The 72,089-nt window shown below is 31.2% G+C and overlaps 3 protein-coding genes across 3 annotated transcripts; all 3 read right to left on the reverse strand.

Moving 5' to 3' along the window:
- Positions 1 to 37,179: 37,179 nt before the first annotated feature.
- Positions 37,180 to 39,770, reverse strand: LOC119671072 (probable cytochrome P450 28d1). Its single transcript, XM_038081578.1, has 8 exons — positions 39,536 to 39,770; positions 39,346 to 39,484; positions 38,801 to 38,908; positions 38,638 to 38,730; positions 38,107 to 38,520; positions 37,930 to 38,044; positions 37,545 to 37,814; positions 37,180 to 37,486 (listed from the first exon to the last, which is right to left on the reverse strand). The coding sequence occupies exons 1-8, from the start codon at positions 39,736 to 39,738 to the stop codon at positions 37,323 to 37,325; spliced, it is 1,506 nt and encodes a 501-aa protein (XP_037937506.1). The 5' UTR covers positions 39,739 to 39,770; the 3' UTR covers positions 37,180 to 37,322.
- A 1,609-nt stretch (positions 39,771 to 41,379) lies between these two features.
- On the reverse strand, positions 41,380 to 44,544 carry LOC119671082 (probable cytochrome P450 309a2). Its single transcript, XM_038081590.1, has 9 exons — positions 44,475 to 44,544; positions 44,110 to 44,336; positions 43,920 to 44,058; positions 43,712 to 43,822; positions 42,752 to 42,853; positions 42,275 to 42,694; positions 42,094 to 42,217; positions 41,765 to 42,028; positions 41,380 to 41,608 (listed from the first exon to the last, which is right to left on the reverse strand). The coding sequence occupies exons 2-9, from the start codon at positions 44,304 to 44,306 to the stop codon at positions 41,445 to 41,447; spliced, it is 1,521 nt and encodes a 506-aa protein (XP_037937518.1). The 5' UTR covers positions 44,307 to 44,336; positions 44,475 to 44,544; the 3' UTR covers positions 41,380 to 41,444.
- Positions 44,545 to 49,111: 4,567 nt separating this feature from the next.
- Positions 49,112 to 52,854, reverse strand: LOC119666790 (probable cytochrome P450 309a1). The gene is made up of 9 exons (XM_038076069.1): positions 52,640 to 52,854; positions 52,451 to 52,589; positions 51,294 to 51,404; positions 51,045 to 51,146; positions 50,557 to 50,976; positions 50,378 to 50,501; positions 50,037 to 50,300; positions 49,310 to 49,481; positions 49,112 to 49,163 (listed from the first exon to the last, which is right to left on the reverse strand). The coding sequence occupies exons 1-9, from the start codon at positions 52,834 to 52,836 to the stop codon at positions 49,112 to 49,114; spliced, it is 1,581 nt and encodes a 526-aa protein (XP_037931997.1). The 5' UTR covers positions 52,837 to 52,854.
- Positions 52,855 to 72,089: the final 19,235 nt, after the last annotated feature.

The raw sequence follows: 72,089 nt of genomic DNA on the forward strand, positions 1-72,089 counted from the left end.
AGTCGAATAATGGAAATTGATTTTTATATTATTTAGTATTTAGTTAAGCCAGTTCTATGGAAATGATTACATATAACTATATATAACTTTCTAAGAAATTTAATTTTTTATTAGGATTGTTGTACTGGTATTTTCATTTATTTTATTTCACTTATTCTCCCAATGCATAGTTTATTCTTCCAATCAATGATATATCACTTTACGGAGAAATAGTCCTGAAAGGATTTAATTATCTCTTTTATTATTATTATGTCTTATCATTATTATGGAGATGTAATAATATTTTTAGCATAATTTACGAAGTTTATTTGTTTCTACAGCTCTCTTCTTACTTCCTCTTTTTGAAGCTTCTTTTTACTTCAAAATAAACGATTTTTTAAACTAAATTTTTCATTTATACAAAATATACCATACTCCATATACATGTACCCAGTATAACACAGTAAATAAGATAGAGTGACATATTTACATATTATAGGTCAGTCATTAAACTGATACTTTACATTAATTGCACACACTTCAAGACTAATTGCATTGTAATTAACATAGTTCCATCTCTAACTACATTTTGTTGAAGTCCAGTAAATTTCTGGGGATTACATTTGAGCGTCTTTCTGTTTCTAGTGAGTGTGGACCAAAGTACACAATTTAGTTGTAGCTAACTTTATTCTGTTGGCAAAGTCTAACAAGTTTCTGAAGATTTTATCTCAAAATTTTCCGAATTCCAGTGAGTATAAAGTTTTTGCTTTACTTCTTTGGAACGAAAAATTATCATGCTCATCATCTGAAAATATTGAAAGCTGTTTGAAGCATTTATATTTTTGAAAGAAAATATATTGTATATATATGTATATATATTCAACTAATTTTTGCCTGTTAAAAGAAAACACAGATGACTTTTTCAAAGCATTGGTTCATTGGCAATCGAAAAAATTTCAATTATTTTTTAAAATCAAATTCCGTTCATTGTATCTAACGAATAAATGTAAGATTTATTAAAAAGTGTTGCCAAGTCACACTTAAGTAGTAATTAATAGCCCTATTATTATTATTGAGAAAAACTAGAACCTATATAAGTAGTGCATAGTTGCTAATATGGAGTTGATTTGTATTTTTCATATAAGTTCTTATTATATCTTAGAGATCCGAACCCATAAAATAATAACTATAGGAAAGTTTGGTCTTGCGCCTTCCATGTTGTTGTGAAATGGTTATTAAATAAAATTTTGACTGATATACGGAAACTAACTTAAGATCTTAACTCAATTCAAAACTTTATTTTAATTATTTACAACTATTATAAAATCCGCAATACTCATCGAATGAATATATTAATGGTAATATCTAAAGATGATGTAATGAACTTTAAATTATTTTATGTTCTCTCACTATTTATACTCCTTAACACGATAATGTGTTAGAAATTCCGTATATTTATCCTAACAGCTTTTGCAATACAAATATTTGCAATGAGCTGTAAATGAAAGTCAAATAAGCTGATGTTTAATGCAGATTATTATTGTCAGCATCGTTATTGTTCTGTATATTATCACCAAAAAGGTTTGACATTGCTGCAGAGAAAAGGCTATTATGAAAATCCTTTGTGTCCAATTTGATTGCAATCCAGCACAAACATTCTGCATTTTAATATGACCATGACCAACAAAAAGGACAATTGCTTGACCTAAGAACAAATGGAGCAATATTTGCATAAATTTACCTATCACAAGGACAACTTATCACATATATGGGCACTAAGGCTTCTTCATACATATTGATAAGTGAGGATATATAGTGCTATATGTGTTTGTAAATGAATGTAATTGCAAATGCAAGCAGATTTTGTTTTATACCAAGTTTAGCTAGTGACTAGCACCACATTTCCGTAACCAAATATTAAAATTCAAATCTGTATGCAGAGATGAAATTAGGCTGGAATTTTGCACAGAAACTTGTTAATTGCCAAATATTTTTCTGATAAAGGGTAAAGCAAAAGTTATCACAATCCGATTCGAATAACGAGTACCACATATGAATTCTGGAATTTTGCGTACCTAAATTGCGATCCAACAGATAAAAATTGCAGCCATTAAAGAAAATATTTATGAGTCTGGCAATTTTTAAATTTATGAATATGTGTACAATAATATATATAAAAATATATTTTGGCTTATCTTTTATAGACAAATGTGCATGTATTTGACAATAAAAAAAATATTTGCAATTTCATTGCAAATGATTTGAAAAGTACAGCCCAAGACAATTGAATGAATGCAAGCAAATCGGATTAAATTGAATTTGCATTTAACTTATTAGAAATTTTAAGTCTGACATCAATAAAATAAATTGTAATAACTCATGTAGTTATCAATTTAAATAATTATCGACATAGAATCAATTTAATTAAACTTATTGAAGTAAATTAAGCTGCTATATCAATTATCCAAGTTGTTTGATATAATTCCGATGCAATGCAAAGGATCAAAATATGCCATAAAATGCAATAACTTTTGGCATCAACTGACAAACTTAAATAATTTTCATTTAGCACAAATTCGTCATGGATATTTTGGAACCAATAAAATCATTCAAATAAAAAAGTGGGATAAACGTACCATCGTACGCCTATTATTGTACGCAGTTTGGTGCGATATATGCGAGGATGTATCTTTGCAATATTGGCAGTTAAAGTTAATTTTATTGCCATCAAGGCAAAGCGAAAGCACAGCACCGAAGAAGTTCAGAAAAAATCGTCTCATATAGGGAAGATAGTATAGGGAAGAAGAGAAACTCTTTTAACTTTGCAAAGTCATAAAATTTTGCCATAAAATCTGCATTATACGAAAAGTTCAAAGCAGGAATAAAACCTTCCACTCTGAGAGGGAAAACGTTAAATGAGCTTAAGACAATAATCTACCAAGTATTTAAATGAATGCTTATTGTGATTTTTTGGACCAAGTTGCGCTTGTTGTTGCCTCATTGTTCAAAGAGGCATTCATTATTTTAGTCATTAAAATTTTTATGTGTAAATTAGTTAGGCTCTTTTTCGAAACCGACCTATGTGTACCGACATGTGTACTGCACATAGATATGCAGATCAAAGGTTTCGAAAAAAAAGCCTGAATAGCTCATATTCGTGGTTAATTATTCTCACAACTGCTACTAGTTTTATTCTGACGTAATTCACGCCGCACAAATGCCAGGACTTTGGAAAATGTTGCACACATTTAGTGCTGCATCTTCAAAAGACATCAATCATTATTTTTATGATCCATACTAACAAGTAATGAATCAAATCTAAAGTTATAAAATCGGCTTTTGTAGAGATTTAAGTTTCGATTTCAAAGACTTCTGCCTTTAAATATATAATTTAAGTTTTGCTTAAGAAAAAATATGTTATTTACAACAATAAATTAAACAAAATTAGTGGAAAATATTTAAGAATATGATTCTATAAATATATATTGTGATTTTTTTTAAAAATTATTAACAAAGAGATTTCCATATATTTACATATGAGATATGATTGTATGATTAAATGATTCCCCAGTATACCAAAAGAAAGACGAACAACACTTACAGCAGATGCTTTAATCAGTACGATGAAGCACAATAAGGTAGCAGCAGTCATATACCCAGGAGGGGGGTTTGGGTGGGTATATCTTAAATGGTCGAAGTCCCTTTCTAAGTGAATCAGTGGACTACATTAATATACATTATTTTGTCACACGTTAATTTCCGATTAATTTTAATACCAGATCGGGAAACAGTTCTCACTTGTTACTGGTGAACCGAAGTTTCTTTTTCCGTGAAACTGGTATTCAGAGGACTACAGTAATATACATTATCTTGTCACATGTTAATTTATGAATAATTTCAATACTAGATCGTGAAACTCAAGACTTACAGTAGTTCTTTCTGGTCAGTAGTGAACTGAAATTTCTATTACGTGAAACTGGTATTTTTTATAGTTTTCCAACTAATTGGGTTACAAATCATTACTTTAGTATATTGACAACAACTGATTGGTTTAATTAATAAGATTATAAGAAGGTGACATAGATGATCTCTGGGTCATATACTTTATGTACGCCTTGCTTTAACTTAAAGATCTTATAGCTATTTGTCATACTATCCACTATTTATAGTACAGCTATTTGTATACAGCTACTATTTGTATGCAGCTATATTTGTCATTATTATTTCTCGTTTTGCTACCTTTTGTCTTTCTACTCAATGGTCTGCAGATTGTTTTTTTAGTACATTGCAAGCATTTACTAACTGTAGTTAGTCTTGTCCAATGTCCATTATATTTTAATGTACACAGCCTTCTCATTAACTTCCTTTTGAAGTTTGTTTATAATAAACGAATCACATAATAATTTTTTTATGTCAGTGCCACTTTATTTATTATTTTATGTGACCCATATAATTAACAAATACCATCACCCTTCGTCATTAATAATTTAACTCAATTTCAATTATGAGTTATGAACGTATATATATTATATATAAATAAGGGCTTTGGTTGCAGTGGCTGATTGGAAGATACCCTTCCACCTCACATGGGTAGCAACTATTTGCTATTTTAATACCACATTCATCGCTAGAAATCTTATAATATAAAGAGAAAAATTAAGGCTATCTCATTAAATGTAGGTAATATAACAATCCTTTCATCCTTACCAAAGGACATTCTGTTAAACAAGTAAATTTTCTGTTTTAGGACCTGCGTAAGGTAGAAAATTACAAAGAAAATGTGTAATAGTTTTCTTTCTTACAAATTCCCACAAAGACTGCAAAAACTTTTAAATGGTATGCCGCGAGATCCCATAAACCAGTGACATGGAAGATATGTGATTAGCCTGGTAGTGTGAACTTGGTCCTTGATAATAAGTTTCTTCGGCCTGGTCTTGTTGTACAAATGCCGGGTCGACAGGGATGTTTTACAAGTGTAGAAACACGTCTCTTTCTAGTCATTCCCCAAGATATTAGAAGGATGTTTAAATAATCACATTGTTTTAATTAATCTATTAAATTAAATTAAATTTTAAATACCACGTTAGAAATATTCCTTTTAAGAATATCTTTGAATTGAAAGTGATTTCAGCAATATATATTCTTATTTGCAAAAAGTTTAATACTGTATTTAGAAATTTTGTTTCAAAGTTCGCATATTGCATTGAGTTGTATAATTTTTCCTCATTAGCATAGATGTTTGCCTAATGGATTTCAATTTTTTTTCGACGATTACATATTTTTAGCAGTATACTTCTTGTGAGCAGTGTTACTTAATTCTTAGGTACTTCGACTTCGGGTACTTCTGCACTCTTTGCATTATTGACTTATAACTCTGCAACTTTGTTGTTTAGTTTAGCACTCGAATATAGTGATATAGCTCAGTTTATGCACTGTGTTTAAGATGTAATGTAATAAATCGGGCATTAGTTGAGAACCGGCCACCTATAGCCCAGCTGCCTTCACTAATACTTTCTTTTCATTAATTGCTCATATCTCACTAAGCTAAATAATTTATTGCTTTCCTGCACAGAGCCTAATAATTTTTAGATTACTATTGATGAATTTGCGAATTTTAACTAAGAACTCAAATTTAGACCGAATAGTCAGTTGACTATGTGTCCTGTCCTGTATTCATCCTGAAGTAAAGAAGAAGCCTTAGAGACGTTTTTAATGTAAATTTTTAATGATTTCACAAATGAATAACTAAATAACTCTTTAGTAAAACATATGCATATTTTATTTAATTTTATAATAAACGAAATTTTATATTAAAACAAAAAATAATTTTTTTTCCAATCCCTTATGAATTCAGCTGTTTGCACACATATCTATTGTGTATATAAATATTGTATGTATGCAAAATATTTATAGATAGTATTACTTTAGTGTAGACAATTGCCAAAATAAAAATTTATTTGCTTCAACACCAAGCGACAGTGGGCGTATCTGTCTCTGAAGTAATTTCGCCAAGAAATTCAATTTGTGGGTTTAATATCCTTTGAGAATTGCCTGCAGTCAGAGCAGTCAAAGTCGAAATAGTCAAAGCAGCAAGAGAAATACCAATATCAACGTCATATTCCTGCCAGCCTTTATTCTTGTATCGTCGTATAGCCAAGAAAATAGCAAATGAATATTTCCGACATATCAGTCCATAGGTAGGCTCTTGTTAACCTTAAGGATATTCGTAAAAATATGCTGGAGGTCAGCCAAAATAGACACTGACAACAATGCTTAGTATTTGCATTATAGTATAAGCACTGCCAAATATGCAAGTTAAGCTACAAGGACTTAAGGGCAAGCTCAGTGGTAACAGCAGCACCACCACAAAATTTTCAATCTAACATAGAATATTGAAGACTGTCAATATATGTGGAATAGCAAGGCTTATGGCCCTTCCTAGCACAAAATGTCAAGTTCTAACAATTGCTTAGTGCAATTATATATGTATGTGTGTGTATCTGTGTGATTAGTTATAAGTGAGTGCAAGTTCATAGGAGTGTGCATTTTGTCATGTGTTTGTTAAAGTTCAATTTGTGCGCTTAGTTGATGCAATTCACATCCTGTAGCTACTGTTTTATTTTGCGGTTACGACTGACAATATATCTAGCATGCTACAATGCATTACTACTCCTACTCCGTCCAAACTCTGGTATATGAATTTATCTCGAATTCTGGGCAAATGCAAATTTATGCATGTTTGGGGCATTGCAGTGGAGGCTGTTGATGTTAGTTGAGCTTTTTCTTGGCATTCTGTTGTCATTGGAGGAGAAAAAGTTGTCGTAGAACTACTCAAATTTCTTGTATTCATGTTACATTATCAAAACTATTTGTATTTACGTATTTGTGCAAAATTTTTATTCCTTCAGGAATTTTGTAAAATTTTGCTGCGTATTGAATTTTGCATAAGTAAATGTCATTTTGTAAAATCTAAACAGGCATTTACTTACTTGCAAGCATTTGCCTCCTGAATGTTCTGCCTACCCTGACTATCTTGACTGTCTTAACTGCCTGCTTGCCTCTGGGAAGATTACTTTAATTAAGTTTTATGTCAATGTTTTTGAAATGAAGTGAAATTGAATGAAATCCTTGCTTGCGTAAAAGGATTTTTCTCTAATAAACAAATCAAATCAAATTAAATATTGAAATGTGCAAAAAGTAATTTTAATTTTCTTTTAGAATATCTTAGATCTCAATTAGACACATTTAAGTCTGTGCCTGTGAATGTGCTACTTTTTAATATATAAAATATTCCGATTTTATTTCCAAAATTTAATTGCTTAATGACATTAAGTCCATTTGATTGATCAATATTTGCTAAGGAATAATTTCAGTTGACATTCAATGTAAAATAACAGTATTTTTTAATTTTAATATGAAAATTTATTTAAACTGAACGAACAATTTGGCAATTAAAAAAAATGAATTTATTTTTAGGTAAGATTTTATTAATTTAAATTATATAAATGATTTAAAATAAACATAAAAGTTATATGCTGCAAGTAGAAAGTCAGCCTTTCCTTTAGCGAGACTACTATCCAAAAGATGAGTACATTTCATATGGCAATTTATAACAATTTACTCATTAAATTTTTGCTGTCCATAAAAATGTAAAAATCTGTTTGCTACTTTTAGTTCTAAAACGTTTAATTTTATTTATAATATAGTATTTTATAATAAAATACTATAGTTTTATTAGGTGTTTTATAATGTAAGATAACACATGTCCACACGCAAAGTGAATACCAAGTTAGGTAATGAAGGCAAACAAGCTTTGCTCGTCAGGATTCGAAAAAAGTTCTTATGCAAACTTGCAGCAGAATAACGTTATACGTTAGTGATTCAATTATATAGACATCTACAGATCGCATATGGATTACTTACTTACTTACTTATGTGGCCATAACAACCCGTTACCGAGTTTCGGCCTGACGTAGCATGTCTCCCCTGGCGCCTCTGCTGAGTGCACGCCTTCACCAGTCTCGTATATCAAGTCCAGTTAGTGCTCCCTCAACTTGATCACTCCATCGGAGACACGGTCTACCTCTACGTCTTCTTCCGCCAACTACTGCTTCAAACACCTTTTTCGCCGGAGCGTCTTCATCCATTCTCACGACATGACCAAGCCAGCGAAGCTTGGTGTACGAGCTTTATCAATGTCGTGATAAAGCTCGTACAGCTCGTGGTTCATTCTAATGCGGTAGTCGTCGCCAACTCGTAGAGGACCAAAGATCTTACGAAGAACTTTTCTCTCGAACACTCCCAGTGCTGCTTCATCATTCTGTGATATCGCATATGGATTACTGGACTGAAAAAGAGGAGGAAGATAAATATACAGCCACATTCACGAAACATTGTCAAGTCGTCCTATTTGTATGCAGTTGCATATTGAAAATCTGATTAATTACTTACAGAAATGGAAGATCAAGCTCAATGGTGATAAAACAGAAACTAGTGTTATTATCCATAAGTGTCATTAGAATTGAAGAGATTTAAAAGTGTGTAATGATAGAACTGAGTGAAGTAATACAATAAAAAAGATGAGCCTAACTTAACAAATTGTAAATATCGAAATATAACACCAAAATAAAAAAAGTAATCTATAAATAACCTATGAAGCAAAAGCAAAAAACTAAACAAGATGTATTGAATGCCGATCTATATATAGATAATGAGGACATCTAAGGCACCCAAAACCCGCTCCTGAGAAATTGAAAACATTTCATAACATAACCTTAATGAAGATATTTATTATTCACTGGTATTATAGAAATTCTGATAAATATATATATATACTAGCTGACCCGGCGAACGTTGTTTCCCCTTGCAATTAATTTTCCTGGCGTTCGTTGCGTTGCTCTTAACTTTCATTGTATCCTGGTTTCTTACATCTTCATTGTTCTCTGCCGATCTATTTAACCGACGGTTCTGGAGTAATTGTGAATTCCGAATCCGTCGACCAATACTTCTTCCTCGTCCACGAAGATTGTTTTTTTTTGTACGATATTTTTATCTTTATATATATAATTCTTCTTTTTTGTGTGTTGAATTTTTGAATTCGCTGGATTTACCAAGAATACCACCACATTACTTAAGATTAAAAATTGGCTCACCTATAATTATGCTGCGGAATTTAAATGCACTTAAGCTATGCAACGGCAGTTTTACGATTCATTTTACAAATCAAAGTAAGCATGAATAAATTTAAAATTTTTAATATAAATGTATATGGATACCAAAAAATAAAAAATTGATTAACAAAACATTATCCAGTGGGAAAAATTGTGAATCTAAACCTTCCTTGAATCCACTTGAACACACACAAAAAATTTCATCAAAATCGGTTCAGCCGTTTAGGAGGAGTTCACTGTCAACACACGTACAGAAGAATTATATATATAAGATATATACAGAGATATATACAAGTAGACCAATATTAGAGCATCTAAACTATTCAGCAAAACAGTAAGTCATTTTAAAAATCAACAGAGGTAAAGGAAATGTAAGGTGCATCCAAAAGAAAGACTAGTAGGTGCTAGATGTTAGCATTTTAAGTAAATCACAATTCATAACGTGAATCGTTTTGTAGTGCTGCGTAAGAATAGATGCAGTATAAGGTCTCTAACAATTTTTCGATAGTATATTTAGAAACTTAAAACAATATTTAATCATAATGATTTCAGACAATAACAGGGCTTTAAGCTCTGAAACTTTAAGATACTTTTATTCACCACTATATCCACCATAACTGTAGCTAACATATATAGTATTAGCAGTAGTAGTCTCATTCATCTTAGGAAAAAATTGTTATATCTTACAATATGTTAGCCGTAACATGTAGATGTTTATATGTTTTAGAAATAGCGCTTTTCACCATATATTATACCAATATTTTAATAATTCTAGGCATGTTTTTTTGAGAACCTTACTTATACATTCAGCATATGTTTTTGCTTCCATTTGGGTCACATCATAGACAGTTCTTTTGATACGAATTTTGAGTCGATTATATAAAGAACTGTCTAAAATAGTTCCATAGGCATTCTTTAAGAAACCAACTTATTTATTAATACATATAAGCATTACATATATCACTGAAAATTTCGCTTACAACTGATAATTAATATATAATTTGTAATAACGTTGATAATCAGTGTATTTGTCTCGGTGTATTTGAAATGTGTCCGGTTAAATCGCCACCTGTCATGTACAGTTTAAGATGTCAGCAACAATTTTACACTAAAGCCAACATTAGCAAATTATGTTGCACAATTAAAATATAAATGGAACAATACTCGTATATGATTAACAACAACAATAACTACGACAACAATAATGTCAATAGCAATACGAGTAAACCGTACTGTTACAGCAACAAAAGCAACGGCAATAATTGGAACTGCCATGACCATTTCTTGGTCATACATCATTTTCGAGTTTATCGCATGTCAACACTTGTAACTGTCTTGAGTGCCTAAAAGCGTGCAACAAAATGCTGAGCAAACAATTTTCCGACCTCAAAATGATATCGCAAGAGAGACATTTTGCAAGCTCATCATTATCATAAGCGCATGCAAAGATATGTCATATTTAGCAAGACCAGTTTGGTATTAATTTAAAGGAGGAATATATAATAGGTTTGGATGACTTAATATTCTTATGTTAGTCTGGCAAAAAGAAATAAATTTTAAATATAATATTAAAAATAATATTTTTTGAGAACTTAGGACTCTGTCTGATGTCTAGAGTACTTCGTATAGATTATTTGGGGTACGAGTAAAGTTCCATTTAACTATTGCTTATTTGAAGAGTGAAAATTATTATATAGGTAACGAATTTATAAAAGCTAGTTAAATACTGAAATAAAAGTAATGATTACCAACCTATGGAGGAGTCCTTTCTTTCAATAGAAGAAAACTAGGCACTTAAAGTCAATTAATGACAATTTGAAATTGCATTTTCATCAGGTTAGGTTTTTTTAATTTGAAAGCTTTGAGGGTATCCAAATACCTAAGATAAGTATAGTTAGACAATTTGATAGTGTAATTGCAATTTGATGTTATATTAGGACACTGTCAAACAACTGTGCCTGAATTAATGCTGTTATGCAGCAATAGTTTCTTGCAGCAATAGTTAATTCCTTGACACATTTTTTTCGATTGATAATGAATTTGGATAACTTTTTCATATAAAATTTGTTTTAAATTCTTCAATCAGTTCTTTTCTGAACTATTTTTTGGCATAATTTACTCTGATTAATATTGAAAATAATTTTCTTAGACAATATATCTTTCATTTCGTGGATCAAGGAGTGATTTTCATAACTTTTGTTTGACATAAAAACCTCCGATTAATACTGAAAATTAACTAAGAATTATTTAGTTTTCTGGACCAAGTAGGCACATTTTTTTCTGTACTTTTCTTAGACACACGGTACTGTGATGAATAGCAGTAATTAACAACTTCGTCAGCTTTTGTTTTATTTCCTGGGCATATCATTATTTTATATTATAAGAGTACTGTGATTTTTCTTTAAAATTCTATAGCAAAATTGAATTTAAATAAATGTTAGTACTTAAGAATTTTCCTATGTTTAAATATGTTTATTTTAATATAGAAATTCATTTTTTTTTTTAAATTAAATTTTGATCTACACAGTTTCTATTCATGATGTCCTATTTACGTTTATAGTATTAGACCTGCGACCTATTTTAAAATTTCAAAAATAATTTTTGCATTGGAATACTTAGCATATCATTAAGAGTCCCTTCGTAGCTCTGGTTGTATGCATTCAAAAGTGTTACATGGCACCTACTAAAGTACTCATAGTAGAAGCAAAAATTGTGATGTCATTGCCTGTCATATGTTTTTAATAGACAAAATCATTTGTAATTTTCTTCAAGCTTTTTTCGCTTACTGGTGTGGTGTGCACCCATCACATTTTCTGATACTTTTACATTCATTACTAACGTTGTTGTTGCTATTGACATTGCCGTGTTTCGTTAATGTGTTGCCACATTGACACACTTTCCATTGCTCACATTCTAGTAATGATGTTTGTTAAATATGTGAGCTCATTTGACAGTTTATGACACAAGTGGCACAGCATGATAAAGAGGAAACGGAAGTGATTGCGGCTGATTGAGCGCGATAAAATGAAATATAAGTACGGGAGTCACATATGCGAGGATGCGAATGTAGCAAATCGTATTGTTGAAAGCTATGTTGTGAGCATTGGGGAAATGGAAGTAACATCTTCATCAACAACCGCAGCTATTGACAAAGTTCTTGCTGTGTCATTGCTTTCCAAACAAATGTTGTCAATTATGTCGGCAGCGGAATTACATTCACTTTATACATTTGTTTTCTAATCTGTAAGGCGGCAGTTGTGATCCTAGGGGTGTATCTTGAAAAATTTGTGTAATTTAGGTACCGCCATTTGCTACTTGATAATAAATTTATTATACACCTTGTCTGGCAGGATATATTTTTTCCTCCTAATATTCTTTAGTTCTTGCTCTTTTTATTTAATAACAATATTCAAATACAAGTGAGTTTAAGTTTGACTTTAGATTATTTAAAAATCTGCTCCAATATGCATTCGGCATTAATCTTTAGAATAAAAAATTTCCCGGTAACATATTCGTCTTAGTTATGTCGTGAGAATGGATGATTTACTGTTCCGAAAAAAATGTTGAAGCAGCAATTGGAGAAAAAAGATGTAAATATAGACCGTATAACTGTGGGAAGTGATTAAGCTGAAGGAATACTAATCACTCTCAATGTACGAGACTGAAAGACATATACACCTCTGGAGAGGAGTAGTGCAACAGGTCGTACTCAGAATTTTCGAACTAAGATAAGAATTATAATAAAATATTTTAAGGAATTTGTAAGAGCTCCAAACGTTGTGAAGAAAATTTTTTTCATTAATTTTTTTTGGGTGTTGCTTTACATATGTATCTTCTTTAGTATCACAATGGTCCGTTATTTGTGACAAGAGCGGTTTAGGGAGGTACAAAGCCGCTATTTCAACGTAACCTAGTATATATATAAAGTATAGTATTTTGTACACATAAGTTATATTATATTTCATATTTACTATTCTATGCAATTTCTATTCACAATTTTATTCTTATTATTTCCTATTATTGTTGATTTTCTATGCCCTCTAACCTGCGGTTTCGACTATAGGCTAAGACCGAGTCATTTAGTCTCCACACACACTATATACTAAACTATAGTTTGACTAACTCTACCAATATCAATTGTTTTCTATATATCCTCTGCGCAATCACAATTTTTCTACTCATAAAAGGCTCTACTTAAAAGGCAAAACTGTTTTAAACGCTATACGATTTCAAATAAGTGCAATCCATTTTCAAATGTCAGATCTTTGTAAATGTTTTTGGCCAATGTCATGATTAGTGTTTCGCTACCATCTACCTCGTTTTAAATAGCTTCTTCACAATCTATGGCTGAAGTCTTACAGTTCGAGGTAGGAATAAAAAAATTTTGTTAGATGTGGACTCTTAGAAACTAGTTGGACAGTCACACAATCAATGTGTTATTGCGTTTACCTTACCTAAATCCTAATGAGAGACACCCAATCTAGTTCCATATATGCCTACTAACCCACTAAAACCATCTCTTAGGAATGAATGCAGAAGATTTCCACCATAATGTGGGAACTAGATGCTGAATACCTTGTGGTCTAGGTTTATGCTAGAGAGGCCAGAAAGGCATGGGCGTAGCAAAAGTGGACGGGGAGGCATGGAGGACGGGTAACATACAGATTTATCAAACAAAGGTTTTTAGTAATATTTTAATGATCAAAAAGTCTATACATAATAAACGTATTCAATAGTTTGTATTAAGAGTCTTTAGGTAAATATGTATTTTCTGTTCAACTTTAAATAAATATAATTTACTATTTTAAGTTTTAAAGTCTCAAAGTCTCAAGTGAAATGCATAAGTTTCTTTGAGAATACTTAAACGTCTTAATTAATTGAAAAATTGCTTGAAAGTATAAAATTATGCATTCAAAAGAAATTATAAGGAAACAAAGAACTTTACTACACTAGCGAACACTAACAAAGCAAGAACACCACACCACCGAGAGACGAGGTGGAAGAGTGTGCTTTTTATGCAATTACGACACCGACTCATATGTGTGAATTTACGCACTTCTTTACCCGCACAAGTGCGTCACATTGTATTTAACAAAGTAGCGGAAAAGAGCAAGAAATATAATAGGAAAAAATTATGAAAAAACGGTTACTAACGAAAGCTTTTAAAAGGATTCAAGAAATCCTGCGATATTACATATAAGGAAAATAAGTGCAACTTGGTTAAAAGTAAAAGAGAAAGAAAAAGAGTTGAAAGTGAAAATGAATTCAGCCAGGGGTGCGAAATCGATGCAGAAAGTTGAAGCACACATATGATTCTTTCAAGCTTGTAAGAAGTATGTAATTTCCAAAGCTTTATGAGATATTTTTAGAGTAATGAGGTCAGTATAATGTTTGGTAATTTTGAAATAAGATTAAAGGAATCTCCTTGAGATATTTGTAGTTCCGAGTCAGTTTTTTTGGGATTGTTAGTGTCGGTTGGTATAGGTGTTGTCGGGTGATATAGGTGTTGTCGGATGGTATAGGTGTTGTCGATTTGTCGGGTGGATATATTCACGTTTCTTTTATGAATTTTTTCCATTTGATTAATATTGCTCTTTTTACTCACTATAAGAGTTATGCTTAGCATAGGATTGTTAAAAGGTTTCCCATCTCTGCCTTTTTCCATTTATTTTAAATATAAGGCAAAAAATTATTGCAAACAGATTAGTCAGAAATATGCAAATACGTGAGCATACAAATAATAAATTTTTTACTTTATATAAAAAATATTTTTAACATTAAAAATATACCATGTAATTTTCATAAATTTGTTAAAAGAAATTTCTATTGAATGTATTTGTAAAACCGTCGGACTACAATTTTAAGCTACTTTTCATTAGAGATAAAATTGTATATAATTTTAAAGAAAAACATATTTAATATTAAATATGAAAATAAAAATATGAAGAAAAATATAGAAATATTATTTATTAAATATTAAATTTCACATGAAAAATCTTCATAAGAACTAAATTGTAAAATTGGTGGCAACGCTAACGTACAATGGTAAGAAATATTCTTTAAGAGTTTTTTTCGAATGGGAAATGAAGGAAGTAGAACCACTTATACATAAATCATCCAAGAAATGCATATGACGTCTAAATAAATGAAAGCGTCCTTCATTGCGGCATTTCGTTGGGTGAAAGTAAAATTCCTGCAACCGCATATAAAACGAAGCATTTCACCTCCTTATGTATGCTTTCACTTCACGTGTATTATATGTATTTTTTTTAATGATTAATATTGCATTTTTTGCAATGGATGTTTATACAATATTTGATATGTTGGTTATTGGAACACTAGCTTCTCTTTAGGAGTGGGTTGGGGATGTAGGTTTCAGTTGTGTAATTCCGTTTTTGAACCTACGGAGCTTTAAGGAAAATACGAAGTGATTTGTTGAAGAAAAATAAGGAAATATTTAAGCAGGATTATTAAAATGATGATTTAAAAATATACGTTTAAATAAACATTACAGATGAAAAAATTTAAAGAGTTTAATTAAAGTTGAAAAAAAATTTAAGAAATCATTTCTTCAAAACGTATGATATTTCTAGTAATTCTAGATACGATTACTAAAACCAACAAAAAAAAAAAAGAAAGTTTTTACTTTCATCTTATGTCATCTAATAAGTTTACTGAATAACGCATGGTTGCCGCCACTAATGGAAGAATTTTTGAGGTATATTAGAAATCTTTATGGCACTCTGACGACTGTTTGACAAGTTAGAATAGAACAATCTCAATCCATATGTTATACAGGCAATGTATTTTCTTATAACAGAAAAAATGTCAAAGTTGCTGAGTTCCAAAATGTCGCTACAGACACTGAGAGTGACAAATGTTCTGGGTGTCTGGATTTGACTTATACTGAAGGGACAGTATTTTGTCTTCACAGTTAGTTTCCTTAAATGCCGACACTGCTTCGTCTTCCGACTAAGCAACGTCCTTCGACGTAAATTCACTTTATTTCATAGACTTCATAAAAATATATTTTTATATTTAAGATTTTTATAACAATATTTTATAATCATAACATTTTATTAAGTTGGAAGTTGTGGAACTGTGTTATAGAGATTTGTTGTACTTCCTTCATAAATTTAGATTATTTTCCAAGTGTAAAAAGCGTCTAATTTTGCTTTATTTCTACCATTTTCTGCACTTCTAATTAAAATGACGGCTCTATATCTGATGATATTCAAATAGTTGTTATAGTTTTTGTTTCTGAGGTTAAGATATAACATATCGTCTTGTACATGTTGCCTTTCCATGCATGTTCTCTTTTATAATCTCTCTGGGATATGATAAAAACAATTTTTCATTTTTCATTTCTTTTTCATTTCTTTATTTTTATTCTTGTAGATTGTGTTCACACGAAAATGTTGACAGGTTTCCAATGCTTAATATAGTTATACTCATACCAATAATCCTTGTTTAAACTAGGTAACTTTCTTTTCTTAAATATGATTTCTTTATCTTCTATCTTCAACTATTACTGACCGACTTATGTCGGTGATTTTGAATTTACGATATTATATGATTTGAATAGTCAATAGATTTGAATAGTAAATATTTTTTCTAAACACTATCTATTTTAACTTGTAGTAAGCTTACTTGAAAGTATGTAAATCTTCTGATAGAAACTGGAATGATCAAGAATTATACATTCTGTTTAAATATAAAATTTAAATATCATTTAATTTTAAATTTTAACATAAAATTTAAAACGTTTTTGCTAAAATACTATTTTTCCTAATAAAATCCTCAACCTTATATTTACATTAAATCTGAAAACCACTTCACTTAAAATGTATTCTTCACTCCTTCTTAATTTTTAAGGAATACTCAAGCCATCCGATTGTTATCATAAAGAATTTAATTATCGGTCAGCAGTTTTCAATTTCCTTTGGCGAGAGCGGAATAAAGCAATAATGGCAGAAAATTATAATAAAATCGAATTGTATCGAATTGCGGCCGGAAGGAAGTATTTTTTTCCAAAGTATTTTCCTTTCAGAATTTCTTCAGATTTTGTCCTTTTTTGTTTTTAGAAATAAAGCAATAAAATTAAATGCGAAAAACAAACGAGCAATCAACACGCATCCTGAAAATAAGACTCATAGACGCGCAGACTTCATTCAATTAATCAAAATCGACTGTGGGCCATCGAAGAACAAACGCAGAACTTTCAAGCAGAACTCTACTAATGTTCAGAGTACGCGATATGCGATATGAAGCGAAATCTGGGCGTAGTAGTGCTTAGAGCGGTTGAAATTATTGAAATGTGTGCGATAATTAATTTAATTTTTTTTTCGATTTTCTTAATAGAAAAGCGGTGCCTAATAGAGAAGTACGAGTATAAATGAAATTAGGGAAGAAAATATTAAAAAGGAAATAATTTTATTGATTAAGGCAACTCATTGCGTGCTCTATTGGTGTTAATAAGTTTACGGCAAAGTTTCCTTTGAGATGTAGTCAAGATAAAGAATTTATTGAAGAGCCTTCAAATATGTTAGCTAAATCAAGAAACTGAACATAGCTAGAAAATTAATCAGTTTTGTAAATATTCAAAAGTTTTTAAAATAAATACTCGGTTGAAATATTTGAATAGGACTAGTTAGTTGCAAATAGTCCATTAAAGCAACCACACGTAACTCAAAATCTGGGCTGTTAACATATTTTATACACAGGGTATAAATCAAATAAGATATATAATTATTTCTAAATAGAAACATTGCAGCAACATATAAATTGAAGACATTTTCGAAAGCAAAGGTAAAGGTATCTATCTACTGGGCAAATTCTTTCGCACTATATTATATCTACTATATAATAATTCTTTAATAAACGCACTTAAAACAGATAAAATTGGATATGCTTCATACTATTTTGTATTTAAATCATATATTAAAATAATTCACTTAACATAATATCAATTGAGCTATTTCATAAAGAGGAAAAGTAAAGTACATAAGAATTATAATTTGTTTTAAACAGAAACTTAACAGCAACATAAAAATTGAAGACATTTTCGAAAGCAAAGGTAAAGGTATCTACTGGGCAAATTCTTTCCCACTGTATTATATCTACCATATAATAATTCTTTCATAAACGCACTTAAAACAGATAAAATTGGATATGCTTCATACTAGTTTGTATTTAAATCATATATTAAAATAAGCCACTTATTGCAATATTAGATAAAATCTTTTGAAAAGAGGAAAAAGTAAAGTACATAAGAATTATAATCTGTTTTAAACAGGATTTTAACAGCAACTATATCGACGGTAAAATTAAAGCTATTGACTAGCTATATTTTATCGCAAAATGTTATATAGTAATAGTTCTCAAATAAATGCACTTTTAATACAAAAGGTGTGTGTGTGTGTGTGGATAATATTTTAATTATATACAAGTTATCTTCGAAATAACGCATTAAAACATTTATACCCAATACAAAAGTATTTGGAATATTTTTTGACGAAAGTAAAGTATGTTAATACTTACGAGTGTTTTTGTAAAGATCACACAATAAATGAATACATTTAAATTAATTAATTATATTTTGATATTCACTCATCTTCAGTTATGAAAATTGAAGTATATTCTGTTTCTAATTAGGTCAATCCAGACTTTTGGCTTTTATATTCAATATAGCATTTTAAACCCTAAGTAAAAGAGAAGTTAGGAATATGGTCAGAGTTTTATACAGGTTATACAGGTATATAGGTTTTATATTTAATTAAAATGTCTGGCATGTTTAATGGATTTATTTGGAACCATTTTAACATGTGTTTGTAGAATACTGTACTTTACACTCTTTTGGGACTTCAGATAGTATGTGCAGCTTTAAACAGCGATAGACCCTGCATTTGTTCCAATGTCCCGTCAAAATTTGATAAGATGTGTTTTTCAAGAGGTTTCAAAGTTCTTCATTGAAAACTTTTGCAGGTACGTGGCGGTGGTCTTTTGAGAAATATTGATTTTTTTTGATTGTTTTTGTCAATGCGATTAAACTGACGGGTTTTGGCGGTGGATTTTTCTTATTTTTTTTTTGTTTATCCTTTTTAGATTATCTCTGTGCCTATATATATAAGTTGTCTAAAGAAGTACTTACAAGTATTTATTTTTTCACAGTATGTTAGCTTGTGCAGTGTTTTAACTAGTTTACTGCTATTTTTACCATTTAAGTAGAGTGCAGTTTCTTAGGTCCAAAGTGCTGGATATGTATGATAGATATACAAAATTTTATCATATCTGCAGTTCTTAATTATATTGTCGAACTAAAAGATTATGAATAAGTGTAGGCATGTTTAATACATGCGCTAGAATAATTACATCAATTCATTGATTGTGAATAACGTTTTTCCAAAAGAGATTTGTAAACAGGGATTATAGATATATACTTTTCTCTATTTAACTGAGTTATTAAGAAGCGACTTAGCTTTGAATGTTGAATTCTTTTGTAGTCGAACTCAAAGCATAACTGAGCATTAAGCGATTAAAGTAACACTTTAGAATAGCGTTTACGTGACTCTGTTTCACATAGGCCTAGTTGTAATGCCTCTTAATGGCTTTCCATCAAGTATTCTGGGATTACATTAATATTAAAAGTGCTGTAATAAATTATTTTTTACGAAATTATTCTCTTATTAAAAACACGAATATATATAAATTAGTATTAAAATGTCACATACATAATTTTAAGATACCAGTTTACTAGTTTTAAAGTTCTCGGATAACCCAAGAGAATGTTGAGAAAAGTGATACCTTCAGTGGAAGTGTGTGGATATAATCGTTCCTTATATTGTTATTGCAGCGATTTATTCAATCTTTCTGTTATTGGGTCCACACTCCACAATTTCATTATTCATTTTCTTCATTCGCTTGTATGAGCAAATATTATTGAAGGGTGTCAATAAGCTTCGAATTAGGGGTTGCTGCTGTGGTGTAAGAAGTTATTGCTTCCTTCACAATTTCGTCTCTGTTCATTATATTCCTTCACTTCGGATTTTATTTGCCTTCATTTGTATTGTCGATTCTGGTATTTTATTATTTATTTTTGGAATTTATTTTGTTACTTTTCAGTGCAATTGATTTTGTTGCCATTGTAAGTGGAATTCTTACATGTGAACTGTAAGGAAGACGGGCGTGTGCTTTGGGGAAGTGAAGAAATTACTTGGGGTGCAGTGGTTCGAAGTGTAATTGAGTTGAATTACCGTGTAGGCACGTGGGCGCGATTCGTTTACTTTTATGAGCTTTATTGCCAATAAAGCTGAGAATGTTATTCTTTCTAATTTTCTTTTTTTCTAAAGAAATTTGAAGAAGTCGATTTTGTACTGTTGGTTTAAAATACTCATAAGTCAGAGATTAATTTATTTTTCTTAAAATTTATTTAATTTTAAATCAGGAGAGTACAAATAAGTGATTTTCCAAAGTGCTGTATGTTTATGATTTTATTTGTGTATAATTAATTATATATTTAAAAAAAATTGTTTTGAATAAATTATGTTTACGATAAGGTGAAAATAATTTCTAGCTAAAAGTTAGAAATGCTTTTTATAGAAGCTCATATAGGTAAGAAACCTTCCTACTTCGGAGTGTTAAGCAGAAAGAGAGAGCCACGAGTAACTTTTGCAGGAAAACACCCCCTAGATGCAGTCAGAATCAGATAATAAAGATAATTCAATTTGCTAAGTACGATCAGTAACAGTCGTAGTTCACCGATTGTGTTCTTAAAGGGTAAGATTATGTCGTTTTTGTAACCAAACGACCAGTGTTTACTAGAGTAAAGACTTGTGCAGAATGGATCACCAGAGTGGAGGTATGATATTTTAGGTTTCATTTGAAGTCCGGATTTTCTTAAAGTTTGAAAGCACATATTGAGGTATTGTTTCATGCGGAGCATAATACTAAATACTAATAATACTGTTAATAATATTACGATCTCTCATATCACATTTTCTGTGTGCACCCGAGGCTATTTATATTCTCTTGCTTTTGGAGTGTTATCCATTCTAGCAGAATATAGAAACTTCTTAGAGCACAAATTCTCATAGATCCCAGTTCTTTACATTTATATTTATTCTTTATAAGAATATTATATTGCTTTTGGTGTGCTTTCTGGTAGATGTGTATTATAGCGAGTCTAACGACTCAAGCTAAGTATTTAAAGCCGCTAAATGGCAATTTTTTATAGATCTTACACAAAAAATTTTCTATAAATGTTTGTGTATTTTTTTTGTATTGCTTTTGAACCGCTATTTAGTATTGAAAGCTATCTAGTGTCATATTCTTATAGATTTTAAATAAGAAATTCTCTATCTGTGTTTGAGTTTAATAATAGGAATCTCGGTAGCATATTAAAAGCAGCATGGGGATATGTTTTCATAGATCTTATTCAGTGATTCTTTATATCTACCTGACCTTGATAATATTAAATTGCTTATAAAGTGATGTTGAGTAGACCAGCAAACCTAGCAAGCCAATCGAACCTAGCCACCTTAGCATAATATTAATAGCTGCTAAGAGGCTTATTATCATAGATTTCATAGAAGAGATTTATAGCAATCCCAATCGAATATTAAAACATGATAGGGAAGATGTTCCAACAAGTTCACACTTTCTCTCTCTTTTTATCCTCATCTCCCACTGGAGCATAGGAGCTTTCTAATTTGGTGCTGTGTTTAGAATGCTGTCTAACAGATAGCAACAATAGTGAGATTCTCGACACTAGTAGTGTAAGTAACGTATAACCATAAATGGTTATAGTACGCACTAAGAGTTTTGTTTACTAAAAACACTGGGTCCTTGGTTCAGTGTCTATATGTTTGGATTAATATTATTGATAGACAACGATTACTGTGTATAAATGTGAATATTTCGTTTCATTATATGAGACCTCGCATATGAATTTAAAATTTGCTGTGTATATCGGATGTCCTCCCCTTTCTCTTCAAACTTCAAACACTTGTTTATATATTGTATAGTATTGTCAATAGATTAGAATATTAATCATTTATTATATTTTAATATTAATTAATATCTTCGACATTAATTAATTAATTATTTTTAGCAAAAATGACAGTAAATATTCACATTTAATTTAAGCTCATTAACATCAGTTTCCATTATTTATGTCGCTTCCTTCTGGCATTTTTTGCTTTGTTGAATCAGAAAATCCGGGCAGAATGTCAATGAGTGGCATTAATATTCTTTATCACCGCATAAAGAGAAATAAAATAATCCTCGCTAATGTAATCCTTACGCTTAAAGAGCAAAATGCTTTTAGCAAACTAAAGCCTGCGGAAAAAATTTCGTTTCGAGAAGCAGTAGACTACCATATATACGAGTATGTAGTGAAATCCGTGTTTGATGGAAAATTTGCTAGTACTTTTTGACCATAAAAGGATCAAAAGGAATTCGTAATGATTTTCGTATTCAAGACGCATCGTGTATGCTGTTGTCTCATACCGTTTGTATTGCGTGCCTAAAATATAAAGAAAATTAAAAGGAATGAACTTCCAAACTCCTTTTGAACACTCAGCGCTTTTTGCCGGTGCAGAGGACCATGATGATGATGCTGATGATGATGATGACGACGATACTTTGGCAATTGAAAGAGTTCAAGCTTGTCAAATAGTTTGACATGTAAACTTGACCGATGTTTTGTATTTCCATTTAATTTCTTACTTTTGAGATACTTTAGCTATTAGTTGAAAAGTATTCGGACTTTTATTTGTGTTTACAAAACTACGAGTATCTCATGCACAAAGACTGCATAAGTAGTTAAGTTTTTTAACCGACACTAGAACAACTTAATTCCATCTTTTGGCGAGGGCAAGTGCTGGCATTTGTGTTACTTCGGTTGCTCATCTCAACTATTGCGGGGTTCACTGATAAATATGACATCGTTTGTTCCAAAACTAATATTTATAAAAAAAATTTGTAATTCGCGACACGTACACTCTTAGATGAACCTTTTTAAATTTGACAGCAATTTCATCTTCCACGGTGTGGTTTCCGAATATTTCCTTATAACAGCACACGAGCGTTTGTCTTTGTTTTCGCCTTTGGTTTATTTCGTTTTATTTCTTATTTGGTGCATACGAAAATAGGTTTTTCTAATATGTATGAGACGTACACGTATGCGGAAAAAATTGGCAAAAAGTTTCGTGCTATCACGTCCACAACAACTGACAATGAGTCACTGAAAGCGGGTAGGTGGCTTCCACCACCAATAATAATAATGTTGCTGATAATGATGTTGTCTATGTTAATAATAGGAAAACTCGCAAAACGGGCAAAGGTGAAGTAAAGTGAGTCAGAGTGTGGGTGCCAGTGTGAGTCAGAACATACACCGAATGCACAATTTGCAATCAAGTACTCCATTTATTCCTTTCCTTTTCTCGTTGGCCTTCACTGCTGGGGTGTTCCGGTGTATTTTACCATATTCGCATTTGAAATTAGGTTTTCTGTGTTGGTGGCATAGCGCACATGCCACCGGATTAAAAATTTTAACCTCACGCAACCGAACTACTGAAACATAGCCTACAGCTGAGTTCATTACTTCACCTACACAAATACGCATATTTTTAAATAAATTCATATATTCCAGTAGATGCGGGTTTACCTATATATGTATCCCGATTTCATTTTTGCATCTTTTCACTGCTATGTGACATGCTTCCTTAAGTAGCTCACAAATTAGGCAGGTTACAGAACAAACAAGGAAAATAGAAATTGGGATGAAAAAACTTGCTGAAACCATTGAGTTAAGATTTTGGCATGCATAAAAATTTGAGATGAAAATCTGCGTATTTAGGCCAGAAAGTCACAAATTCGGCACGAGATTATGATATTAGAAAAGTTTAATCATTTCTTTTCAAAGTTGTTTTCTGCTAAAAGCAACATTGGAATTACAATAATTACGCAGGGGGATGAGATAATGAAGCACCAGAAGAAGTGGCAAGAGCTTAGAAAACTTTTCTATTTTATGAACTGAAAAATTATTTCACAGAATTTTGACAGAAGTTCAGTAAAAGATATTTTATTTCACGGAAAAATTACTTTCGAATTTGTATTAATATGAGTATTGTAATTAGAATTCTAGAGAAATACAAATACTTTGGAATGGAAAAACTACCATAGGTTCAAGGATTTTGAATAAGAATTACAGAAAAATACAAACATTTCTTTCGGTTCAAGGATTTAAAGTAAGAATTATAGAGATATATACTATAAATACTTCCATCGGTTTAAGGACTCTAAAGAAGATTTATAGAGATATATGAATACTTTCATCAGCTTAAGGTCTTTATGGAAGAATCATAACGAAAAATAAATGTTTTCATGGGATTAAAGATTCAAAATAAGAATTATGAAGATATATAAATACTTCAAATGGTTTAAGAACTTTAAAGAAAATTTATAGAGAAATAAAATTAAGTTCATGAGTTTAGGGATTTTAAATAAGAAGTAAAGGAAAATATGAATACTTCCATAGGTTGAAGAATTTTATATAAACGTATATATAAAGATATATATATATATATACTTCAGTCGGTTTAAAGACTTTAAAGAATTTTATAGATAGAATATTTATAGATACTATGAAAGCTTTAAGAAACGAAACTTTCCATCGGTTTAAGGACTTTAAAGAAGAATTATAGGGAAATGCGAATACAAATGGATTTAAGCATACTAATTTTTCTACACAACAATATATTTAAGTATGTTATGAACTATTTACCCATGTCTTGTTTTAGTGGTCATTCTGTTATGGTACATTTCGAACCATGATATAGGTGATCTCAAATGATTTTAAATACTAAGTAAAGTAAATACCTTGGGTTTTTTGACCATCTACATGATATGTTTCTTCTACACATCAGCATGGTTTATTGTTTTATATATGTATATAGAAGTCCACTTAATCAAAAATAGTTTTGAATGTAAAACATGGGTTCTTACACCTCTTAAAAGGTTTTTAAAGGAATTTTTTAGAACTGTATCAACTAAATTCTTTCGTGCCTCTTACTGTTTATTTTCCTTTTGAAATAATGAATTTTCTGAAATTTTAAACTTTCAAAAATAAACTAATTTTTAAAATAAAATAAAACGTAAACTATTTAATCACGCTATTTTTAATTTACTATTCCAAGTGATTTACTATCATTTGCAAACAGTTCTCCCTTACTCCCCTAACATTTCTATTGTATCCTTCCAACTTCTGGCAATGTTTCACAATTAATTTTCGTCTTTTTTATGGAAGGTTTTAAGTAACACTAAAATTTTAATGAGTTCTTCCGCGTTACTTGCGTAGCGATAAGATTGCCACCCTCGCATTTCACCTTTAACTTTCTCCAGCTCGGCTATTTGCTATATTTTGCTTATTTTAATTGTGTTGCATTCCACAAATTAAAGTCAAAATAACGCGAAGTCAAATTTATCAAATGCCATACTCCATTCTTCCTACCACTGGTGGCGCTGGACATATTAAAATGAATGCGAGAATGAACCAGAGTAACTGCAGAATGTTATTTTTTTTACCAATAGTTACTGGTGGTTCCTATTGCTATACTGTTATTGTTGTTAATGATATTGTTGTTGTTGTTGCTATTGTTGCTGTTGCTGCCAATGCCATTGCTGTTGGCGTTACTGTTGCTATTGCAATAATAAAGTAAGAACTTGCACGGAATGCCATTGTTCGGGGTGCGATAAGGAATTCAACTCATCTCTCGCCTCGCACACTTTTAATGATAATGATACTAATTTGAAAAATCACAAAATATAAGCAAACTGAAGTCATAGTGTACCGCCGGTAGAGAAGGGTAGAAGAAAAGGTATTACCAAATGGCTTCTAGTATACAAGTGCAACGCAACTGTAAGTACGTGACGATACAGTACATTATTGCTAAATGTGGGTTTATTACAGTACGACACCCCTGTGACAAGCGCAGCTTATCAAGATTGAAAGAAGAAAAAACTATAAAAAATTTTATTTGTCTATAGACAAAAACGCATTTTATGACACTTTGTTCTTCGTACGAAAGCAGCCGGAGTTGAAGACAGTGGTAGGGTGGCAGTGAAACAGTTCACAACCCAAGCGCTCCGAATGAAACTGAAACCGAGAATGCAATATAGTGGATTACAATAAAGTGTACACTTGCTCTGTTGGAACGCAGAGATTTTGTAGAATTATTATTACCTAATTTTATTGGTCTGCTATGTACTCTATTGTATGTAATACTCCAGTAGCCTGCGAGGATTGCACGCATTGTATTCGGCATGATTGCCGCATTATAAGCTGCAAATAATTTTGAAATTTTTGGAGTTTCAGGGTTTGCAGGTTCATTTGATTTTCATATTGATTAGACAAATACCCAAGAGGCTTTCGAACGAAAAGCTAATGCAATGCAGACAAACAGATAGGGTTCATTTTGTAGTACAATTTGAAGTGTTCTGTGTACTTAAAAATTTTGTTTCAAAATGCACGTCCTCTCAGGGTATATGGCCAGGAGCAAGACAATGAAAGCGATAAGCCGTGCCACACAATTTAAATGTCACATTTGACAGTTGCACCACTTAATGACCTCAGCAGCTACGACGTCTAAGCCGCAATTTTAATGTTGCCATCTCGACGCTATAAATTATGCACCTTCAGCCGCCTTTTCAAAACAAATAAACTGAAATATTTAACTTCATTTTAAGCATTTCGGACAACAACATTATTAACTCATTTTCACATTGTCAGCATGTCTGGCCAACGAGCACAGCATTTCGCATTGTCGGAATATCAATACTTCTTTTGCTTTGTTGCAAGAATCCACAATCGAAACACCCGAAACAAGCAATTTCAAGTGGTACGAGCATATCTGCCGCTCCGAGTACAAAAACTCAATAGGCAAGGATGCACAACATTCAACATTCAACATTCTGCAGCGCAGCACATAAATAAAAGCGCTCCTTTTTTTGCCGTATGTTGCCGTATTTTGCATACGACGATTTCTGTTGACAACACAAAAAGCGACGATTTAAAATTGTGTGGCATTATCGCAATGTGTCTGTCTATGGTGCTTTGTGCCTCCTGGCCAAACAAACATGCTAATATGCGGCATTTGGCTCAACATGGTCAATAAGAATTGTGGCATAGCTTCACTTTAAGGAAAGCAAAAACAAAAAAAAAAGAAACAGAAAACAAAATATCTCTAGAATGTCTCTGTGGTGCTCGGCTCGGATTGCTTTGACCAATAGTAACCAATCGCTACAAAGAGCCTTTAAATAAACAAACAGAATCTAAACTTGACTTTCCTGTCGATACTGTAAATATTCTTTAGTCAAACAATTGTTGGCTTTGTTTGAGATTTGGTTTGGAATACATGCAGCCGCCACATTCAAAGTCAAAAATGGAGCAGAAATACTTTTGGCTTCAATTTGAAGCACATTTCCAGACTTTATTCAACTTCTTTATGTTGAACTCTAAAGAGATTTACGTAATACAAATTCGATTGCTTTGTGGAATGATTTGTAGTGTCTTCTTTTATCTTTGAAACTCATTTGAAAAAAAAAAGGATTTTAAATTTCTTACTGAAGCTGTTAACAAAACGTTGACTACAATTCCATTCTGTTGTTTTGGCATAAAGAAATTGAATTAGGAAATGCTCTTTCTTAAATTAAGTTTAAGCCCTGTACTTTTTTAAGAGTCTACAGTAAGATTCTACAGTAATACTGTAGAGAAGAGAGAGAAACCGCATACCATGTACTAGCGGAGTGACCGGCACTGATGCACAATCAGAAGAAACACTTAGGAGGGTGTTTCCTGAAAATAAGGGATTCAAGACTAGGAAAGATAGACTGTATACTGTCTTTCATTAAAAAAATCGAACTTGGAGAAACACTCCAATTCGATTAAGGGGCACAATATATCATTTAATCGCAGTCTACTATCCCTTTTTTTCATAATAATAATAAAACTTAAAAATATTTACAAGTAGTAAGCAAAAGTATATTATCCTAATAGAAACTTGACTTAGCTTTGATATTGTGGTTTCAGAAGTCTAGCATGGCACGGTGGTAAGCCGAGTATGTTAGTCCATTTCTTAATGGAGGTCTTGACAACTAGTAGCTACAGTCGACATTCAAGACACAAAAAAATCAATTTGAAAGAAAAGAAAAAAATCGTTTTCTTTATATATAAATCGATTATTTTCGTCATCAGTGATCGCAACTGAAGTCAACGTAGTAGTTGTATTGGTAATAAATCCACTGATATTCACTGATAAGTCGTCATTAGTGATTTCTTTGTCCGATTTCATTGCACTCTATTTGTTTTATATCCAAAATATGATTTCTGTCATTATTGTTAATCGTTCAGAGAATGTTGATTCAGTAATGTTCAATAACTTCGTTGCGCTTCATTGATTTTATCATCCATGTTGTTGCAATACCAGAAGCCCAGCTTAGAGTAGCCTGATATTCTTGTCAAGTTCGTGGTAGAGTTTTAATTCCAACTATTACAGGTTGTGATAAGAGGTATAAGAGGTATAAGCATAAGAGGTACATATTGTGATAAGTATTTTCTTGTTTTACACTGGAATCTCAAAAGTGGATTCTAAAGTGTAACTCCTGTTAAAGTCAAGGAACTATATGAAAGTCTATTGGGTTTCTCTTGTGATCCAACAATACGGATAAGAATATTAACTTTAGAATTTGAACCTTGTTGTCATCATCTGTTTTGACAGAGGCTGCATTGACTTTTATTCCTTGCTTAACTTCTCTACTTAATAATTCCAATGCATTTTTGCCAATGCAATTTGTACTAGCCCCTAAATGTTATAATTCTTCTTTCCCATTTACTTTAGTCTTAGCAAATTTTGGGTTACTGTTCTTGACTGTCACGATTCCATCTATCATTCTTCTGAAGCAGCTTTTGGTGGCTCTTTTCCGTGTATATAAATTCGCTATCTTTTAATATCTATCATATCGAGAAAGCAGAAAAATTTTGCATATGTTATATCTCCAGCAAAAAAGTGTTGAGTATACAATCTCAATAAAAGGTACAGCCAATTGAGAACTTCATATGCTTGAAATTCAGAATAAAAAGTAAATATTTGTTTTGTGAACATATACTAAAAATATCTATTTGTTGCGATTTATTAAAATCACCATACAAATAAAATAGAAACGATGTATTAAATTAATATATCAGAATATATATCTCAAGTATATATATTTATATATCATATATATCATATATATCATATATATCATATATATCATATATATCATATATATCATATATATCATATATATCATATATATCTTATATATCTTATATGTCTTATATGTCTTGTATATCTTATATATCTTACATATCGTATACATCTTATATATCTTATATATCGTATATATTATTTATATCTTATATATTTCATATATCTTATATACTATATATATCTTATATATCTTAGATATTTTATATAGTTCAATATATGTGATGGAAAGTGAACTTTCAACTAATGTAGTTCTTTACAGTTTCATACAAATATTTCGAAGATTCTTTCTACTATTACTGCATAGTTTGGGTCGTAAGTATCTCTCTCTACATATAGCATAAAATATTAAACATATTTTAAAAATGTCTTATTATGCGATTTTTAGACTTTTGTACTTATCACAACGAATATAGTAGCAGATAGTAAGATAGTTTGTGCACCATTTTTCATAAATAATCCATACAAAATCTATATAAAAATATGTTAAATAAGTTAGATAAGTCTAAGTGTAAACATGGCATCAGTGTTTAAAGCTATAATTAGCTTATAACTATATTAAAATTCAATCTAGAAACTAACAATACTGGATATATATTTTATTTAGCAAATTATTCCATCTAAATATTTTAATATTATTTTAAAAATATTTACTTTCAATGCTAATGTATGAAATAAATATATGCATCTTATACTTAGCGAGATAGAAATTGATTTCTGTTTCCATGGGTAAATGAAAAATTTTCAATTATCCGATCTAACTGCAAAGTCAAACGGTTTCAGTTTGTGTTTCTTGACAAGATCTCAATCTGACTTCTTAAGTGAATGTGAACGTAAAAATAAATGGTCCAGGCTTATGGTTAAGCATGACGAAAAGCAGCGATTCTATGTTAATGTTTTAAAATATGTTGGACTGCCCCCTGCCCATTTGCTGGTTCTCGACTGTGTTGTACAAATGTAATAATTTATTTTTCTGTCAACTTTTGGCAGTTGGAACTCCTCCTTTTTGCTGTAGCACACATAAAAATTTTCTATAATTTTTTAGTTGCCATACTGCCAGTCAAACGGGTCGGCAGGCGGGTAGGCGGGTAGGCAGGCAGTTGGGCAGGCATGCATGTGAGTCTGCGGAAGGTGTTCTCTGGTCTTACTACCAAAATCAATCAGTTCATGTGTCTACAAAAGTAAGCGGGTGTAGCTGCCCGTCCACTTATTTGCAAGTGTGATCTCCCCTGTTTGCGGTGCGGCTACTGTTTGTATTTCTTGGTTTAGTTTTTTTTATTTTTATTTTTTTTAGATTTGTGAAATATATTTTTTCTCTTATTTCAAATGATTTTTTGTGCTGATTTTATGACACAATTTGAATTGCTTTTATTACTTCTGAGGTTACAGTTATTGTCCCCAGTGAAGCATAGATAATTTTGCATTAGCACAAGCCGTGCTGATATATCACACGTTCGGATTGGTCAATCTATCTACTTGGGTGGATTAGAGCGGCTATAGATTTACTGTATCTGTGTCCACATATTGAGCAACCTTTGCATAATATCTGCAAAATTTATGTTAAAATGAAAAATGATAACTTTTCTGTGACTTGACATTAAAACAAATGAATTTCTGGCCAATTTGTGATTGTTATTGTATTTTATAACTTAATTCCTGTGTGGGTAATATCGAGTGCGGCGATTGGAACAGGCAAATATTGCCGTTAGTTGGAAATTGCAAGGAAAACTCATTTTTCATAGATTGAAAACCGTGCGTCTCCAAGGAATTTAAAGCAGATTAATGTTGCTTTGAATTTTTGAATTTCATAATATTATAAATTATGTTGTAAAGTCGTAAAGTAGGAAACATATTATGTTTGATCTAAAAATGACATATCTTTAAAAAAAAATTTATATATGCAATTAATTTATTGTTAATATGATTTTGGGTGCTTACGGATACATAGATATTTTTGTTCAATTTTAAAACGTAACCAAAATCCACTGTAGTATTCGAAAGGTTGTAACCTTCACTATTTATAGTATAATTTGATAGAAATCACATAGCTCATACTGAACGGTAGCCGAATTAACTTGCTTGTTAGAAGTAAGAAAAATATACATTACTTGATTAAAATTGATTTTTAATAAAGAAAATTTTTGTTCCAAAATATAACAAAAAAAAACCGAGTATACTTCCCAATATTACCTAATATTCTGTTGCATTAGTATATAGACAATTGTTTCGATCCCCGCAAACATAAAATACGTCAACCGTTTTTCATTTGCAGATCTCTTTTACGTAAACTGAGGTTCAGTCACCAAAATCCAAGAAGAGTTTGACGCAAATGATTACTTTGTTTTCTTATAGTATTCCGCGACGACGTTATATTTATAAATTGTTTGAAAAAATGGGTTCTATTTTCCTCCAACCCTATTTGCAACGAAATAGAATTTTAGAGTGTATGTATATAAAATATATTCCGTAAATCAGAATTTTAATTCTCACTATGATTTCTATCAGTATCATATTCAAAATGATCCTATAGCAACTTGTATGAGTCTAACTCATTACAAATAGCAGCATAGCTTATCTTAACCAATTCAATAGTAACTCGTGTGAATCATGTTCGCTTGAAGAAACCGCTTAACATATGCAATATCACTTTAAAGCCATATCTTGTTCCAGATTCCGGTACGTATAGGCATGAAACTATATTTATTCACCCTACTGTATCTATAATCTTAAATTCAGTCAAATACTCGCATACATCTATATGTTATGCCCGCACTTTAAAAAAATATTTAATCCTCTTTCTCAAATTTCGAGAAATATGGTGTCAAATACTTTATACGCAATCATTTTTTTGATAATAAAATTGTAATTCTGTTTGACACAATAGAATATCAAATGTTCACTTATCCACATAAGAGACAAAATTAGATATTATTAACGAAGCCAAAAAGAACATTTTGTTTGATTCAAATTGTGTGATAAGTAATCGCATCAAATGAGACAAAATACTGTGACAACAAAAGTTAAATGCAACTCGGACTCTATTCTAGCGAACCATAGGTAGAAAAGCTGATTTTAAAAACGGCCATACCGATGATGCTGAAAACTCGAATTACCTAAAAGAGTTGGCCACACCAGTAAACATTTAAAAAGTCCAGAAAATTGTTATAGAAGGCCGTAAAGTGCAGTTCTAGGAGATAGCTTAAATCTTCGAGATTTCAAAGACATGTGTCGGCTTCCATTTGTACATTGTGACCGAAAAGTTTCCGGAAATAAATAAATAAAACGCAAAATTCTTAATCTTCATCAATATTTATTTTATCTCCTTCAAAATATGCTCCATTAGAAGCGATACACACAAATGCCAACGTTTCTTCCAATCATCAAAACATTTTTTATAGGCGCTTTCCGGTATGGCTTTGAGTTCCCTCTGCGAATTCTGTTTTACGTCTTCTATGGATTCAAAACGCGTTCCTCTGAGTGGTAATTTGAGGTTGGGAAACAGGAAAAAGTCACACGGTGCAAGATCAGGTGAATACGGTGGCTGTTCGATGGTATTTATTGAATGTTTGGCCTTAAAATCGTTGATAATGTTGAACAAATTGAGGTGAATCGGAACAAGCCGGGCGTTGACACGTCGCATACACAAATTGTCCACCAAAATCAAACGAGCCATCTCACGACCGATGCCTAGCTCTCGTGCTATCTCTCTAACACTCACATGAGGATTTTTGAACACGATTTCCTTTGCCTTTTCAATGTTTTCGTCGGTGGTAGAGGTCGAAGGTCGTCCAGAACGCGGCATGTCTTCGACGGTCGTACGACAGTCCTGAAAGGCTTTGTACCACTCATAAACTTGAGTTTTCGATAAAACTGATTCCCCATAAGCCTTTTGTAGCATTCGCAACGATTCTGCACACGAAATTTCGTTCGAAAAACAAAATTTGATGCAAACTCTTTGTTCAATATTTTTTTCCATTGTTTTTTTCGCAACGCACTACTGAGGTGAACTGGTTTCAACAGCTGCCGTAAACGAACTGTCTGACAGATCGCGCTCATTTTTGGCATAGTAATTAAGGACAGTGCTGCCAAACTACATAAACTTAAAATATCGAAAAATATACAGCGCGCGAATTTTAAATGAGAATTTCCGAAAGCTTTTCGGTCACAATGTAAGATTATTTTTTCATGAGAAAGTTCTTTTGAAAGTGAGTACCACATTTGTTGATTGAGACCTGGTTGGAGCTGTTAAAGTGAGATAAAAATGACTTTCTTAGTCTTAGTCTAGTGTTAAATCAGCAATCAGCTAAGTGAACAACAGTAGGCGAATTTCTTCAAAAACATCTAAAAACCCTACAGTCAGCATGCAGGGTCTCCATTTTAAGATACATATGAAATTATGTTCATCGACTGCCCTGAAAAAGGATAGGGATAGCGATTGCTGCATTGCCTAGCTAGTGCATTTGAAGGAAAAATTTGACAAAAAACGGCTCTATATAAAGCAGAAGCAAGTAATTTCTTTGTAGGACAATACTCCGTGTGAAAAGTAGACGGCTTGCATCGCTAATTTGCACAAATTACACTTCGAATTGCTTCTGTATCCACTCTATTTGCAAGATTTGGACGACAGCGATTACTTATTGTTTGAAGATTTTGAAAGAACACTTTAGGGAAAGAAATTTTGGTTCGATGAAAAAATCGAAAATTTGTATTACTCTCAAAGTAGACTACTCTGATGAAATTTATTAAAACTTCGTTTTATTGGTAAACCTATGGATTAATCGGTCTATGTATTATCTACTATAGTGTGGTTTCACAAGTATTTGATCGAAATATATTTATGTGCTGGAATCAAAATTTATATTATTTTTTATTTAACTTTTAGGGGTTTTTTTTTTGGCGTTCTACATTCTCACCGAATACTCACAATTTTGGTAATACAATTTTTTAGTTACGAAATCAAGTTTAAATTATTATGTGAAAATTTTAGCGAAAAGGCAATGAAAATTCTTTAGAGAAATTGCCTTGAAATTCGCGAACGCACTTGTTACCCTGCGGAAGTGAAAGCAACAACAAAAAACAACGAAAAATAAAAAGAAAAAAGAATGGATGAAGTATTGCACAAGACAAAAACGAAACGGAAATAAATTTTCAACTCGCAACACCCGCCGCCGAATCGCAACACTCATTCACACACAAATCCGAATAGCATATCGAGTCGCAGCCTCATTTTTTATCAACACACACACACATACACATGCATATGCACTCATTCTATTCAAAACAAAAATACACTGAAAGAAAAACAATAGAAAAGTTGCAACATGCAAACAAACGGAAACGCGTACAAAATGTCAGAGTTGCGTACACTGTTTTTTTTCGCTACTGTAATTTTTATTTTTTTTTCGGAAAAGTGTAATTTAATTTTGTTTCTAAATAAATACAACAACAACAATAACAACAGAAGCAGCAACAAAATAGATTGCAACAAACGCGTGCAAACCTAAAAAATGGAAATGTTTCGTTGGCTACAAATGCGCGGGTAATTTATCGTTTTAATTTCACGTTCATTAAATTTGATCATAATTTACGGCACCATAAAATGAGCCATGGATGAAGGACGAGACACATGCATAAATTTATCCTGGCGTTTGTGCATGTGTGGATGAGTGTTGCGAAAAGTTATAAAGTTGCAAATAGACTCGCTCAACTCCAACTGCCTAACAATGGGAGATAGACATTTGGAGAAATGGTGTGGAATTGCCGGCGGATGATGAACTAATTGGCTTTGTAAATCATTTCAAAAAGGATGTGCACACTTCGAGGTGTTAGCAGGAAAATTACCTATATAGAGAGCATAAAATGCCATATTACGTACTATAATGTACTCAATGCAAATTTGTATAGATAGCAGTTTAAGTTAGCGGAAAGAATGTTAGCGGAAAATTATTTACGAATAATTAAATATAACAAATAGGTCTAAGACCAACGATGATGGGTATTTGACAATATTCGAAACAGCGAAACAGAAATAATAAAAAAAAATTTTGTTGTTGTGATTCAATACTGTTCGAAACTTCTCTATTACAATACAATACATAGTTTCTATGTTTAGTGAAATTAGCATGGTTTTCTCCGTGTTATGATTCTAGAGTAGGTTCTATACAAAAGAAACAATATTATAAATCATGCAACCAATAATGCCTCTACAAAAGAATAGTATTGAAATTTAACAAATAAAAAATAACTATTAGCAATTATTTCAATTATTTTATAGATCTTAATCAATAATCTATTAATCTATTTTAATCTTATATAACACCGCAAGTGAATTTGTTAATGAATTTGCACAGCAAATGAACAAAACTTCAAGTCCGAAAATGCAAGTCAAGTACAGTTTTGGGTCAATTGGCTAATGAACACTGCCTCTGCGTTTCAAATTTGGCAGGGTATGAGTTCAACTTTTGCAGTCTGATAAAATTATTAACGAATAATAAAATATAATAAATAGTTACAAGACCACTGATGATGGATATTTGATAATACTCGAAACAGCTGTAACCATACAAAAAAATTTAATTAACTAAAATAATAAAAAATTTTGTTGTTGTAGTTCACTGCTTCTCGAATGTTTATGACATAGTTATGTTACAACTGTAAACAATTTTAAGCACCGTTCTTACAGTACGCCTAATATAGGTTCAAAGACAATATTAAGGGAATTTGTGGAGATGATAAACTTAGCCAAACAGGGTTACCAGTCTCACCCCAGACGTACATAGAAACAATATCGGAATATCTATTTTCAATTGTAAATTATTATTACAAATAATATAAATGAATAATAATCAATAAATAAATAATTGAATCATAATAAGTAAAGTTATGTATAATACATTATATATAATAAATAAATAATACATAAATAATAATGATAATTAATAAATAAATAATAATAAATAAATAAATTAAAATAAATGAAATTATAAATAAAAAATAAATAATATATTAATAAATAATATAAATATTATCACAGTACCATTCGGAAAATCAATTTGTCCTGTTTAAACGAAGTTACCTGTTTAAACTGTAGGTTTATGAGTTCCCGAACGTAATAATATTTTGGGAAATTGCAGGACCGATGAAATTAGCAAGACTGAAGTCAATATCCTCCTTGACGTACACCGAAACACTCATTTCCAGTTATCAATCTAATTGACAAATACTTTCGCTCAACCAGGACAAATGTGTTTTTGGAATGACTGTGTTTTGTAATACTAACCTATTGTACGCCCCGGGGGAGATTAGATATCAATATTTAATATCAACTAATTGACTCACTGACGATTACTTTAATAGAATGATGTTTTTCTGAAGTAAAATTCTAGACAATGTTTTTTAACGGAAAGTAGGATTCATGTAATAAAATATTTTTATGACATCTCTATAATATCGGTCCCATAACAGGTATTTAATGTGCGACATTCTGTAAGCAATCCTCTATTTTTTGTTTATGAAGTTAAAAGGTGGAGACCGAAGATGTGAAAAATAGTCGAGAAATTTGGAAGAATTTAGTTAAATATCTATATAAAATCTAATCTGCAGTTTACCGAAAATAGAATATCGAAAACAGTTTTTAGAAAAATAGAATGTAATGGCATTTTCAAATCGAGTAAACAATATAGTTTTGGAGAATGATGGATGTCATTTAAATTTTTTTTTTTTCCATAATTGTATTCAAATAGTTTTTTTTATTTCTTAGATTTTATAATGATACAGCTATATAGTGGATAAAAATAATAACTTTTATGACTTGTATGTACTAAATACTTCATCATTTGCTTTTGTTTGATTTTTTTAAACTTTGTTACTAGAGATCTTCAAAAAGTATCTCAATATTTCCATCGACAGTTAAAAGAAAAGAAGATGACATAATTTTATTATCTTTTCTCGTACGTTCACTAGGTTTGAGTTTAAAGTTTCGTAGAGTTTTCCAAATAACGACCTTGGCTTCAACCAAACCAAGTTTCATACCTGAATAAGAAATAAAAATAAAGTATTTCTTAAAATAATGACAGTTTTAAACATTTACCTGGACAAATTCTCGGTCCATCTCCAAAAGGCAAGTAAACGCCCATTTCACGATATTTACGTAAACCACCGAAAGCTTCATCGAAACGTTCGGGCCAGTAATCTTCTGGATTTTCATAAAAGTCTGCATCGTGTTGGAAAGAATATGATGATATACAAACCACATCGTCGGGGTTAATGGTTACTTTGGAGTTATTGGAGTTTTCAAGTGTGATTTCTTCGGTACAAATTTTAAAAAGTATAGTAAGCGGTGGGAAGATGCGGAGAGATTCTGGAATATATAAATTGTATGTTTAGTTTAAAATTTATTCTTAAATAGTTGAACTAAATATTTAAAATATATTTAATACTATTAGCTTGATACAAATTGCTTTCACAAAACTCACCGTGCAAGCATTGATCCAAATATGGCAGTTCATTTAGTTCATCAAAGGTAATATCCTCAGCGGTATTTATTAATTCTTGACGTAGTTTCTCTTGCACTCGATCATTTCTAGACAACTTTAGTAAATTAATTAAAAATTTTTATATAAATAAATAAATTCCTTCAAAAAAATATTTACCAATAAAAGAAAGTGTGATATAACATTTGCTACAGTCTCAAAACCATCTATCAGGACTGTAGTTGTATGTCCTGCAATTTGTACATCAGTCAGGGTTTTTTTTTCTTTAAGTTGTAGCAAATGATTGATCACATCACAACGCTCAGTACTTGACTTCAAACGTGCCCCAGAAGCATCAGCCGCTAATTTCATAAAAAATCTATCTGCCGCTGGTGCGAAAAAGGGTACTGGCTTCAGTAAACGTAACCAAGGCCATGTAGCAGTCCGGATGTAGTAAGCCACACACTTTAGTGACTGGAGAAGCATCTTATTTGCCATTTCATGAATGGGCGAAAGCTCTGTACTGGTAAAAGCATTAGCCTCGAGACCCCAAATGAAATTTGATATGAATTCTGTTGTATAGCGATTAGATAGCTGAAGATATAAGATATTGTTTTACATTTGTATATTGTATTGATTAATGGAGAACATGTATCACTAAAGCATATATTAATCTTTAGGCAATAATAAATTTATTTTCCTAAAGCTCACCTCCTTGGTGTCCAAAAATTCGTTGGGTCTTTCTTTTATAAAATCTACTAGCTTCTGAGCGCTCTCTCTCATGGTAGGATAAAATGCACGCAACTGATTATATGAAAAAAAAAGAAGTGTAAGAGTTTGGTTTCTTTTTTATGTGGCAATATGTATAACTAACCCGATTAATAGATAAAGGTGGTGTAAATTCTGCACGGCGTTCCTTCCACGCGTCACCAGTGGTTACAAAAGGACTGCATAAACGTAGTTTCTCCACTTTTGGCGAGGTCTCAAAAATACCAGAAAAGTTTATTTTTAATTTTTAATAGCAATAATTAAAAAAAAAATTAAAAAAAATAAAATGAAATAATTGTAAAAGGTCAGAGCAAATAGAGTGTAGGACCGAATTTTTTTAAAAACGTCAGAATCTTAGGCGAAGCAGTGATTCTATATTTAACAGTGTACGAAGATTAGCCTATGTAAGTATTGTGGAAGCTATACGGATATTTTCAAAATTGAAACTTCCAGTAAAACTATATTGCAAAGCAAGTTGTGCAAAAAGTTGATAGTATGCCTAAAGGCAATATATAGCTTAGACAGTCAGAACACTTTTAAAACTTTGGAATACATTTTACTCCCATTGAATGTTTTAATATTTGAGAAAATGTTAATACATATATCATTAAATAAATTTCAAAAAATCGTGTTTAAGAGAATCAATCTTACCCATTTCGAAGATTCATTATCTCGAAAATGTTTGAAATGTTTTGTTAAAATCTGTACTGCTAATTTTGGTTCCACTATGAACAATTTTGGACTGCGCCCGGAAAATAATCCAACAAATTTTTCGGTAGTTTTGTAATATCTAAAAAAATTTTATTTATACCAATACAACTTAAGGTAGTGCAATACTCACAAATATATTTCATGCAACTCATCGATTAAATTACAAATGCCTTGTCTTGACTTTGGAAATGAGCCAGAAATTAATATTGGTTTTGGACCCTTAACACCTCTTTTTTGCCAATACTTGAAGTTCCAGCTCAAATATAAATATATAATAGAAATAACTGCAAGAATGAGCGCTGATATAATTAATAGCAGTATTAAAAGTGCCATCGTTTTAATTCATCAAGTAATCATATGACGACGGTTTGACGTTCCATCGATAACTAAAAGCTGTGAACATAAACTGAACACATTTTAATATTCAGGAAAGTAAATATTTTTATTTGATTAAAAGTGATTATCAAACGAGCCGACTTGTTCTTATCATAGCTGTGACTTTTTGCTGATATAAGAGAAGACTCTCTTAAATTAGTATAGTTCTGATTTCTAGATGACAAGAAAAATCTTTATATTGATTAGAATTAGAATTACAATTGTGTGTATTAAAATGAAGTATTAATTTTGCTGAGTCAATAGTATATCAAAATCTTTCTAAATACTAAAGTAACTGAATAGCATGATCAACAACAAGCTTATGATATGCTCGATTAAAAGACAGCTTATCACCAGATTTGAAGATATCAGTACTTAATTAAAGTATAAACTTCATTTATATCAGCAAGTCCACTATACTAATTGGATACATTTTTAATGTATATCAGCAGTGTGACTATTCTCAGGTCTTAAGGAACTCCCGGAGTATTCTGTTCCACATTTTCTTTGTCACCTGTTTGTTGGTTTGTTTAAAGATAGGTTCGTTTAGTTCAATTTGTGTAGTCTACGAACCTTCACAGATGGTTAATCTTATCTTTCCGATATTAGTGTTATATTATTGCCACATTTTCATTGTCAACTATTTAATTGCTTAGTTGGCGACAGCTCGGTTAAGTCTAATTTGTATTTAAATCAAGATTATTTAGTAGCTGTTAGCCTTCCCGTTATCTATTATCAAAGATAAGGACAAGAATACAGAAAATGGATGACAATTTTATTTTTATCAGACTGGTGGTAGCAGTAGCAGTAACAGTATTGTGAGAGATTTTTATTTCACCAGTCATTCTCTATTATCATTCTCTACTATTCTCTATTGAACAAAAGCCAAAAGCCTTGAGACATCTTCTCTGTGACTATTTATAATCGATAATATCAAATGTATACAGACGATAATATTGTATTTGAAAGACGTACCGTAGATGAGATGTGTTATTTGAAGGTATTTAATTTAAATATCTGTTAGGACCACACGCAATGGCTTAAGTACAAAATCTGCAAGAACTTTTTGCATGGCGTTTTCTTTTCGTATTAGTTAATCAGCTTTTTTGTTTTCCTTAGTATTTCAATGCACCGGGATCCAGATGAAAGAAATTTTATGACTTTGTTCAAAGAGTTGAGCTTTTTCTGTTTTATTCCAATAGGTAGGAGATTGAAATGTCTAAATTACAAACTTAGTTGCTTAGAAAACTGTAGTCATGCACGCAATCGGTTAGTGAGAACGATTTTTTAATAGTATCTTTATATTCCGACCTTCATTTAGGAGTTTCGCTATTATTTTATAGCATTGCTGTGGGTGCTTAAGTTTTATTGGATATGTCTATGGCTTACTATATTCTTCATATTTTATGTGATATGTATTAAATATCACTTCGATATCTGTATCTTTATTTCTGTTTAATCCATTCGTTTAGTTAAGAGCTTCCATGCTTTTGCATTAGAGAAAATGAGTTTAAAATCTATCAACTTTAAGCTTGTTAAGAAAACTTCAATTTTATTATTAATTTTTTTATTATTACATAATTTTAGTCATATTTTAGTTATAAAATTATGATGTTATATAAAATAAATTCTTAGATTTCCAATATTTAAGAATTTTCAAAAATTTATAGAGCTTGATACTCAAGCCACATATCTCCACTCAAACCCATAACAAAATCCACAGCATCAGGCTTCTTTTCTTCTATTGTCCTAGCGCAGCTTTTAATACGATACTCTTTTAAGATTTGTACAATGCTTGCCTTGAGACCAAATAGGGCCAAACGCATACCTAGAAGGATTTAAAAGTTGATAGTGAACAACAAAAAATCTAATAGGCACAGCAGTTACTGTCAACACTATATACAATACATTAAATAAATATTTTTATATATGTTAAGTTATGTATAGAAAATAGTGCCATATATATTAGAAAAGGACTCCTCACCTATACAAATTCTTGGACCGTCACCAAAAGCCATAAAAATACCCTTCTTCGTTAATTCGACATGTGCAGCTTTATCAAAACGTTCTGGATTGTAGGTATATGGTTTCGGGAAGAATTCCTCATCATGATGATAGGAAAATATAGGAATTGTAACTATTGTTCCGGGTTTCACTGTAATGGCCTTATCTTGTGTAAATTCTATTTTTGTTTCAGTAGTACAAATGCGTGAATAAACTGGAATGGGTGTTATTAGCCGCATAGTTTCTGTCAAAGAATTGTGAATAGTAAAAGAGTTAAAAGAAAAAATTATTTACTGCCCAAAAAAATACCTTGTACACACTGTTCCAGATATGTTAAATTATGTAAAGTCTCGAAGGTTATAAACCCATCATCACCTAAATTATTCAGAATTTCTGCACGTAGCTTCTCCTGCACTTCTGGATGTTTTGCTAACTTTAGAAACAAATAAATAAATTAGCGTATGGGAAATATTTCTTAAAACTTACTTACATAAAATAGACAATGATGTAGAACTGTTGCTGTAGTTTCAAATCCATCCAGCATAGCTGTCATTATATGCCCAACAATATCATCATGTGATATATGTTTTTTGTCTTGTAATTGTATTAAATAATTTAAGAAATCAGCACGTTCTGTACTTTTATCCTTGAGTCTCATATGTATTGCATCTTTAGTTATTTGCGAAAAGAAATTATCGGTCTTATCAGCGAAAATTCTTATATTGAAAAAACGTTTTAAAAACGGCGCATAGGAGAGTAAAAAGTACAATCCAACACCGCTTAGGAATTGTGTCAACAGATCTCTTAACATTCTTCTCATAGTTTTGGAGCTATCGGAATCTGTAAATGAACCTGCATCGATGCCCCAGACGAAGTCACTCATCACATTGGAAGTAAAACGATAGCTTAACTAAAATAATGTAGAATAGTTAAAATCATAATTTTTTATCAATAATATTTTATTTACGTCTTTTGTTTCTATGATTGCATTACCCTTTTCGATATTATCCTTGATGTATTTAGTCATTTTGTTTAAAGTTGATTGCCAAATGGGATATGCCAGATTTAGCTAAAAGGATGAAAGTAAAGAATTGTTTTTTATATTTAGAGAATGTTATAATGTGATTGAGATTGAGATTGAAACAGTTAGCACATCTTAAACTTCTTTTATTTTGAGACACCAATAAATCATATTGAGATGGCATTTCAAGCAGCAGTGTCTTTGCAGAAAACTATCAGAATTTTAATATGCTCCGAGTTCCGTTTTCATTGACAGGTAAAGAAATGAATAATGTAGTCAATGAATCTACTCAAGAAAGGATACGTCTGATACTGCTTTTGGACATTCAAAGAGTATGTGCTCATATATTTCAACATCCATATCATAGCATTGACAGGTATTAGTGTTTGAGAGACCAATCGACTTTGTAAAGAAGGTAAGTAATCGGTAGTGTCTTGTCAGAATATTTTATTAACAACTAAAAATATAAATAAATGACAGAGTTTTGGGCCTCTATTTAAAGTGGAACACTCCTGGATGTCGGTTATAATGATTGATAAGCAGATTAATTTTGATTGCTTAGAAAAAGCGATTTATTTATGTTAATGTAGCTATTAATTTACTAACTAAATTGTGAAGTAACAATTTGTTAAAAATTTGTAAGTAACAATTGGTTATAATTAAGTAATAATTTGTTAAAAATTATTAAGTACCAAATTGTTGCAAATTATTCAAACACTTTTGACAAACTATTCAGACAAAATATTGAGTAACAATTTAACTGCTTATATTGAAAACTGGTTATGATGCATTAATTTACCGATAGGTCTCAATTATATATACATTATTTCTTCCAGAGGTACTTAGTTAGTAAGGTACTTAGTTCGTAAGTTTCTCTTCTGAATGCTCTAATGAACACTTCCTTACCTTACTTAGTGTTACTCCTCCTAGAGTTTCAGCACGTTTTTCCTTCCAAGCATCTCCAGTTTGAAAAAATGGATTTCGTTCTGCAATTTTATCTTTTTTTCTATCTACAATCTACAAATACAGATTTCAGTTAGTTCATATACACAATATTAGTTAACTTATTATTTTATGTGGAAAGTTTTCATAAATATTTACACTAAAAACTTACCCATTGACTAGCTGTGTTATCCCTGAATTTGCTAAAATTTGTTACCATCACATCATGAGCTAGCATTGGATCCAAGAGCAGAATTTCAGGCTTTAGCAGTTCAAAGACACCAACTGCTCGATATTTAGTTTTATATTCACTAATATAAAAATTATTAACATAAAATTATACATTTAATTGAAATTCTTACTGATAGACTTCTTCGTGATCATACACAAAATGCCGTTTCTGTTTTAATAAATTTGGAAAATTTCCATAGATAAATTTTGGTTTTGGGCCAGGTAAACCAAGTTTTTTCCATGTATCGTTTTGCCATGTTAAGTATTTGTAAATTAATCCTAAAACTGTTACTAAGAGTACCGAAGTTATGAGTATTGTCTCAGTCATAGTCAGTCACGCACGATAGGTAAATGTCCACTGAAATGATTTGCACTTTATTTAAAAAATTGTTATTAAAATCTATGGAATAATACTAAAATTATTTATTTATTAATTTTTTTTAACATATTTTTTTGCTGATAAGAAATATTGCTGAAGTAATTAAACTACTGTCACCTCACTGTGCCCTATGATGTGTATTTTTTTGTTAAATTTTAATAGTTTATTGTTAAGTCTTAAATTTAATCTGACATCATTATTAAACAAAATGTTGCTTATTGCACTTAATTTGTACTAAATTGTTGATAATATAAACAATAAATAAATAAATTTCTCAAGCTCTCGTTCTCTCAACATCTCAAGTTCTCTCTAATTCTAAACTCTCTAATTTTTTTTATGCCAGTTGAGAAGAATCTGATAAGAATTGTTTACAAAGTGCTAAGTAATTGATAAGAAGTATCATATTCGTATAGTACGATTCGCATAAAATACTCTATACCTGCCAATGCCCTACAATCAGATTATTTTGATTTTGTTTTAGTTTACGTTAATTGTATAATGTATGATCAAAAATTGAAAATTCCAAAGAAATTCCAAATTTTTGAATAAGTATTATTTATTTAATGTTCGAAGTTTATTTCATATCCCAAAAATACATTGTGACCGAAAAGCTTCCGGAAATTTTAAATAAAACGCAAAATTCTTAATCTTCATCAATATTTATTTTATCTCCTTCAAAATATGCTCCATTAGAAGCGATACACAAATGCCAACGTTTCTTCCAATCATCAAAACATTTTTTATAGGCGCTTTCCGGTATGGCTTTGAGTTCCCTCTGCGAATTCTGTTTTACGTCTTCTATGGATTCAAAACGCGTTCCTCTGAGTGGTAATTTGAGGTTGGGAAACAGGAAAAAGTCACACGGTGCAAGATCAGGTGAATACGGTGGCTGTTCGATGGTATTTATTGAATGTTTGGCCTTAAAATCGTTGATAATGTTGAACAAATTGAGGTGAATCGGAACAAGCCGGGCGTTGACACGTCGCATACACAAATTGTCCACCAAAATCAAACGAGCCATCTCACGACCGATGCCTAGCTCTCGTGCTATCTCTCTAACACTCACATGAGGATTTTTGAACACGATTTCCTTTGCCTTTTCAATGTTTTCGTCGGTGGTAGAGGTCGAAGGTCGTCCAGAACGCGGCATGTCTTCGACGGTCGTACGACAGTCCTGAAAGGCTTTGTACCACTCATAAACTTGAGTTTTCGATAAAACTGATTCCCCATAAGCCTTTTGTAGCATTCGCAACGATTCTGCACACGAAATTTCGTTCGAAAAACAAAATTTGATGCAAACTCTTTGTTCAATATTTTTTTCCATTGTTTTTTTCGCAACGCACTACTGAGGTGAACTGGTTTCAACAGCTGCCGTAAACGAACTGTCCGACAGATCGCGCTCATTTTGGCATAGTAATTAAGGACAGTGCTGCCAAACTACATAAACTTAAAATATCGAAAAATATACAGCGCGCGAATTTTAAATGAGAACCTCCGAAAACTTTTCGGTCACAATGTATAGTTGGGAGTCCACCTTATCACCTTACCATTTAGTGATGCAAAAAAAATCTTATAATTTCCGGACAATACCTATCATTAATATTTTTATTAAAGTTGGTCTTAGGCTATTTTTGGTGAGGTTGGTGTGGTTAACCGGTCAAGTTAACCAGTTTCAACCACTACGGCACCGTTATGATACCACTGTGTAACAAGTGACCTTAATTGTTTTTCTAATGGAACAAATGTAGGCTCTTATAAATTGCAAGATATTTTTAATTATAACACTTTAAGCCAAAGAACAAAAGATAAGTTTATTTAAGGATTTCACTCAACTCTGAATTTAGTAGAATAGTCTGAAGCTACGAGAAAACGCACAATTGGTTATAAATACGAGTATTCTCATCTGGTAATATTCGGGATGGGGGTATTTATAGCCAGTTGTGTGATTTCTCATAGCTTAAGCTTATGCTGCTTAATTCATTGACTAAAGATGTTAGGCTATGAAACTTAATATGCAGTGAATTTGTTTTTTTTATTATGAAACATTTTTTTTTATTGTAAAATATTTAATTTCTAAACAGTAGTCACTTTACTGTAGTGATCACTTTGACAGTTTTTATCAAGCATTTTTTTGAGAAGGTGTGTTAACTTCACTAATCTATCTTTTAGATTACCACATAGGTGTGTTAACTTCACTAATCTATCTTTTAGATTACCACATAGGTGTGTTAACTTCACTGCTATCTTTTAGATTACCACATACGCTTACAATGCTTATCAGCTCCATACTATTTATACTGTTGTAGAACGATACAATATGAAAACAACAACTATCCACAATATATAGGGTTATTGATTTTGCGGATAATGAAGCATAGGTATAGAGTATGTTCACTTCTGAATTAATAATTCTTCTTTTAGTAACGAGCTTCTTCAATTTTCTGAACAATCAATATCTTGCTGTTAATATAAACGAAGATGATCTGATACGAGAAGACTACTATTATAAATTTTAGCGAATATTTACACTAAAATATTTTAATAGTCCATCGTTCAGACATTTATAATGTGAAAGTTTTTCCGTTCATCAAGCTTGAATTATCAATTATGCATGAAATTAGTTATCATTTTACTAACTTTCTTGGAAAGACAGCGCTGATATTGGTTTCCCGTTAATTGGATATAAACGGAAATGATTTTGCAGAATATTCCATTTTAGTCAGCATAAAACAAGTAATCGAAACGGCGATGAAGCCACCGTAATCATAAATAATTATATCTATCATCGCAAAGCGAACACGACTGTTCTTATTGGGCTCTGGTATAGTAACACTGAAATAGGGTTTTGAAAGTATATTAAGCTAAGCGTTATACTGATATGTGAATGAAAATTAATAGATCTAATAGAAAAATTAGTCTATAGTTACAACTTGTACAAAATTTCTAGAAATAATTCATTTTTTGATAATAGTTGTTTATATTTTTTAAATACAAAACACATTTTTATGTCATAAGTGTATTAATATTGACTTCCAGCACCACATTTTTATATTCTCTTAAACTTATTCATTTATATTAAAATATACATTTCCTTTCAGACACTAATAACCCCATACTTTAATTCCATTATATAACCTTTTTCTTTGCATATATTAGTTTAGAAAAGTGTTACGAAATAGCTTAATTGTGATTCCTAAAGTCCTTTTTTTCAATAGAATTTTTCTGTTCTCAGTTAACTTATATGTGCAACTTCTTTATGTTAAATTATATGATTGCTTTGTTATCGAATTCCAAGTTACTGACGCAGAACTGTTCCAAAAAGTTTTTATATAAAGTCATATATATATATATTAATCATACTAATCAAATATAAGGTGTAAATATATCTATTTTGCGGTCTGTTTGGGATACAATGTTTTAGTTACTTATATCAAACAACACTGCCATCCAAAACATTACATATTCTATTCAAAAGTTCACCATTTTGTAATATGGATCCTTAACTGCTGATTAGGTGCTCGTCAATGGTTGCGTTCTGATGTTCAGCAAACAATATTCTCGCACCTGGGACAGTAATAATCGACAACTACATATATGTATAGTTGATCGTTTGGTTTGAAGGTATCCGTACTTTTTTGAAAATAATGAAAGCTTCACATAAATTGTCAATTGTGATTCTTACCGCCTCAGGTTAACTAGTTTTTTACTAGTTCTTCTTGGTTTTGATTTCAAAAAATGAATATGAAAGATCTGTAGTCTCTCGCTAGTTTTGGGTGTTGATCAAGACCTGCTAGAAATATTTGGGATGTTTGTTAATGTGAATTAATCACCGTAGTCATTTGTACGATTACATAAAGAATTGTGTTATTTGAACATTCCTCAAACTCCCGACGCTTCGAAAATGAACTTCCATCAAGTTGTACTCGTTCAGACACTTGTTAAGTTGCAAATCATTTTCTCTCATTGAGTACTTACTTATATTTATATTGTCAAATTATTTAATGGAAAAATTTTCATTTTAATAATAAAAATTTTGTACATAATCCGTAAGGACATAATCTGTGTCAAGAGAGCCACGGTTGTAGAGCGTCATGATCAGGACAGTCGAACGCGTTCATCGAATCATAGCGTGCGATGTTGAGAGAGTTTGAAACGTATGGCTTGGATAATATTTGTAGTTATGGTTCTGGGGGGAAGAGACGCTGGGAAAGAAAAATGCTATAAGTTTATTAATAGGGCACAATAAATCTCCAGCTCGCACTGCAAGTTCGCCAAAAGTAACAATAATTTCTTATTAACTATAATATGTTAAAGAAATTAATTGTAAAATACACGACTTCTTAAATTCATTGCAATTAATTAAAAATTTTAAACATTTAATTTCGGTGAGACTCTTTTTACTCCGCTATATATTTGCCCTGCATGCAATACTCAGTACTTCTGCTTTCTAATTTATACCTTCCATCTCACATGTCACATGTCACAAGTCAGTTTATGGTCATTAAGTCACACGTCACACGTAAACACTACACAAATACATTCACACATACGTACATGCAAAATGAAGACTACTATGTGTTAAAGTTTTCCGCTGATTGTGAGGAAAGTTTTTCTATATACAATTTTCGTCCTTCGTCCCTCATCTTTTTATTCCAACATCACGATTTGACATTGTTGCGGATGTTGGCTTTTTATTAAGCTTGTCTCCGACTCTGTATTTGTTCAATATTGTATGTGACATCTGTAAATGTCACTTAGTTGTCACCGTTTTTACTTGTGTTCATTTTATTAGTAGCTTTTGTATTTCTATTTGAGAAAATAAAAAATAAAAATACAAAAGAATTGGAAAATAGAAAATTGAGTGAATACTTTGTCTGCTAAGAAGATATTAAATAATTTTATTGATATAATTTATATATATAATTTAGTTAATTCTAGATTAAAATGCCTACTTCAGGGTTTTTAAAGCTTCATATTCTAACCACATCTCCCCACTTAAGCCCATAGCAAAATCCACTGCATCGGGTTTCTTTTCGTCCATAGTTTTGGAACAACTTTTGACACGATATTCTTTAAGAATTTGCACAAGACTTGCTTTGACTCCCAGTTGACCCATACGCATACCTGAAAGCGGCATATTATTACATATATTACTATATATTACTGAATTACATTACATAAACAAAAAATTATAATTTTCATATAATTGGGTAATAGTGAGAAAATTTTTATAACAAAAAAATTTTTTTTGAATTTTTATCAAGTCAATTTTACAGCTATATCGGTTATTGCTAAATATTCACCAACAACGACTTCCGAAAATTGAGTTCAATTTGTATTGTTTGCATTTAGTGTTTTATCAAATGTAGTTGCAATGTTATTAATCAGAGCTAACGCATAAACCACAGCTACATCAATTTACTTAATTATTGTGATTTATTGTTATATCAAACTTAAACACTATTACTTTCTTTTTTAACCGAAATATATATCTTCTCATCGGAAGAATATGATATATCTCCTCAAATAATTTTTATTTATTTCAATAGAAGAATATATCTATATCTATTGAAAAGATATAGGACTATATCTTCTCAATTTAATTTTTTTATTTCTTTTATTATGAAATGAAATTTATTATTTTATTTTATGTGATGTAATATAGAATACCGAATTTACCTAAGCAAATTCTTGGACCGTCTCCATAAGGCATAAAAATACCTCTCTTTGTTAGTTCAATATGTTCAGCATTACCAAAACGTTCTGGATTGTAGGTATATGGTTCCGAAAAGAATTCTTCATCATGATGATAGGAATAAATTGGTATTGTCATTACCATACCTGGTTTAATATTTACAGTCTTCTTATTATCAAACTCAAGTACGGTTTCTGTAGTACAAATTCGGGAATATACAGGTATGGGCGTTATAATACGTATAGTTTCTGTTAGAATATATAAAGAAGAGTTTTCATATCAGATGAAATATGTATTAATTATAAAAAAAAATTTTTTACTGCACCTTGCAGACATTGTTCTAGATATGGTAAATTAAGTAAAGTATCAAAATTAATAAAACCATCTTCAGCCAAATTGTCATTAATTTCCGATCTCAACTTTTCTTGTACTTCAGGATGTTTCGCCAACTTTTAGAAAAAAAATTAGATGGCGAATAATAAATTGTTTAAGGTTTTTATTTACATAAAACAGGCAATGATGTAGTACAGTCCCTGTGGTTTCATAACCATCTAGCATACCCGTCATTATATGTCCGACCACATCATCGTGCGATAATTGTTTTTTCTCCTTTAATTGCAGGACATAACTTAAGAAATCCGCACGTTCTGTATTTTTATCCTTTGCACGCATTTCGATAGCAACTTTTGTAAGTTGAGAGAAAAATTTATCTGTCTTTTCCGGAAAAACTCTTATATTGAAGAATCTTTTAATAAAGGGCACAAAAGAAAAAGCGTAGTAGAGTATAGTGGCATAGACAACTTGATTTATCATATCTTTTAACATTGTTAACATAGTTTTTCCACCTTCCGAATTTGTAAAAGATCCTGCATCGATACCCCAAAGGAAGTCACTCATCACATTCGATGTAAAGCGATAGCTTAACTAAATAATGAAATGTGAGGAAGGTAGATAATATATTTTGTAATATAGTTGCAATAGTTCCAACTTACATCTTTTGTTTCTATAACTGCATTACCATTTTTAATATTATCCTCAATGTATTTAGTCATTTTAAGCAAAGTCGATTTCCAAATTGGATATGCCTGATTCAACTGCGAAGATAGAAATGGAATAGTTGATGTTAGCACAAAGGAATAAATTATTAAAAAAAAATATCTCATATAAATATTGATGTTGATAGTAAACGAATGGATACTTGAGTGATGGATATTTGAATATTTCTTAAGAATTTTTCATACCTTACTTAATGTCACACCTCCAACATTCTCAGCACGTTTTTCCTTCCAAGCATTACCATTCTGGAAAAATGGAATTCGTTCTGCTACCTTATCAGCTTTTTTGTTTGTAATCTGTATGTATGAAAGTATGTAAATATAATATAAAATACTTAGAATTTGGAGTTTAAAATTATAATTAAAATCAATAACTAAATCCGCAAATTGCTAATGGTGGCTGCCTAAATACAGTATCTGGAATAACTACAAGGTCAACCAAAAAAATTAATTAAATAAAAAAATTAGTTTTCATCATTAAATTTTCTCACTATTAACCCGGATTCACATCACTCTAATAGCGCGGGACATAACATTTCGCTTGATCTTGTAGTTTTAAGTACCACCAGGGTGTGTTCTAAAAACAAATTCTAGAATTGCAGCACAAAAGATCTCACCAAGTCTTGTGGTGCTAAGTACCACTAAGGTATGTTCTTAAAACAAGTTCTAGAATTACAGCGCATAAGATCTCACCAAGTTTTGCGGTTTTCAATACTACAAAGGTGTGTTCTAATAACAAGTTCTTCAGTTACAGTACATAAGATCTCACCAAGTTTTGCGCTTTTAAATACAGCTAAGGTATGTTCTGAAAATAAGTTCTAAAATTACAGGATATAGGACCGCATTAAATTTTGTGTTTTTAAAATGTATTATAAAAACAAGTTTAAAATATCTTTAGGAAATGTTTATTGGCGTTGTTCTAGTCATAAAGTTTCAAGCACTTCTTAATTTGAAAAAATATCAGCTATAAAATCTACATAGAATTATAAATCTATGTAGTAAAGCTATACCTACCTATTTACAAACAAACATGTTAATTCAATTGGAATGCACTAAAAATTGATATATATATATATAAGTGTTTGTATTAGTCACTTTTGAGACATTGATGATTTTTGTGATGAGTTCTTTCAAACACTTTACAAGTGGGTAAATATTGAAAACACTACCAATAATCTTTCCTCTTTTTTTCTGTTCTACGGATTAATATTTTGTTCTATGTTCAGTAAGTTGAAAAAATACTAACTATACATATACTATATATATATACACATATATATGGCCACAAATGTACTTTTTTAACATTTATATAATTATAATAGCTATTTTACAATAAAACTCACCCATCTACTTGCGGTGTTATCCCGAAATTTACTAAAATCCGTTACCATCACTTTATGCGCTAATGCCGGATCCAACAATAAAATTTCTGGATTCCGAAATGCAAATATTCCAACAGCTCGATATTTGGTTTTATACTCACTGATATAGGAATCATTAAATAAAATTGGTTAAATAATTTAAATGCTCACTAATAAATATCATCGTAATCGAATATGAAATGTTGCTTCAGTTTAACCATTTTCGGAATATTGCCGTATATCAAGTGTGGCTTCGGTCCAGGTAACCCTAGTTTTTTCCATTTATCATATTGGTATGTTAATAATTTATAAACCAAGCCAATAATTGATATTAGAAGTACAAAGGTAATGAATATTGCTTCAGCCATACTAGTCTACTAAGCACAAAAACTTCTGCTTACTACGATAATTTAAATAATAATAAAAATTTGTTTTTTAAAATTCCATAAAAACACCCAAAATTATTCTAATTTTTGGTTTATTGATTATATTTTTCTCTTAAATTTTGGGCACTGATAAGATACTCTATATTTATTTCTGTTAATTCTTAATGAGTAAATAATTTTTTTATTTTAATTTTAATTTAACATTGATATTTTTCAACATATAATTTTGTGTGTTATGTACACTTATATTTTCAGAGAGTATTAGAATTTAATCTTTTTTTTAAGAATGATTAAAAATTCTCTCAAATTATTCTGAAGCTCTTTAAAAAATTTGAAAGATAAGACCTGCCACCCATTGTTTTATTTACATTAATTGCTTATAAGTTGATAACATATTTTAGATAAGATAAATCGATTATATCGAATTATTAAATTGTTTATGCTTGATACTAAATACTGATTGCTCTGCAATTATCGAAATTAATTATATTAAGTTAAAACTATCAACTAAACTTTTGTTTTCACATAGGTATGTGATTTATGTTATGTCATGTTATATTTTATGTTAAGTTATGCTATGTTATGTTATAATATATGTTATGCTATATCTTATGTTAAGCCTTGTCATGTTGTTTGTTTTGTTATGTTATATGGTTTTTATATAATTTGACTATATAGAAAATATAATTTATATAAATATGTATAACGTATAAATAAGTTTGCTCCTCCTTAAGGGTTAATGCTGATTATATCCTTTAATTTGTTTTGAGTACTGATTTATAGAATATGATCGATTTGATTTATTATACAAAGTGTTAAGTATTAGTTGGTCAATTTTATGACAGCTCTTGGTTCATTAGAAAGTGGTAATCGTCACCAACTCGTTGTGGTCCAAGCGTCTTCCGGAAAACCTTTCTCTTGAAAGGAGGAAAGTTTGACCGTTCTGTGATTGTGTCTATGTTTCTACGTCACACAAAAGTGACATATAGAGCGTAAGCTTGTCTGTTAAGAGTTGTCCATTAAGCCCATGGAAGCATTTATTGGCAATGGTAATTCTTCGTCTGAACTCTAGGCTAACATCTTTTTAGTTTATTATGGCGGTGTCAAGATAGATGTAATCATTGATCGACTCAAAATTATAGTCGCTAATCAACTAACTGCAGAAATTGGCGTGACGCACATTTCTACTAGTAACCATCATATACATCGTTTTATCCTCAATCGCAGATTTCTTTTCGATTGCAGAAAAAACCATGCTTGCTGCGTTCTATGATGCCGATATCGTCGACGTTAGCACAGAGCTAGACATATTTGTAGAATAAGATTGTACTGTGCGACATGTACATTTATTGAAGGCTTTTGTCAGCTGGATAAATGCATTTTTTTCATAGAGGGACCGGTTATTCCGGGAACATATCCGTTAATCATTTCGTTTACCAGGGTCGTCAGCTGTCAGTTTTCACTTCCGAGATGACCTTACATCTTTGACTAGCAGCTAATTTTAGAAACGGGAGTCAAACACGGTGCACAGTCGAAATTTAAGGACTTGGAGATATAACTTATTATACACATTATTAGTTCGTCAACCAGGGGGTACTAGCTAACTTTCCAGGGGTATCACGTGTCCAGCTTTGCAAAAGCTTTGGATTGATTAAGACATAAATTGGTATTTTCAAAGTTAAATGTATGTAGCTTTGTGTACTAGCTTCAAGGGGCTTGCGGGCCCCTTGAAACATAAATATTAACTGAGGAAACTTATAGTAAGTTTTATAGTTTTTAAAATAATAATAGTATGTTAAGCCAATAAAAGTAAATAAATTATAAATGACTTTATGAATATAAAATATTACAATTTACTAGAAATTCTGATTAAAGTCATTAACTAATGAAATTGAAATACTTTTTCTATAATCCCATACCACCAATCTTATGAATATAGTTCATTATAAGTTTTTTCATTAAACCAACTTTACTCATTAAAAGGAACAACTGAGCTCAATCCGCTTACGCACTTGCCAATATCTTCAGCACCGCATATGTCTCGCCCATCGACTTATAATTTTATATGTAATTTGTTACATTTTAATGAGAAAAAATTAATTAAAGAAATTGACTGCATTTACTGAACCATAAAATTGCAAACATTTAGTGCTGCACCATTGCACTACTGCCCTTGTACAGTCGTCCCCCTCATGCTTTTACCCACTTACCAATGCAATTTTCAGGGTTTTGTGTGTGTGAGTGTGCATTGCCGCTGCTGCCAACAAATACAATAAACTAGCTATTTGACCATTTAAACATGTGTTCACCGCGTCCTTCAACTTGTTTACCGCTTTTCTTTAACTTCTACTACATTTCTTCACCTCTCCTCTCCTTCCTTGTTGGGAAGTGTCACTAAGCAAAATAAGAAGTTTACAAGCGCAAATAAAGAAATAAATTACATTGCACACTGTGGGGTTGCTGTGTGGGTGAGTAATTCCTTGTGAATGCGTATGTGTGTTTTTGTTTTATTTTTTTTGTTTTTGTTTTTGTTTTCGAGTGCACTTTCAATTTAGCAATGCGTTCAAGCATAAAAACCAGATTGCAACACAATTACGCAAAGTGCCATTCAACATGCTGGCTTTAAAGTGAATTACAATAACAAAATGTAGTGCAACGTTTTGCAGATATAATCAAACATTATCGGAAGTGCTTATGATTGTTTTGCTTTTTAATATCTTTTATTTATTCTTTTTATTTTCCTCTTGTTTACTTTAATTTTCTGCTTGTATTAGTTTCTCTTGGTACTTTCAATAATTCTTGAATTGAATGTTGCACTACATACTAAAGTAGGTCTTGATGGTAATGTCTATACAGAATTAATGTTAATGACGTAATCAGTTGTGTTGAATTTAAAAACTCACCACAGCTAAAACTCAAAGAAGAGCTTTAAATGATACACTTTTAATATTTATAATATGAATACTAGTGAATGAAATATGAATATAAACTAGAAGTAAATGTGTTTCTAATAATAATAAATTTATCATTATTTATTTTATTATAATTTTGTGTAAGGGATAAGTGTTTCAAATGGGTGGAATTTAATAAAAATTTTCTAAATCTAAATATTATAGTGTAAATATTTGTCTCACCAAATTTCACTTTTTACCAATACTAGTTTCTAAAATTATCGAAAAAAATTGAAAAGTTAACCATGTTAAAATTTGATGATGTAGTTTTAATTTCACCAAACTATTGCCTCGACAAGCAGGTTCGATGTGACACCGGTTAATCCCAGTAAGTCCTCAAACTTATTAGCATTATTTCAATAATTTTATCGGTCCAAAAAATTTTTATAACTTTGTTAGAGAAACGCCGTCAATAGATAATATATCATCTTAGTAATCATAACTTCATAAAGTTATTGTTTTTTCACTATTCCCTAGAGAGATTACTAGGTTTATAATGATATGGATGTGGATCTAACATGTTTTGTTGAGCTTAATTTCAAAATTTATCAATTAGAAACTGAAATTAAAACTTCAAATATTCCAAACTTCAATGCTTAAACATTTCAATTGTTGTCTTATAATCTAGCCTCCAGATACAAGTGGTAGTTGGTTGGATACAGTGGCTGGTTAGCAGATAAATCTTAATTAGTATTTTTTTAAAAAATTTGAGACTCATTTTTCGTCCTCCACACAACTGTGACTGGACTGATTAAACAGATTCAATCTTCTAGTATGGTTTCCTAATCGACCCAGGCACAACAGTCACAACAAACCCACCACAAGACTGATATCTTTACGGAGAGTGCCGTAATCTCAATGAGAGTGCTAGATTTGTCTTTAAAATAACGTAACCAAATTGTTTACAGAAGTCTGTATATCTGTATATCGTGTCCTATAGATTTTACACACCAAGAACAAAATTTGCATAATGTCAACGTTATACTCATGTTCCGAATAATTACCTGAAGCACCCTGTCTGACCAGGAATACACAATAAAAACATATTAAAAGCCATCTTGGATGTAAATTGGACCGAACTTAGAATATTTAAAGCACTTTGGCTATCTGACAGTATATATATAATTCTATTAAACATAGTATCCACTTCCAGATAAGCTGTTGCTTTCGCCTGAACAATAATATTTAATCATTTTTGTGTGTTATTTGTCTTTCAATTTATGATAATATACTTTTCCTTCGGTATGCAAAGTCTATTATGACCGATTATAGTTCAACATTCCCACTCACATCCACATGCTTGATTGTGCATTTCGTCTTAATGCGCTTATTGCTGCTTCAACTGTTGTTTTAAGAATATTTTTTTTTCTCCATCATTGTTGTTGTTATTGTTGTTGTTGCTCATTTAGTTTTAAAGTTGTTGTTTCTGTTCTGTTATTGAAAACTTCAAAGTGTTTTTCAGTGTAACATGGTTTTTGTTTTTGTTTGTGTAGTTTTCAATTGTTCAGCATACAATTAAATGAAATTGTGTGTGTAAGTGTGAGTGAAGCTCAAGGGTTGCACACGAAAGAGCTGTGGGATGAATTAGCGGCATTAGATTTGATTGGGTGGTTGCACTTGTTTGGCACGCGTTTCTTTTGGGTCTGTGTATAGTTGTGTGTGTGTTTTGTACAATTATAAACATTTACGCAATGAAATTAATGCTTACAGTGTTCGTTCCCTTGTTCCCTTCTTGCGATGCAAACGCAAAGAATTACATTACACCGGCTGCTTTTAATTGTGCAATGAAGCAGATGCCGCGTGTGCTTGCATTGACGTCATTTTTAATTCATTTGCAATTTCATTTGTAAATTTAAATGCCATTTTCGGTTGTCTAATATTGAATTTTATGTATTTCGTTGAATTCTTCCTTAAGGCAAATTTAATTTCCTCAAAATTTATTCAATTGCACTATGGAAGTATACAAAATTGATTAATTCTCGACTGCGTAACGTCATGAATGCATTGCAAGAAGGATGCTGGCGCTATTCAAAAGACATGCACATTTCGTATTTAAATGGAATTTTCAAATTAAATAAATTTTCTTGAAATTGGCATCATGGAAAAATTTTAATGTTGTTCTGCTAATTAAATTTTATTGTATTTAGTTTAAATTGCACTAAAGATAAATGTATATACATTTTTTTCAGAGTAAAATTGGTATTTACAATTCATATATTATGAATTTATGAATACTTTATTTTTAGAAAGGAAAGATTATGAACAGCCTTGTTAACTACTAAGAAGGTAAATGGAATTAAAGTTTGTGCTCAAAAGATACCGGGTATTGGGCATTATAGGTATGATCTTTACATAAAGTGGAAGTAACGAATTATTGCACCATCTACTATATATTGCTGAAAATCTCTCTTCCTTAGACTGATGTTTTATAATCTTCGGAATTCTTTAAGTGTGCATTCTTAAGAAGGATACCTGAATTATATAATTTCTGGCTGCATAAACACTTTTTATTTCAGTTATGTTATATTTACGCTGATTTAGTTAATATCAATCTGGTGTATATTAACTACATATAAGGATCTATTTAAGTTTTAGATGCGAAATTACTTTTCATTTGAGTTATGTTAAGTTTACACTATTTGAGTTAGTATCAATTTAGTGCATACTAATTACATACTAATTTTATATTTATAACATACTTATTTCATACTAATCACATACTTATTATGTCATTTACATAAGTCTGATTAAACTTACATATGTTGTATAAATAACTTAAAGATTTAAATATATAGTCACAATTACTGAACGTATCACGTCATTGGTCTATCTGCATAATTTCTTTATTATTTCCCTTAGTGGAAATTTAAAGTATCTCGAGTAGCGCATAAAAGACACAACCGCGGTATTAACAGTCAGTAAAATGCTCGTAATTATGTTAATTAAATTTGAAGCATACGTGCATCAACACACTTACACTTCTACACACATAAACACATATACACACACCTTTCATATTAATAATTGAAATGATTACCAACATGAGTGTGTCTGTATATGTGTGTAAATATATTAAATACATCTCACAAAGGTACTTAAAAACACACTCATACAATCAAAACCATACTTACTCACTCACTCACCTGCATTCAGTCACTTAATATTATCATAATATACACTTAAATCTTAATGTGTGTGATTAATAGCAGCACCCGCAGGTGTAATAAGCAACACACACAAGTACCTATTATGGCACCCTCCCACACCTACGCCCAAGCACTTACACTCACTCATCTACGCACCTAAACGCACAATAACTGCTGAGTATATTCGTTCGCTGAGTATATACACCGGTAACGTATAATTGCTGTCAGCTGGTTACAATAAAGTTCCACGCCCCTTACGCCTTGCAACTCAAGTCCGTGTCGTTCGCAGTTTGTCATTAAAATAGCGAAAAGCAGTGGGTGCCAATAAACACATCAGCCACAATCAACCGCAAATAACAAAAACAAAAAATACAAAACCAACAACAAAAAATTAAAATCCTATATTATCAAAAGTAAACAAATTTTATTATTCACTCAGTTACGCACACATCCAAATACATATATTTGGCTTTTTAATTTTGTTTTTTCACATACGCGCTTTATGTTGCGTTTTGCATAGGTAATTGTAGGTATGCTCTCTTGCAGTAGGGAAATTCAATCAAGCTAAAGAGTAACGTGAATTTATAACATCGATTTTATATTACGTATGCTAGTAAATATATTAAAAAATATGTTTGTTTGTATAAAATTATGTATAAAAGTGTGTTCATAAGTGAATTTTATTTTATTCTACTTTTGTCTTCATTATTTTCGCGGTTAAGAGAGTGAAGGTGACACATATTTTCCTAATTGGCAGTTGCTCCTGTGTGGTTTACCTCAAGTGAGCACGTATGTGTGTTTGTGCTGATAATTATGTTTGTGTGCATGCGGGTTTTTCATTCTGTTTAATAATTTCATTTGCTTCACGAAGAAGAATTTTTGAAGAAATTTCACTGTCTTCATCTCCGTTCCCTATTTCTTCAATTTCTTTTGTGCCAGAATGTTATCACCTCGGAAAATTAATGCAAATTGTATTTGGTGCCGTAATTGTGCTTTTATGAAAATATTTCTTAAGAATTACATTTTATATATGCTTTCTCTTTTGGTAATGAATAATGGAGGGAGATGGGGAATGCTTGGTTAGAAGCTGCTGTTGAAAATTACCTTTTCACAAAAATAAGCTTTAAAATTATTTAAATGAAAGTAACAAGAGGGTGCACTGATATATGTTAAAGAAGAAGAAAGGAGTTAATCATTTTGAATATATTAAGTAAATACTTAAATAAATTGTGTTAGAGAATTTGTGTTTAAAATTTAAACTTTAAATTCGATGTTTTTTAATAGTTTTAAAATACTTAGTTAAACATTTATATGTATATGTCTTAAATATTATCCTTTTAAACGTTTTCTTTATACATGCTTAAGTGCAAGTTCTGGGGTAGGGAATTTATTTTTAGCATATAAAAAATTTTTTCCGACTGTAAATTCCCTAGGTAGGGGAATTTGTTTTGTATTGACACAATAACTAGTTCGCCATTGGTGTACTAAAGACTTGTCTTGCCAATGTTTTTGAAGTTTTTGGTTTCATTAATAAATAGGACTCCCAATAACCTATTGTAATATTGAAAATTAATAGCATAATTCTGTGAATTATGTCTGCGACTGAATCTATTAGATATATCCATTAGAATTTTGAAATTCAATATCCGCAATTTATTCCATAAACGTTTTGCGCTTCTAAAATTGACGACGTTTTACACATAAATTGATGGCATGCAAACCGCTCGTTACAATTGTAGTCATTCAAAATTGCAATGAGTTATTGTCAAATTGATATATTGACGAAATCAGAATTGCTATGTCACAGCAGTGAGTGTGACAAAGCTTACGAAAACGAAAAATTAGCCGCTGTTAATAGGAAATGCCGTGTGTAAAAGGGCACGTTTTAGTTTTAACATAAAAACGCCATTTTTTTGTGTACGAATAAGTGTGATATTCTACTGTTAAGTATGTGTGTGTGTGTGTGAGTTATGCAGAAAAAAGCCACAAAGTTCGAAAGAATACTGATTCAGTATGTAAAACGATATACCACTATTAAGTATGTGTGTGTGTGAGTTATGTGGGCAATGAACACACACAAAAACAAAATACTGATTCAATATGTAAATTGGTATGGTTTCTATCTTGCATTAGAAATTAAACTCTATTTAAAATATTAATATTATTATTTTTTAAAAGTGCTTAGATTAAAAATTGAATTAACAAAGAAATACAGAAAATAAAAAAAATTTTTTTCATAAAAAATAAATTTTGAATGGAAGCAACTAAAGCACTTATCATTGGTGGCAAAAATTGAAACTGGCGTCTATTTATGTCCTTCTGACATGCAATTGACAGTTTCATTGCGTTTGGATTTTTGATTGATTTTTGCGGTTTTGCCTAGCACTCGAACTATAACTCGATACGCTGCTGCTCACAAAAATTCAATTACCAAAAGCATGCAAAATAAAAAAAAAAAAACAAACTTCACTGCATAGCAAATTCGATTTATTTTATTCAACTTTAATTTTTATTAACACAAACTTTTTAAACGAATAAATTTCGTACGTTCATAAACTGGTTGAGAATATAAATCAAATATTGACCCAAATTGTTGAAAGCACATGTGAAATTTTCACAAAAAAACAACAAACAAAGAAATCCAAAAAATCAAAGAAAAAACTTTTAACTTTCAATGAATTCGCCTGCTGTATTGCATATAAGCGAACGAGCGGACAACCGAAGGGGCAATGAAGTTGTGTTAACAATGTTAACGTTTATGCTGTTATTATTTGTTGTTTTTGTTGCTGTTATTCTTACTGTTACTATTTCTGTTACTGTTATTGTTGTTGTTGTTGCTGTTGCTGTTGTGGCTTCCCGCTGCAGTACGATTTTGTGTTGTAAAAATATTTCAAAAACTTTTTGGTTGCACACACTGAACACATTTCGTTACACGTTCCATGTTCCCCGTTCCACTCTCGAACATCCGTTTATGTGTATAAAGGGAACACTTTGTATGGCAAATGGAAAATTGTAACACGAAAATTACGTGCATTTTCCGTTTTCAACTCTAATAGAATTTCTGCACCTGATGCTGTTTGCTGCATTGCCACACATATAAATAACAAAACATCTTTGATGTTCCTTTATTCCGGCGAGTGTTGCTATTAGTTACTTTTGAGCAAACGACTAATAGTTATACTTTTCAATATTTATGTTATAAACTTATTTCTTTTTCTTTCTTTTATTGAATTTATTTCAGTTCTAGAAGCAACAACAAGTTGTGTTTTTGCTTTTTTAATAATTATGTGCTGGCAACACTGGAACTGATATTAAGAATGACTTGCATTTGGCAGACGAAACTCCTAATAAACCTATAGCTAATACACTTCAGTAAGTGCAATTAGTAAAGTTCTCGTTCTTTTGCAAACAAAATCATGTCAATTTTCTAGTAGATGAACTTATTCTATATTTCTCTCTCTAGGGGAATATTTTAGAGGTTCATAGTACTTTTTTTCATCCATGCTGTGAATGACGCTGCACACTACTTTTGCCTCAATCGTATTGAACGTATGAATGCTTTATTTTGCTAAAGGAAAAAATAATCGCCAACTGTTGATTGGAATAGTTGAACGGACTATATAACAAACTAATCGGCTTTTATCAAAACAAATCCATAATTGATAATAAAAAAATTGTTTAATAGAATATTACACAGAAAGATACAAATGATATCGTAAACTAGTCACAGATTATCAAAAATGTTATTAACCTTAGAACAATAAAGAACCTGTTGCAAATAATAATATACTACGCAGAAGATAAATAATACAGATAAAGTAGATTATGGCTTAAAACCATATGAGCTAACGCGATTTGTTGTATAGGGTTCAGTCTTCGGACCACTATTATGGATTATGTAGCAGAGTAGAATCTTAAACGTTGAACTGCTGTATAAGCATCGCTAGTCGATCACGTAAATACCATTATACTGGCCATAATGGAGGAAACCACGGATAAAGTTAAGTCCGTTATGCAGTGAAGTCATAACTATAGTTATAACAGTTTAAGTTCGTAGTGGTAAACGTGAGTTTTCCAAACATACGAAAAGTTATACATATAGCCTCCGGAACTGATGAACAACACGTTATGTTTCAATCCTTTATGAGATATCTGGGATTTTGGAATCATATAAGGACGTCATTTAGAGACCAACTAACAGCTGTGAATAGTAAAGTTAGACAAGTAAATAGGTCCTTTCGCATATTAAAGTGAATACAGGTAGAGAAAGCTTCAGTTAGTGAAATCTTCTGGTAAACCAGCGAGTTTTATTATACTATATTGGACAGACAACATTTACAGTTGCACACATACAGTATAAGTAACGGCGATATATCATTTAAGTACATAACGAATCGATAGTGAATTTCGTGTTGTCTCAGAAGACGTTATTGGAATTCTTGTGCTAATATTTTCAATGGACATTGTGCTGATTAGAATGTGTTGCACTCACAAAACATAATTAATTCTTCTAAAAGTATTAAAAGTAGCAATCTTTATATCGCTTTAAACACGAACAAAATTTCTACAATACTATTTGGTTCTCGTTGCGCTATTATAGTAGAAGATACTAAGCAGTTTTTTGGATATGTCCGCTTTTAATTGATTAGAAGTTAAAAATTGGTTGCCTCTAGAAAAGTTACAAGAATGAACATAAATTTGTGCGGTGCTTATATAGTGTGAAGCATTAAAATATATTGTAATGAATATAACACTCCGCATGCTAAAATGATCAGTTTAGTAAGCCGAATAACAAATAGACCTTTAACCGGAAACGTTCCATAATACTTCCCTACCAAATAATTACAATAGTTCCTGGAAGATCTGTTCGATTGTCGAATTGAGAGTATATGTTATTTTTAGAATTTTAAAGCTAATCACTGACTTGAGCTTCAGATGATTATACCACTATTTAAGAAAAAAATTGGTTATACATTGTGACCGAAAGGTTTTCGGAGGTTCTCATTTAAAATTCGCGCGCTGTATATTTTTCGATATTTTAAGTTTATGTAGTTTGGCAGCACTGTCCTTAATTACTATGCCAAAAATGAGCGCGATCTGTCAGACAGTTCGTTTACGGCAGCTGTTGAAACCAGTTCACCTCAGTAGTGCGTTGCGAAAAAAACAATGGAAAAAAATATTGAACAAAGAGTTTGCATCAAATTTTGTTTTTCGAACGAAATTTCGTGTGCAGAATCGTTGCGAATGCTACAAAAGGCTTATGGGGAATCAGTTTTATCGAAAACTCAAGTTTATGAGTGGTACAAAGCCTTTCAGGACTGTCGTACGACCGTCGAAGACATGCCGCGTTCTGGACGACCTTCGACCTCTACCACCGACGAAAACATTGAAAAGGCAAAGGAAATCGTGTTCAAAAATCCTCATGTGAGTGTTAGAGAGATAGCACGAGAGCTAGGCATCGGTCGTGAGATGGCTCGTTTGATTTTGGTGGACAATTTGTGTATGCGACGTGTCAACGCCCGGCTTGTTCCGATTCACCTCAATTTGTTCAACATTATCAACGATTTTAAGGCCAAACATTCAATAAATACCATCGAACAGCCACCGTATTCACCTGATCTTGCACCGTGTGACTTTTTCCTGTTTCCCAACCTCAAATTACCACTCAGAGGAACGCGTTTTGAATCCATAGAAGACGTAAAACAGAATTCGCAGAGGGAACTCAAAGCCATACCGGAAAGCGCCTATAAATGTTTTGATGATTGGAAGAACGTTGGGATTGTGTATCGCTTTAATGGAGCATATTTTGAGGAGATAAAATAAATATTGATGAAGATTAAGAATTTTGCGTTTTATTTATTTATGACCGGAAACTTTTCGGTCACAATGTATAGTTTCTAATTTTATGGAATTCAATGTAGACTTCCATTATTTAACAAAGTATAAATTGTAATTTTCAAGATAGTTGCCAGCAAGGTCTGCAATCTAAAATATGAGGCAGAAATTGTTACATGGCTTGATGGTTCGGAGAAGATGTGTTCTTTGGAAGAGAGAAGATTTTTAGAATCTTTGTACTGTGAATATTTTTTGCTAAAAAAAAAGTCATATAACTTCGAATATTAGGGAATTTGAAACAATCTCTCATTTAATAATTCAATATTTTTTTTATTATGTTCTTTGCCTGATAAGCCCTGAAATAGTACTATCACGTCAGTCGCCAGCAGCAAGTGATATCTAAAATGTGGGACAGAATAACAGTGTTTAAAATCGCCGAATTCCATACGTCGAATATTACTGCTAATCTAGTACGCTACGAATTTTGGTTACAATGGTATGGGATTTAAAGGAATGGTGAAGTTAAATGCTCTACTGGAATTAATGGAATAGAGAATCAAAACCCAGATAATAACTGATTTAACTTATCATAGTCTTTGTTGGTCGATTTCAGTACTATTCTTTAAATTGAATTTAAACTAGAGTAGTTACCTCCAGTCCTTGTCCGTCTTTTAGAAATTTCTCTTTTTACTTCCCATCTTCGATTTTTATATCTAAGTGTATGTGCCTGCAAATTTATTTTGGAATGTACTTCGGAAAGTCTACACGTTTCACATAAGTGGATTGTGAAATTAAAAGACCTGCAGAACAAAGCAAGGTAAATACTTGAAATCCGCAATCACCTCTTGACAAACATTGTAATGTGAATAACATTTTGAGGATAAATTTTGTAGATATTTGAATTTAATTTCACACTGCAGCCAAAAACGAATTCCAAACGAATTTTAAAATGCATTCACTGCAGACCAACGTTATGATGCACTTCAATTTCGAAACACTACGAGATTGTGTGCACAAGGATCACAACAATAAAAACAACAACAACATGAAAAGCAAACGCCTGCAGGTGCACGCGAATGACTTTTGTCTGACACCGACAATGTCTACAACAACGATAAGGACACTGTCACAGGACTATTATCCGCAGCCGGAAACCTTCACATCAAAATGGCTTTCATTTTTTTCCTTTTCGAATTTTTTTTCGGTTAAAATGGCGACACACAAAGCAATTCAAGTATGTGAACGTCTCTACATATACGACGAGTACACACTATTTGGCTATGGTCCAAGGAATTGTTTGGGTTTGCATAACACGCCTGATAGATATATACATGCAAGGCATACATATATGAGAATGTATGAGAACTCCATATGATGCTAAAGAATGTGTTGCGGATAAATGCTGGCTACGATGGCAATGCCACTGCCGCTGTTGCTGCTACTGATGCTGGACAGCGTTAGTGGTCTCAAGCACAGCTGCCAACAGCTTCACTGCAAAGTAATTAAAATTCGTTACTTTTTCTGATTATTTTCACGTTTCGAAAAAAAATTTCCTCTCTAGCTGCAGTTGGAGGTTCGAATGTGAGTGCAGCTGGTCGAGACCATTGCACTTCAAAGGTAATTAAATAAAAATCTGAGGTGTACATTAATGAGCGTGTACGAGTACCAGATATACTCGTATTATGCAATAAGCATACGTTAAAATTCATAACTACTTTTGTGCACATAATTAATTCATATAATTTTTAATGTATGTTTTTTAAATGAAATTAAAATGTATAGTAGGCAAAAGGAGAAACAAAAAAAAAAGGATTGAAATTTTCATATAGGAATAAACATGTCCGTGTGTTCGCCTGTGGATGGTTGCAACAACTTGTGATTTCCCGGTTATAATATCTTAATTTTTTATGCTTTATTTTGCGAAACTTTTCGTGCCTTCAAAGCACGTCATTCATGCTTGCATGCACCTTCGCCTTAACTAAAAGGAAATAGTGTTCCCAATTTGTGGCATCCAACTAGCTTAGAAAGTACCCTGGGTCATGCTAACACTAACACTAAGTCCAACATTTGATTAGCACCTCTGCAGCGAAATGTTGCTAATAAAGTTATTAAAAATCGTTCTGTGGTGCATTCTGTTGCAGTTGTCGTGCGAAACTTTGTTTGGATTTCACTGAACTCATGGTGGTATGCACTACGAATCATTCATGATGCCTAGGAGTAAGTTTGCAGTACAATCCAAAGAACACAATTTCCATCAAACGATGGAAAGGCTGTCGTAGACTCTCGGCCTTTCTAGCACAAAATCAACCTCAACCACAGCAACAAACACAACAAAAACAGCAAAAGTAACAACAACAAAGTGGCAACAAAATTTAGTGTAGAGTGGCAACATATGCTAGAAATATATTAGCATGCAAATCTTTGGTATTTACATACACCGTCGTTCAGTGCAATCGAAAGGATGTAGACGAAACGTAGGTGCCCCTAAGGCGGTAAATAATACCGGAACTACGTACTCATAAAAAATGCATACTCCCATACTTCCTCTTTTGGTTAGCTGCTTCGCCATATAAATAAATTAAATACATACTACCTTTACTCTTAAAGTGCACTTGCTTTATTTGGTTTGGCAACACTGAAATCAGTATTAACAAAAAAAAAAAAAACCAAAAAAGTGAAAAAAAATATTAAAATAAAAATGAAAAAGAAATATTATTATTTATTTAAAAAATATTTGCATAAAATAAATGATTTCATTATAAAGTATAATTTTTATTATTTTAATGTGTTTACTGACTGTCTGATAACAAAAATTATACGCGGTGAATAATTAGCGTAAATTATCTTACCATGGAAAATCATATCAATTCAAGTTCAAAATATTAATAATGGTTTTAAGAACTAACTATTTCTGTTATTTAATTTATTCTGGGTTAACTAACAAAATAAGCTGCGTTAGAGTCATTTCGGAATGTCAAATCAAATCAATATATCAATTTTATATAGTTTGTGTTCATGTCCTTAAAGGTATGTTATGCAGACAGTCAAATCACAATCATTATTTTTATACATTTCGAAGAAACTTAGTCATTTACAAAAATTTATGAATCAAATAGCATCTTATTCTACGGTTTCGATAAGGTTATTAAAGAAGAGTTCACCTAAGGTGGGTAGTATCTATTATTAGAAAGCAGGACATAGATTTGTAGGTGAAATGAAAAACATTTCTCTTTTTTTCTTGCTTATTGTAGCTGTGACCACAAATATTATTTAATATATTCACTTTGTACTTTAAATCACCAATAGACCAGAAGGTAGTAATAAATATCTTCACTTTAAAGACATCCGTTAGATTTCTTCCGCAAAAAACGGCTGCAAAAAACTTCATTCAGACCATATTCCATGATGTATTAGCCTCACAAGTCATAAGACTCATCCATCTATAATCTGATACTTTACGTTATTTTATTATATTTTCATAGCTCGTTAAAGCAAACTGAATGGTGTGAATGTCATATTTGCAAGAGTTTGTGCAATAAACTCACATGCGCTTCTTCTTGCTTTTTTGACCTTTTCATTTTTTCAGAGTAATTAGTCGACACTTTGGCTGTAGTTTGTTTTAAAATATGTTATATATTTAATTTTTTTTTTAATTTTTGAGTTGTTACGTTGAAATGATTTGAAAGTTGGTTTTGTTTTTTTAAGAACGTTAAAACCGACTTTTTACATTTAAGTTAAGAGCTAATTACCTAATTTAAGTGAAGAGACTTAATAGGTAACTGATATAGATCCAATCTCCTAGTGACCCACAGAGAAGCTGTGTTTGCTATTTTTGCAATGCATCGATAACATAGATATATCTTCATGAATAAGTAGTGGTTTGTTATTTATGAAGTTGAAATAGTCGTCAAAGGCGAACTATACTAAATTATATTATAAAAAAAAGTACATAATAAGTATCAAGATTGGTGGCGAGACTTTTTAAAACATCCTGTACAATATGCTAGCATTTGTTTATATAATCCAGGAACAAAATCTGGACAATAGCCTGTGTTCATTCTTCTATAAAATTTTAGAGAAGCTGTGTTTGCTATTTTTGCAATGCATCGATAACATAGATATATCTTCATGAATAAGTAGTGGTTTGTTATTTATGAAGTTGAAATAGTCGTCAAAGGCGAACTATACTAAATTATATTATAAAAAAAAGTACATAATAAGTATCAAGATTGGTGGCGAGACTTTTTAAAACATCCTGTACAATATGCTAGCATTTGTTTATATAATCCAGGAACAAAATCTGGACAATAGCCTGTGTTCATTCTTCTATAAAATTTTAGAACAAAAAAAAAGTTAATCGGGATTCTGAAAATTTGATCAAATTGCCATTCATATGACGTTTTCAATCGACAGTTTAAAAGAAATAAACAAATAAGATAACATATATAATTTCATGATTCAACGTAGTCTTCCAATAATGATCAATGATGATGGGTATTTGGAAAATACTCGAAAAGTGTTTGGTCAGTCAAATTAACATTAGTATACAAGACTGCAAAAATTTTGTTGTTGCAATTCACTACTGTTCAAAAAATTTCTTTACAAAAACGTTGTGATATTGGAAATGTAAATCAATTATTTTAAAAATGTTGTTTATACGTAAATGATTATTAAGCATTAAAACCTGTTTCTTTAAATCTACTTTTGTAAACGTTTTTAAAAATAATAAGTTTGAATATATATATATATAAGTAAGTCAATTACTGAATCTAGATCAGCAGTTATTGAAGATTAATACATGCCGTGTGAACGGACTGGAACTTCTTTGCTACATGATTGTGATTTTATAATAAAAACATAAGTTACATATTAATAAAATTTTGAATTTTCATTATAAGTTATAAATGTTAACTACATTTTTTTAAACCTTGTAATTATGTTTCGAAATAATGAGGGATTATTTTCCTACATTTTTCTTTTATTTTAACATTATCTGGGTTGTCAAGTTTTTGCCGTTATTATGAACAAAATTCGCTTGTCATTACTAAATTGACATTTATGAGACATGAAATTAAAGCAACAACAATTAAAGTGAAGGCAATCATAAAAATTACACCAACAGCAACAAAACAAAGGTTTTACGTGTAGTGTTTTTAACTGAATACAGCGAAATAGAGTAAAGCATAGTAAAATGTCAAATTACTATGTTAAATATAACATAAAAGTTCATAATTAGTAAAGGAAAGTGACAGCAATAACAGAAAAGCAACCATAACAGTAACAACAACAATAACAAACACAGTAGCTGTAATAATTTAATGAGAAATTTTCATGATAATGCCAATTCGTTCCTTTATTATGCTGATTTGATTCTGTTAGAATTTGTTTGTAGGGCTTTGTTATTGATTCAGTGCGTTAACAGTGCCCACCACTTAATTAATTTTGATCACTTAACATTAAAATGTTAAAAAACTGTTTTTATTTTATTTGATTTTGAAGTTATTGAAATTTAAATTAAAATTCATATGCTGCTCGTTCCCTTCAGTAATCTTGTATCCATGAACCTAGCTGAGAAAGACCTTGTGATGTTCGCTGTTAATGAGTGAGGAACAATATTTCATTACAAACCTTGATTTTATCATCATGGATTTGATTGCGGTCATAGTTGCTTAAGTGTCTACTATTTTCGCAGATAGTAACATAGATATTGGAATGACAAATTATACCAGGATGTATTTATTGCTTTTTCGATTGAGTATATCTCAGTATAATAGCATAATAAACATAGAGTAAAACAGGCTTGAATAGATACATTTGAAACAATGGTCCCTATGAAGAAGAAAAGAGTCGTCTTCTACCAAGATGATGTGTCATATCAAAGGATGTTGATTATCATGACTAAAGTGCAGATATTATACTTTAAGTTGCATTCATATTCAGCATATTTACTAGATTTGATCCCTAGCGAGTACTACCTGTTCACAGACCTCGACAAATTGTTCTAGAGAATGAAGAAATTTGGCTCCAATGAAAAAGTCATTGCCGAAGCTGATCCATGTATGAAGACCATGCTACATGCTACAAAATTATGTTACAAAAAATGTATCCAAACGTTAGCGAAGCACCAGAATGATTGAATCATTTTTAAAGGATACTATGTCAATCAATAAAGCCGATTATCCTATAGTTATTCAATGAAAAACCCTGGCAAAAAATCGTGACAGTTGAAAAAAGTTCGTTATGGCCCAATGTTTCCCTGGGAACGTACTGGAATGAGTAATAATAATAATTCAATGGAGTTATTAGCCGATGTCTTGTATGTTAAAGTGATATAAAATATCAACACAGTAGTGAAGATTTACTTTGGGTATTAACAAGTAGATGGCGTTGTATTAAGTTATCTAAAAATTTTGTACTTATGTTGAAGTAAATTCTTTTAAATGATGTGAAATATTAATACGTCGCGGAGTTATAATTCTAGTATTAGCTAGTAGATGGCGTTTTGCTTAGTTATCTAAACACCTAGTATACATGTTGATGTACATTCTTTTAAGTGTTTTATAATATCAATACGCCAATGAATTTTAAGTTTTAATATTCACTAATAGACAGCGTTGTGCTTAGTTATCTAAAAATTCTGTATATACGTGTTGAAGTAAACTGTTTTAAAGAGTAAGTAGTATTTCTTTATCCAAATAGTATTTAATCTCTTCAACAGTAATTAATAAAACATCTTCAATTATATTTTTTTTTAATATACTTTAAGGCTTTAAGGTAAATTACAAGTACAGCTATTACAAGTACTTAAGTAGAAGTACTACTTCAATTCCCACACTCTTTCCGCAAACATCAAATAAAGAAATCAATGAGTTATAAAAAGAAGTTCACAGAACTGACGACAATTATGACGACAATGACATTAACGTAGCCATACCCAACGGACTGATAGGGTGCAATGGATGAATGTAAGAACCCGCATTTTGTATGTGAACAAATATTTGTAAAAAGCTTAAAAAACAAATGTTTCCCTACACTGGCTGGTGTACTTTGATGGCGGCTATTTGCATTTTGCATCACTAAACACACATAAATATAAACTTAAACAAACATATGCACTCCCGCATCTACGAGCAGAGCGAATCGTCACGCATCTACAACATGCGAAACACATGTATCTCGAGCATTTGAAAGGAGTTCATGGGAAAGGAAACGGCAAGGCGAGTGCGGGAGTAAGGGAATATCGCCATTCACTCACGCTTATGCAAATAACGCTTGCGAAAGTGACCAAATGACCATGTAAACG

Source organism: Teleopsis dalmanni, chromosome 1, assembly GCF_002237135.1.
Source record: "Teleopsis dalmanni isolate 2A chromosome 1, ASM223713v2, whole genome shotgun sequence".
Classification (NCBI taxonomy): domain Eukaryota; kingdom Metazoa; phylum Arthropoda; class Insecta; order Diptera; family Diopsidae; genus Teleopsis; species Teleopsis dalmanni.

Bases quoted from the DNA above. Each gene is read 5' to 3' on its own strand.
- LOC119671072 (XM_038081578.1), bottom strand. From the start codon at position 39,738: ATGGCACTTTTAATACTGCTATTAATTATATCAGCGCTCATTCTTGCA. The intron at 38,909-39,345 runs GTAAGATTGATT...GGTATTTTTGAG, and splicing joins ATAATGAATCTTCGAAATGG to ACCTCGCCAAAAGTGGAGAA. The intron at 38,731-38,800 runs GTTAGTTATACA...TCATATAATCAG, and splicing joins CACCTTTATCTATTAATCGG to TTGCGTGCATTTTATCCTAC.
- LOC119671082 (XM_038081590.1), bottom strand. From the start codon at position 44,306: ATGACTGAGACAATACTCATAACTTCGGTACTCTTAGTAACAGTTTTA. The intron at 43,823-43,919 runs GTAAGTTTTTAG...CTGTATTTGTAG, and splicing joins ATAACACAGCTAGTCAATGG to ATTGTAGATAGAAAAAAAGA. The intron at 42,029-42,093 runs GTATTTTTTTGG...ATTCTTTGACAG, and splicing joins TCTGGAACAGTGTGTACAAG to AAACTATGCGGCTAATAACA.
- LOC119666790 (XM_038076069.1), bottom strand. From the start codon at position 52,836: ATGGCTGAAGCAATATTCATTACCTTTGTACTTCTAATATCAATTATT. The intron at 49,482-50,036 runs GTAAATTCGGTA...TGCCGCTTTCAG, and splicing joins CGGTCCAAGAATTTGCTTAG to GTATGCGTATGGGTCAACTG. The intron at 49,164-49,309 runs GTAGGCATTTTA...TTTCTCAAATAG, and splicing joins GAAGCTTTAAAAACCCTGAA to AAATACAAAAGCTACTAATA.